Here is a 67839-nt window from a genome sequence, read left to right as displayed (position 1 = left end):
CCAGCGAGACGAGAGGCGGGGCAGGACAGGACACCCGCGGCGGGGCAGGAGACGAGGCCTCAAGGCCCCGGAGCTGACGCCAGGGGAGGTGGTGATGGTGCCGGGGACAGGACGAGGACCCAGCAGGCCCAGGAGCGGTTTTGCTGGTGCCGGGGTCCATGGCAAAGCCCCAGGGGCCGGTCCTTCCGGTCGGGACGTGGCTCAGGAGCGGGACGTGTCCCGGGGGCGCCAGCCGCCGTGGGAACTTTGCTTCCTTCGGTCAGACGCCGTCGCCAGCCTCCTCCTGATTCTACCCCAAAGCCTTTTCCTGCTCGGCCCCATGGGGCGGCCTGTCCCCCCCTGCTGTGCTCCCCACCCCCCCTTTCTGACACACCAACTGGGGCCCATTGGTTCCCGCGCCATCCCCCGGCTCGTCACTCTGGTCCGCAGCCAAGCTCCCCGCCGGGGGGCGTCTGTCAGCCCAGTTACCACAGCACGCGGGGGGCGGGGGGCCCAGCCCCGCCCCAGGGACTGCACTGGGAGCTGCCTGTCCTCACGGGTGCTGCAGCGCCCCTGGTGGCCAGGACGAGTCACTGCAGGGGCCTGGCGGGGGCTGGCGGGAGGTTTGTGGGGTGGGGGTCCTTGGCCCAGCGCAGGGCGCGGGCACAAGGCAATGAGTTAACACCGCAGCTGGGTGTGGGGCTGACAGAGCCTGGGGGCCGGATTTGGGGTGTCAGCACAAGGGGCTCAGGGGTGGCGTGGTGCTGCCATGGGGGGGGTCACAGGTCTACAGGGCTCAGGGGTGGCGTGGTGCTGCCATGGGGGGGGGTCACAGGTCCACAGGGCTCAGGGGTGGCGTGGTGCTGCCATGGGGGGGGGTCACAGGTCCACAGGGCTCAGGGGTGGCGTGGTGCTGCCATGGGGGGGGGTCACAGGTCTACAGGGCTCAGGGGTGGCGTGGTGCTGCCATGGGGGGGGGGTCACAGGTCCACAGGGCTCAGGGGTGGCGTGGTGCTGCCATGGGGGGGGGTCACAGGTCTACAGGGCTCAGGGGTGGCGTGGTGCTGCCATGGGGGGGGGGGTCACAGGTCCACAGGGCTCAGGGGTGGCGTGGTGCTGCCATGGGGGGGGGTCACAGGTCTACAGGGCTCAGGGGTGGCGTGGTGCTGCCATGGGGGGGGGTCACAGGTCCACAGGGCTCAGGGGTGGCGTGGTGCTGCCATGGGGGGGGGTCACAGGTCCACAGGGTTGGTGCTACCAACTGGCTTTTAAACAGTCCCAAGGGTCCCACTCTTCTGCAAGAGTCAGCCACACAGCCTCCATGGCTGCACCCCTGGGCTCCAGCCTCAGCCCGTAGCTCTGCCCCGCTGAGCCAGACGCCCGGGAGAGACGCGGCCGCTCTGCAGGGCCCCCTGCGCCCGCCAGTGCCTGCAGAGACGCCAGGCAGCCTTTCCCCCAGAGCCGGTCTTGGCCCCCTGGGCGCGGCGTGGGGGGCCCTCGGCTTGGCCCAGAGAAGTCGTGGTTCAGACACAGTCTGGCCAGTCCCAGGGCTCCCGGGACCCTGGCTGTGTGGAACCATCTCAGTTTCCTTTCTCTGTCCCTTTGTCCATGCATCCTGGGTAAGCCCCAAGTCTCTCCAAAGACCTCTCGGCCAAGCCTCCTGCCACCTCTGGGCCATTGTCCTCCGGCCGCCCCACGCCGACTTCCACGTTCTGCCTGCCGGAGCTTCCCATCCTCAGACGTCATTTGTTCAGTCCTGTCCTGTCCTTCTGGCTCCTCCATTGGCATGGATCATGTCCGCTTGTCCTTTAACACCTGTCCCCCCGCCAATACGGCTTCACTCCCGCTCTGCCCAGGAGCCTTTAATCCTCCTGCAGCCACGGGGAAGCAAGCGCCAGCCCGGTAAGTCTCTGCCATGCATCTCATTCATAAAAATATTGCAGGTTTCAGAGTAACAGCCGTGTTAGTCTGTCTTTGCAAAAAGAACAGGAGGACTTGTGGCACCTTAGAGACTAACCAATTTATTTGAGCATGAGCTTTCGTGAGCTACAGCTCACTTCATCAGATGCAGCTCACGAAAGCTCATGCTCAAATAAATTGGTTAGTCTCTACGGTGCCACAAGTCCTCCTGTTCTTTTTGCAAAAATATTGCAGAAATTCCCACTTGGTCACACTCCTTCCCCTTGAAGACAGACCTGAGCAGGGTCACCTTAACCAGTGATCTGAGGGAGTTAGAACCCACAAGTTTCCCCACTGATCCCTGTGACACAGGCAGACCAGCCAACCTGTGCACGTCCCATAACAACCTAACAGGGGCATTGCAACCGTAAGCAAGACAATCTACTTATGAGTCAGCAGTGTGCCCTTGTTGGCAAGAAGGCCAATGGCATTTTGGGATGTATAAGTAGGGGCATAGCGAGCAGATCGAGGGACGTGATCGTTCCCCTCTATTCGACATTGGTGAGGCCTCATCTGGAGTACTGTGTCCAGTTTTGGGCCCCACACTACAAGAAGGATGTGGAAAAATTGGAAAGAGTCCAGCGGAGGGCAACAAAAATGATTAGGGGTCTGGAGCACATGACTTGCGGGGAGGGAAAGCTCAGTGGTTTGAGCATTGGCCTGCTAAACCCAGGGTTGTGAGTTCAATCCTTGAGGGGGCCATTTAGGGATCGGGGCAAAAATGGGGGATTAGTCCTGCTTTGAGCAGGGGGTTGGACTAGATGACCTCCTGAGGTGCCTTCCAACCCTGATATTCTATAACATGTGAACTTTGAAGAGATGTACCAGACTAGCAATCGTCAACTCCTTCATTTGTAGTGACAGAAATCAAGGGGAGATGCTAAGTGCATTTGGCTGTGTTTACCTGCACCCTCAGACATCTAACAATGGGATCTAATGAGCTTGAAGATGCTAAATCCTGTTCCTGTCCCATAATGCTTCATTTCTGTGCTGTATTGACTCAGAGACCAAAGGGGATATTGTCATTTAGACGAGACTTGTGGTGTAATAATATTATGTGTCCTCAACTCTCTTTGAAGCCCGGAATTCTACAGAGCAGCAACCTGGGAATGGTCTTGCTCCTTTGAATGGCTGCTGCCGAAGGTATTGTCTGAGCAAGGACCCACTGAATAGCGAGTGCAGCCCATGGACTTGCTGCCATCAAAGCCCACGTGGGGAGCTGCCTGTCAGCGCCTAGAAAGGAAGCTTCAGGCCTGATCCGGCCGTCTCAGGTCTGCTCAGACTTTGAACAGGGAAAGGGTAAGTCGTAGGCCAGAGTCTTCCAAGACTGATTTGGAACGGAGGGACTCGCAGACTCTGCCCCCAGATGGGCCTATAGGACTATAACCCTTTACATGGATTCCAGAGAGACTTTTACAAGTCAGCAGCCTCGTCATCTCTGCCACGAACCTGACCTAGGACTCCACACACTGTGTGTGTGTCTTGATTGTTTAACCACAGCAACACTCTTCTTTCTTTTCCCCATTTAGTTTTAGTGACTAAAGGACTGACATCAGCCTGCTTATTGGGTAAGATCTGAGACGCACACTGACCTGGGGATCAGTGTTCAGGCTTTTGGGATTGGTGAACCCAGAGGCAGATTACAGCTTTGTGGGGCCCTGGGCCAGAGCTGCCCCTTCCACCTGCAGTATCCCCTGCTCCCCAAACTCTTGCTGGGAAAATGGAGTCAGGGCACGGGGGCTTCCCCCACTCCTTGGCAGGAGCACCAGGCAGGCGCACCAGGCAGGCAGGTGGAGTGAGTCAGGGGTACCCATTTTTCTGGGCCCCCCAGTTGGCCATGGCCCTTGGGCACAGTCCCTGTTGGCCCACAGCTAATCCACCACTGGGGGAACCTCACATATGGTGAACCAGGTTTCCAGTAACCGCCCAATATATTACACTTGGCTGTCGGCCTGGGAGCCAGGGGCTGGAATGCCTCCAGGGGATGGAGTTTGGCTGCTGGTTCACCAGGGGGGTGCTGCAGAAGCTGTTTTGTTACTGGCCTGGTGACTCTAGTTATAGACTAAACCACCAGCTTTGGGGACTGCGTGCAGTCTGCCCTGCGTGTGGCATCCCCAGTGTGACCCATCCAGGCACCCGGTCACAATCTCAAACCCGATTTCCCACGCCTACCAGGCACCTGCAGGACCCTTACAGTTCACTGTTCATAACACCGCCTCACGGTCCTCCCAGAGGACGGTCTGTTAGAGGGCCCTAGCAGGGGGTTTTCAGGCAGCCCCATGCCCATTTGCCACCCAAAACCTTTGGGCTTGAAACTGGGCTGGGGTACTGCCATTCCCTTCGCCCCCTGTCTGCCAGGCAGTGACCCACCTGCCTCCATGTGCTGGTGTGACATTGTGAGTGTAATATAATATCTCATGGAAAGGTGACATGGAAAGGTGACAGGGCCAGAAAGAGTTAATGAACTCCCAGACTGACCTGACCCAGGGCCGGACTGTAAAGACTGGTTAGGAGGATCTGTAAATGAACAGAGCTGTGAAATGCAGCCGGCATTGTGAGAGAGAGAAGGGGAGCTGTGTGCTCAGGTCTTGTGATGTCAGCAAACAAGTCTTGTCTATGGCTCTGGCTTTGATTCAAAGATCAAAAGGGGAATATTAACATTTAGGAAGACACTGGAGTGACATAGTATTATTGTCTATATGGCTCTTTGAAGGTTGTGGTAACCGGTATCTGAACTGTTAATGGATAAATGACCCTGGGCTAATTGCCAGGATGTTTGGGAGAAGGAAAGTGAAGCCGATTGTTTTCTCAGGCCAAGGGGCTGCTGGAAATGTATAAATACCCTGGGACACGATCCTTCTTCATCTCAGATCTGCTTTGAATTTCAAGAAGGGGAAACCCTGAGCCGTAAGGATTGAGATCCCCAGTCACTGACTGGAGTCACCCTGAACATGGACATTGGTCTGTAACCCGTGGACTATTTCTAAAAGGACTTTTGGCAACTACAGACTCACCATCTCTGCTCTGTATCTGAACCTCAAGAACTGAACTCAAGTCTATCTGTATATTGATCTTTTAACCAGCACGCTCTCTCTTTTTTCTTGAATACATTTTAGTTTAGTTAATAAGAATTGACTGTAAGCATGTATTTGGGGTAAGATCTAAGTTTTATATTGACCTGGGTCTGGGGCTTGGTCCTTTGGGGTCAGGAGAACCTTTTCTTTTCTATGATGAAATAAGATTTTCAGAATTTAGCATCCTATGTTTGACGTGTGTGTCTGGATGGAGGCCTGCAGCTGGGCACTTTAAGGGCACTGTGTTGTTTGGACATTTGAGTACCCAGGGAGGTGCTGTAGAAGCTGGTTTGGGCTGGCTGGGTAACTCTAAGGAGTGGAATATCCACCAGTGGTTGGGGTTTGTGATCTCAGCTGGCTCCCATGGGCAGAATCGTCACTGTTAGCTGTCATGGCTGCAGCCTGGGGGGGTCCTGACCCCTAGGTGGGGGTAGGAAGCATTTGGGGTGGGATCTGGGTAGATTTGTCCCACTGCACAGTGGGGCCCAAACCCAGCCCTGTCTCTTGGGGCTCTGGTGTCACAGGGGCTTGTGAGGCTGGGACTGAGGGTGCTCCCCAGCATTGGTAGGGCCCCTGGAGTCATGACTCCACCCCAGAGCCATGTGCCTGCACAGCCCCCATTTTCCATTTGGGGGTAACCTGTTTCCCCCCAGGGCACAGGCCTCTCTTGGCACCCCATCCTGATGGGCTGTGATTCTGGGTCTCTTGCTGAGAACCTGCCATGGCCAGGGCCACCCTCTGACCAGGGGTCTCTGTTACCAGCATCAGCCCCCCAGCTGCTTTACCTTTCATAGGGGCCTCTCTTACCCCTGGACAGGGCAAACCCGTCTGGCCCTCGCCCTGCCTGGGGCTCCCCACACTCAGCCAGGGTCTCAGTCCCCACAGGGCTCAGCTCTGCAGGGTAGGAGCTGGCTCTGTGGGGCACAGCATCCAGCTGAGGTTACACCTGAACCCATGGGACCCACAGCTCCCCTGTGGATCTGGGTGGGGCTGTTCCTCTGCCCCTCAGGCCCAGGGGCTGATTACAGACAGGAAGGTGCCCTGAGCCTAGCAGCCCTTCCTTTGCATCACAAGCCGGGGGAAGGACTCTCCCGCTCCCTGCCAGACAGCTACCTGCGTGTGCCTTGGCACCTCCACGCCCAGCCTTCTGGCTCGGGGGTTCAACCCCTGGGTTGGTGAAGGAACCAGGCTGGAGTTTTGTCCTCAGGTGACCCAGGCATTCCCCACAAGGACGTCAGAGCTGGTGACCTGGAGAACCCCGACTACCAGCCCCCAGCCCTGCCTGTGGCTGCCCAGGGCTCTGAGCCATACGTGGGGCGAATGGCTCCCCCCTGGGCCCGTCGCCCCGGTCACAGCCCTGCAGCATTCGATGGGGTGGTACCACACAGGGTGTGACAAGGGGCCTCTGCCCCAGAATCTCCCCGCCCCAGGAGGGTCTCCCCATTGGCCACCTCCCTTCGCTCCCCTGGGGGTCCGATGAGTCCGAGCCCTGGAGAGTCCAACACAACACGTGCCTGGGGCCTGGAGTGGGAGCTCATCCACCAGCATTGTGACAAAGTGGGAATTTTCTGTAATATTTTTAAAACCCTAACTGTGCCTCAGTTTCCCCTATATTTTGCATAGCTACCCCGTGAGGAGGAAAAGGTCTGTTTGCTCTCAGGGAGGCTAAGAGGCCTAGGTGTGAATGGTGCCCATTTGTCTGAGCCGGGAGGGGTTGTTGAAGAGAACTGGCGGAGGCCAACCCCATATCAGTGGAGAACCTGAGAAGATGATGGGAAATTGAAGCACCAGGACACGGACACCTGCCAGCCAGCAACCCAGAGGGACACAGCTTTCCCCACCTCCCAGCAGTAAAGCTGAGCAGAGACCCAAGTTCCCTCTAAGCTGCGCAGCCATGCAGCAGCCTATTAAGGGCCACACAGGTGGCTCTCCTGCAGCCCCAGAGCTGCTGCAGCTGTGGAGAGGTGCTCCCCCCAGCCCCACCTAGGGCAGCCTGCACCCCAAACCCCTCATCCCTGGCCCCACCCCAGAGTCCACATCCCCAGTGGGAGCCTGCACCCCAATGCTCTGCCCCAGCCCCTCTGACACACCAAACCCCTCGGCCCCACTCCTGCCACACATCCCCTCCATATCGGCGCACATAACACAACTCATTCCGCACACGGATGGGAAGAGTTAGAGGGAACATTGGCAGAGACCCCAGCTGAGAACAATGGACTGGGAGGTGCGGGGGGAGAAGATAAGAGCTGGCGGTTGGAAAGAGTCGGGCTCTCAATGCACTGTCTGACCTCCTTGGTCAGACTCCAGACAGAGCATGAACCAAGTGGGGGTCACTGCAGCTGGGCTGGGCTGTAACCATCAGTTCTCTGGGCCAGCCGAGGGGCTGCCTGGTCCATGTGCCAGGTGACTAAAACCCGCCTGGTTTCACAGCTGGGTTGAGTGTCCCTGAAGATGCTAGGTGAGGGTCACGGATCCCTGAGGAGAGGACACGTCAGGAGGTGGTGAGAGCATTTGGCTCGACCCTCAAGGAAGAGTGGGATCCGCTGGGGGTCTGGGTCACTGAAGGGCTCCTCCCAGAGACTGTTCCCAAGCTGGGGGCTTAGCACCGGCCCTGTGGGTCCATGACCCTCACACCCTGTGCCAGCAGAACTGGCTGTGTGACTACTTCCCAGTGAAAGGTCAGACACATACTTCACTCCACGAGGGCAGCCTGTAGCTGAATATCTTAGCTTGGCAGAGGATGGTGAACCCCTTGGTCCCAGACTAACCTCATGTTCTCAAGCCTCGGGCACTTCACCCACTTATGCCTTGTCCTCATATCTTACTCCTGGGGGGAATTCTACACCACTGCATGTGTGCATAATTCATGAGCCATGCATATTTTTAATTTTTTGCACAGAAAAAAGCTTCTGCTGGAAAGTTGCTGCGATTCCACCTTTTGCCCACGAGAGGGCACGGTGGTGACAGAACACAGCAGCAGCTCCCAGCCAGCTACAGAAGAGAAAGAGCCTGTAGTGCCTTCTTCACAGTGCCTGTCAGGCCAGGCAAGGAGACAGGGACTGTGGGGAGACAGACAGCGTGGGGCAGAGGCTGAATGGGAGTGGAGGTACAAGGCCACAGTGGGGAGGGAGTGCAGGGCCACAGACGGACAGGGAGTGGCTGAATGGGGGCACAGACACATGGGGACAGGATGCAGGGCCACATGAGGATGAGGGAGGCTGAGTGGGGGTGGGGGCACACATGTGGACAGGGGGTGCAAGGACACATGGGGACAGGGGCAGATGTGCCTGACTGAATGGGAGAGGCTAGGGGTCAGCCAAGGTCTGCATGGGGGAAGCTCCCTAACAATCCTTCCCTGCCCACCCCCAAAATTCTGTTCTATTCTTCTTCCACCCACACCCAACAACCCTCCAGGTTTGCTCCTGTCACAAAGTTTGCGGGAGTAAGGGCCCTACACCCACAACTTCCTGCGATTCACCATGACTCTCAGCCAGCCAGTAAAACAGAAGGTTTAACAGATGACAGGAACACAGTCCCAATCAGCTTGTAGGTACAGACAACAGGACCCCCCCCTCAGTCAGGTCCATCTGTGGGGCAGGGAGCTTAGACCCCAGCCCTGGGGCTCCCTCTGTTTCCCCGTGGGGAGCAGGGAGGCCAGAGCCCATCTGGGCATCTCTCCATTTCCCCAGCCAGCTCAAAACTACCCTTCTCCAGCCCCTCCTCTCACCTTTGTCTCTTTCCTGGGCCAGGAGGCCACTTTGTTCTCCAACACCTTCAGTTGGCACCTTGCAGAGGAGGAAGGGCCCAGGCCATCAGATGCCAGGAGACGGCGTGTTGGCCATTTTCTGTGTAGACAGCATCACACAGGCCCTCTAGGGCGCTGCAAAAATCACACCCCCCAACCCATCACCTAGATACTTAAAAAAGGCATTGGTGTGCCTCAGTTTCCCCCTCAGTATTTGGAGAAAACCTTAAGAACATTCCCACTTCGTCACAGCTCCCAGGCTTATTTCCAGCAGTTATTTCCCTCTCCCTCAGCTCCTCCGTTACCCCTGACTCCCCCCAGCCTTTGCACTGCTTTTGAGGGGGTGTGGAAAATACAGAAGTCTGAGTAATAATTTACACTACAATACAGAACTGTATTAATATGCCTAGTAATAAATCTATTTGACAAAAATCATTTCCCGAATCTTTTTTGTTATCTGTATTGTTACAAGAAGAACAGGAGGACTTGTGGCACCTTAGAGACTAACCAATTTATTTGAGCATGAGCTTTCACCTTAGTCTCTAAGGTGCCACAAGTCCTCCTGTTCTTTTTGCGAATACAGACGAACACGGCTGTTACTCTGAAACCTGTATTGTTACAGGCAGACTTGCTGACAGGTATTTTGAAATAAATAACCAAAAATAATTTAAACTGGTGTGATTATATTGTGTTATTTTGACAAATAAAATATTTAGAATTTAAATATATGATGTACAAAATTCTCAATTTTTTTGGCATAGAATTCCCTCAGGACTAATAGACTCATTGATTCCAAGGCCAGAAGGGACCACTGCAACCATCTCGTTTGACCTCCTGCATAACACAGGCCAGAGCCTTTCCCCACTAGAATTCCCAGAGCAGAGCTTTGAGGAAACATCCCATTGTGACTGAAAAATGGCCAGCAATGGAAAATCCACAACTCCTGGTAAATTGTCCCAATGGCTAATTAATTACTCACCATTAAAAAGGTACATGTTATTTCCAGTCTGAATTCATCTAGCTTCAACTTCCAGCCACAAGCATTAGACCTTCCTCTGCTAGACTGAATCACCTATTATAAAATATTTGTTCCTCATTTAGGTACTTACAGACTGGGCTCAAGTCACCAGAGCACCAAGATGCTCCCGCTTGGTGGCCAACAACCCCTTAATGTTCAGCTGGAGGACCATAAGTGCCAGACCTACGACTAGAAAAATCATCGTCCGAAACCTGTTTGACCAGTTGACCGAGGTTCATGGTAACCTCAAATTCAATCTGCTCGTTGGATCATCTGTTTCTTCAGACTGCAGACAAGCTGCCGGTGGATACTTACAGGGGACGCATCGTGAACGCTAATCCATTGCCCCTGTAACAGGACTGGCGCCCACCTCTCATGAGCACCCCCTTTCTCTGGGGGACATGCCTGCAAACAGTTCTTTTCACAGCACAGCACCCACCTCTCATGGACAGCCCCCTTTCTCTCAGTTGGGTGTCAGCCTGCTTTACTTTCCATTCTTACACTGGGGCGGCACCCACCCCTCACCATCACCCGCTGGTCAATGGTTCTCTCAGCAGGTCTTCAGCCGCTCAGCCCTCCAGCCAAGCCACATACGCTGCTCCCCTTCCAGGGTATACAGTCCAGAGTTCTTATCTCAGCCCTGGTATGGGGCCGTAGGTCTAAGGCTTCTGCCAGAGGCACAACCTTCTTCAACCGCCCAGCCAGGCCCCATCTCAGTACCCCCAGCTGGTGGTGTTTCAGCAGGCCCCCCTAGGCTCAGTCTGCAACCAGACCAGCGGGCCACATCTCAGTATCCTCACTGGCCTGGCCAGGTTCTGTGCTCAGCCCCCAGGCTCAGCCTGCCTGCACTGACCTCCTGTGGCTCTTCCTACCAGCCAGGCACCCGGTCTTCAGCAGCCTTCCCTAGGCTTCAGTCCTGGCTGCAGGGAGCTGCTCATGCTGGTCTAGCCAGCCAGGCACCTAGTCCTCTCTTCTCAAGCTCCACCCAGAAATGAAGGCTCTGCTCTGCTGATAGCCTTTTATCCGACTCTTCTGGCCCCTTATTGGTCGGTCCAGCAGCTCCTCTGATTGGCCCCGCCTGTGCAGCCGCTCTAGGCTGCCTGGAGGACTCCTCGCTGCTCTATTCAGGGACACAGGGCCTCCAGCAGGGGGCCCCAGACCAAAGTCCACCCTGCCACAGTCCCCCACTCACATATTGTGACCATCTTACAAACACTGCAACTATGGTCAAAACACACAACCACCTGCTCAGAAACCTGGCGAGACGCCATGGGGTGCTGGCGCCCCAACATTACACACGTTAGCCTTGGCACTCATTGGCGGAGCCCTGCGCTCCAGTCGGGGCTCGCTCGGCTCACACAAGGATCATCAACGTACAACTTAATTCCACCATGCGTATTATTTTGGGGACACCCAAATCTACTCCTCAGTCATGGTTACCGGTTCTCGGCAATATTGCTCCACCCAGTGTTCGCAGAGAGAAAAGCACAGCAGAGCTTGTGATAAAAAGTGTGATATGCCACATCTACCATTAACTAAAGACTTGTTTAATCCACCACATGGTTGTCTGCTCTCACAGCACCTGCTGTGGGTAAGTTTACTGGGCGAGGGATTTACGGTATAGGACACGTGGAAAGCTTCATGGTTCGCAGAGAAAGTGACAAATAATTAGCTTGTCTCTGACCCCACTCAACGTCAGCCTGGGTTTGATTTACCACAAAGGCAATGGAGCCATCTCAACCGCTTTCGTACCAGATGTGGAATTTGTGCTGCAATGGAATTTCGGTGGTATTTTAGAGACAGTCACTATGTCAGTGAGGGCAGCCACAAACCCTGACACACATTGTTGAGGACTTCAAAATGACCCAACTTCCTGGAGTCTTCATGCTTCTAACATTGTCGATAAGGACACTGTGGTTTAGCTTGACCAGACTGCATATGCCAAATAAATAAATAATAAATCAAGCTACTCCTTAGCTTTCCCTTAAGGTAAACAGATTGAGCTCGTGGAGTCTATTGCTATAAGTTTTGTAATCCTTTAATCATTCTTGTGACTCTTCTCGGACTCCTCTCCAATTTATCAACATCCTTCCTGAACTGTGGGCACCAGACCTGGACACAGGATCCCAGCAGCAGTCGCCCCAGTGCCAAATAGAGGTACAATAACCTCTCTGCTCCGACTCGAGATTCCCGTTTACGCTCCCAGGTTGGTATTAGCCCTTTTGGACACAGTGTTACACTGGGAGCTCATGTCCTGCTGATCGTCCACCATGACACCCATGGTAGAGTCCCTCAGCCTGTAAGTCTGGCCTGCAGCCTTTGTTCCTAGTTGTACATTTACATTTAGCCGTACTAAAATGTACACTGCTTGCTTGTGCCCCGTGTCCCCAGGGATCCAGATCGCTCTGTGTCAATAACTTGTCCTCTTCATTATTCTCCACTCCCCCAATCTTTGGGTCATCTGAAAACTTTATCAGTGTTTGGGTTTGTTTTCTTCCAGGTCATTGATAAAACTGTTAAATAGCATAGGGCCAAGACCCCATCCCTATAGGACCCCACTGTAAACAAATCCACTTGATAACGAGAACCCCCATTTACAATTACCTTTTGAGACCTACCAGTTAGCCAGTTTTTAATCCATTTTATGTGGGACAGGTTCATTTTATATCATTCTAGCTTTTTAATCAAAATGTCGGGTGTACCAAGTCAAATGTAGACACTAAGTGAGGTGTCTACACTGATGCTGCACCGCTCTAACTACGGCGACAAAAGTTCTATGCCTCTCGTCACGGTGGTTTTATGATGTCAGCCTAGCAGGGGAGTTCCATGGGCGGGAGATGCAGTACAGTGTATACTCCTCCAGCGTTTTGTCTATGAAACCGTGTAGCATAGACAAGGCCTCAGAGAAGTCTGAGTATGTTATGTCAACACTATTACCTTGCCATCTCATCAAGAAACAGATCCTGTCAAACTAACTTGATATGTTTCCCATAAACCTGTGAGGATTGTCATTAATTATACCAACTTCCTTTAATTCTTTATTAACCAAGTTCCGTATCAGCTGCTCTATTTGTCACGCCTCCCCCGGCTTGGTGCTACATGCCCAGCTTTGGAACAGTCTCTTGGAGGAACTCTTCAGTGGGCCAGACCCCCCAGCAGGTCCCACTCTTCCTCCAGGGCAGGCCATGCAGCCTCACCGCCTCCTGCGACTGGACTTCCCTAGCTCTTCCTACTTTTGGGTCCAAAGGCACTGGCCAGTAGCCTTTGGTGAGATCCGTGGTAGTGAGGTACTAGGTCCCCCCCGCAACTTGTCTAGAGTCTCATCGGTCCTAGGAATGGGGGTAGGCATCGGACACGGTGATGGCACTGAACTTCCGATAGTCCACACAGAACTGGATCAACCCATCCTTCTTGGGGAGCAGCACCACGGGTGAGGCCCAGGGGCTGGAGGATGGCTGGGTCACCCCTAAAGCCAGCCTGTCCTTGCCCTCTCTCTGCAGGCCTGGGCCGGTTTCCTGTCTGCAGCAGACACCAAGTAATGCCCAGCATGTGCTGTATCTGTTCACTCTTGGCGCCTAAGGCATTCAAGAGACCTTTCCTTTGCATTGTTAGTGACTCACAAACAGGCAACAGAGTGCCCCTCCCCCTCCTCTTTCGCCCACTCTTCTCACAAATGTTACACAGCCCCGACATTTTGCCTTTCCCCAAGTCCCACGTCTGGGACACCCCCGCTGGTTCATTTCCCAGGACCCAGGCTTAGCCTCGTCCCCTTTGGGTTTCTTTTCATACCCAGACTCACTGGCCACAAACTCATCTGCAAACCAGCCTGCATGGCGCAGCTCCTTCGGCTTCCCATTAGCCCCGGGCTCAGCTCACGGGACAGATCCTGGCATTGCTCAAACCCAAGCAGCTTGTAAAAACGTGTGTGGAGAGATTCTCCCATCGGGATGGTAGCTTCCATGTACATCAATCCCTTGGGCATTGCACATGCCAAAACCTTGTCCTGTAAGCATCCAGACCATCCATCTGGCTGTGCACCTCTATCACCCAGGGATTGGGCGAGGGGGTTGGACCGGTCCAGGCTCAAAGCGCAGCCTTCTCAAAGGCCAAGGTCTGTACCGCCCTCCCTTAAAACTGGGCACTTTGTACACCGTAGGTTCCCGTGGACTCTCCCCACTCGCCCCGCAAGGGGACCTCGGGCTCCTCCACATCCTGGGGCTGCTTTTCCTGGTACATCCAGTGTCTCAGTCAGCTCCCTGCCCTGTGTGCGCCCTCCCTCCCTCCGCTGCAGCTCCAGAGACGGGAATTGGGCATGAGCTGCCTGCCTTCATTGCCCTTGGGTCTGATCAGCCTTCTCCAGCCGCACAACCAGCTGCATCTTGCTTCACTTCCCCTGCTCCCTGCACAGCTCCACCATGCTCTTCCTAGGGAGGGGGTGTCACAGACCCACAGGGTTGGGGCTCAGGCCCCAACCCAGGAACAGTCTCAGAGAGGAACCCTTCAATGGGCCAGACCCCCCGGGGTCTCACTGTTGCCCGCGGGTGAGCCTCAGTCCGTAGCTCTGCCCAGCGAGTCCCACCAAGCCAGACACCCGGGAGAGACGCGGCCGCTCTGCAGGGCCCCCTGCGCCCGCCAGTGCCTGCAGAGACACCAGGCAGCCTTTCCCCCAGAGCCGGTCTCGGTCCCCTGGGCACGGCGTGGGGAGCCCTCGGGTTAAGACACAATCCAGACGGCCAAGCCACCACAATCAGCCAGCCAAGCTGCTGTGGGCTCCACTTTCGCTCCCTCCCTCCCTTGTCTGTCTGTCCATCCCAGACAGCCCAGGTCTCACCAAAGGCCAGCTCCTGTCCCAGCCTCAGGTTCCCTCCCACCGAGACCTGCGGAGTCCCCAGCCCCACTTGCTGGAGCTGGTTCAGTCCTGGAGGCTCCCACTGTCTGGCTGGATCCTCCCTTGAGCTGAGGCAGGGTCAGCCTGGCCTTAACACCCCAACAGGCCTGTGACACCCCTCCTGCTCTGCCCTAGGAGCATTTAACCCCTCGGCCCCTGCGGGGCAGCAGCCCCCCCCCACCCGGGAAGTCTCGCCAGGCTTGGCCTTAGGAAAGCATTGCAAGAAATTCCCACTTTGTTGCAGGGGGCTGGCCTGGTGCCGTTGAGGGAGTGGGGACCCGAGGCTGGCGTGGCACTGCTGGGGGCTGGCCTGACGGGGGAGCACCGGGGCTGATGCGGTACCATTGAATGGGGCCCAGCTGCGTGGGGGGAGGATGGCTGGAGGGGGAGGTTGAGCCACCTGGCAGAGAGAAAGGCCAACCAGCCTGCCCTATGGGTCAGGGGAGGGGCTCCCTCCTGTGTGACACAGAGCTGCCCTGGTTCAAGGGCTGGGCCACCACCTGGCCCCAGACCTGGGCAGTCCCTGCCTGGTCTCTGCTACCAGCATGTGAAACTGGCTGGCCCCTCCCCCAGAGCACAGCCCCATAGCCTCTCTGCCCCATGTGATGGGAGGCGTAGCAGCAGCCGTGGCACTGGAGAACAGGCGGGATGCGATGCCCCTGCCAGCCGCGACCTGGCACCCCCACCCACCCAGCTGACTCCAGCCCACAGGACAGGGCAGCCTACACAGACAATTAACCCTTGACACACCAAGCGGGCTGTTTACACTGCAGCCCCTGAAGCTTTCTGTGGTCTGTGGCCCAGCAGCCTAGACCCACTGCCCCTACCCCCGCAGCGCCCCCGAGGGAGGGCAGCCAGAGGCAGCTGGGGGGCAAGCATTGGTGGCTCCAGCTCACAGAGACTCCCTTGGGAGCAGAGGCCTCCATGCAGGGGAGGAAGCTGGACATGGGGGCGGGGGTGCACCAACCTCCAGGGCAGGTGCAGTGCAGGGAGCAGCTGCCGGCTGCCAGGCTAGAGGGGGGAGGTGTTATTCCAATGGCCTGTTACCCTCCCCTGGGCCCATTCAGCCTCTAGGCCAAGGCACAGGACCCTGCCCCTACTCCGCCTGGCTCCCAGGGAGGTGGCTTCAGGCAACAGGTGCTGAGGCCCAGCCGTGTCCCTTCCCCGCTCTGGTCCCTCACTGTCTAGCTGACAGCCCCTGTAGGGAAGCAGGAAAGGCCCCCGCCCAGCTGTGCAGACCCAGCTGTGGCCACGCACCCTTTGCTGGCGCTGGGCACACAGCAACGCGACAGCGCTAGGCCCACTGGGGTCCCCCGGGGGCTGGGGCCAGTCCTGCAGCACAGGCGAGAGGAGCCGCGCACAGCCTGGCTCTGGACACGAGAACCTGGAGCAAGGCTGGGCAGGGAGCTGGCTGCGCGGGTACAAGTCACGGACTCAGAGCAGTGCCGGCAGGGCAAAGACCACGGCGAGAGACAAGCCCGCAGCCGCCTTTAATGGTGCCATCAAAGCCAGACAACAGGTTCCTTTACTCCCCTGACACACCGCCCCGGTGGGCCCCAGGGTGCCAGCAGGGACACCAGTGAGGCTCAGACACAGTGACTGAGGCTCTGCCTGGAGGCCAGGACAGCAGCACTGAGGGAGGGGGTCCTACCCCCAGAGGGGCAGCAGGCCACAGAGCAAGCAGGCAGAGAGCGTGCTACCTGCCAGGACCACGGCCTGCCTAGAGAGCTGTGTTTGGCACCCGACACAGGGAAGGGACAGGTCCCTGGAAGCAGCAGGGTGCCCGGCAGGCTCAGCCTGCAGCTGCTCCATCTCCATGGGCTAGTTACAGTGGGGTTGGTCTCATTTGCCTCCAGGCTGCGCGGCTAGGGCACAGGCGTGTGCTTCTCAGGCCAGGACCCAGAGGGCAGCACCCAGCCCAGGGCCCTGCGAGCTCGGCGTCCACGCAGCTGTAAACACTGGGTTCGGAGGAGAGGGGCCCGGCTGGGGAGAAGCCAGGCGGGTGCTGGTGCTGTTGGTGAGTGACTGGCCGAGGGAGGGATGGGGGCTGTGCGGCAAGGCAGGGGGTGTGCCCAGGGGTTTCCAGTCTCGGGTTCCTGGTGCAGCACAGGGAGCCTGGCCCATCAGCAGGCTACAGCAGCCGGAGAAGTCACAGCACAAGGAGCCTTGGGCAGGCGCCAGTCCTTACAGGGCCCGGGCAGAGGCCCGAACAGCCTCCCCACAGGCGTTGGCCAATTTACCTGAGATTCGAGCCACAGCCAGCTGGCCTGGCTGCGCCCAGCGCAGGGACCCCGGGCAGCGGCAGTTCCAGTGGGGTTCCCACCCAGAGTCCAGGCAAGGGGACAGGCAGTCGGCAGGTCGAGGCTGGCCTCATGCGTCAGTCCTCAGGCTGGCGTCTGGCAGTGGCTCCTCTCCGGCTGCTGCAGGCAGGGGCTGCACCACAATGGGTGTCTGGGTGTCTGAGGAGCAACAGGCTCAGTGAGGGGCAGGGCATGCAGGGGTCTCAGAGCACCCCCACTGCCACCCAGGATCCCCCCAGCCCCAAACCAGGCTGCCTGCTTGGCACAGAACCCGGCAGCCAAAGGGATGGGAGCTCAGGGCTCAGGCCAGCTGCTCCAGGCCCAGAGAACAAACCCAAGCAGAGGGTGCAGGCCCCAGGGAGATGAAAGCCATGGAGCAGGGTGTGGACCTGGCCAGCCCAAATGGCTATTACTGGCCCACCACTGTGGGCAAAGATGGTGGGGCACTGGTAGCCAGGGCTGGGCTGGCCAGGGGGAGCTGGCGGGGGGAGCCCAGGCTGGGAGGGCCGGGGGAGGAGGGGGTTAGGGGGAGCCCAGGCTGGGAGGGCCGGGGGAACAGTGGGAGCCCAGGCTGGGCATGGCGGAAGGAAAGAGGGGGCTGGAGCCCAGGCTGGGCTGGCCAGGGGCAGCCCAGGCTGGGTGTGTGAGGGGGGCAGACCAGGCTGGGTGTGTGAGGGGGGCAGACCAGGCTGGGTGTGTGAGGGGGGCAGACCAGGCTGGGTGTGTGAGGGGGGCAGACCAGGCTGGGTGTGTGAGGGGGGCAGACCAGGCTGGGGAGCTGGGAGCAGAGGGTGGGTTGGGGGTGACAAGTGCTCCTCTGGCTCACTGGAAGGCTCCTCCAGGGGGCTGGTGAAAGCCAGGATGTATCACAAATCCTGTGGGTCTGTGACAAAGGGCCAGCAATAACAGGCACCAGAGGGGCAGGGCCGCAAGTGTGGGGATGCCAGGAGCACCCCATCACCCGACAGGCATAGCAGCCATGCCCAACTCCTTGCTGTCTCCCTCCACGCCTGCCTGGGGCCCCGGGGACACACAGGTGGGGCGACTGTGACAGTGCAAAGCCTGGGGGACGCAAGGCTGGTGAGTGCTGGGGTGAGTCCCAGGGAGGCCTTGCCCCAAGCGTGGTAAGACAATTGCCTTGTGCTGGGCCCCCTCTCCTGGCCACTCAAAGCACTGTCACCAGGCCTCCTGGACATCAGCTCAGTGACTGGAGGGACAGCCTCCCCCCCGCATGCTGGGGCCAACAACAGGGAGGGCTCAGCCCCATCCCGATTGCAATGAGCAGGACTGGGCCTGTCAGGCAGAGCAGCAGGGCAGGCCCCAGGGCTGCTCAGCTCCCTCCGGGCGCCTGGATCCAGGCTGTCTCCTGCTCTGCCCTGCACCCTGCCCACCCGGTCCCGCACCGTGGGAGGGACTGACCTCAGGCTCAGCCAAGCCCTTGCTCCCACGTGGGCTGCTGTGTCCCTCCCTGCAGGGGGCAGGACAGCACAATCCTCCCCAATCCCCCAAGCACTAGGGCCCAGCACTGCCTGCCCCACCGCAGGCACCTGGCACAGACTGCCCCAGCCCAGAGAGGACTCCAGGATGTCAGGCTGACCCCACTTTCCTCCATTCACAGCACCGGCACTGGGGGTCCCCCCTCCCTGGTGACAGCTGCCAGGGCTGGGCCGAGCCAAGCCAGCCACAGGCTCGTGTAGACAGCACGGCACGGGGCAGGGCAGATGAGAGACTTGCCCAGAGTACACAGCAAGCCGTGGCAGAGCTGGGACCCTGGGCCGGAGCCCAGTACTGCCCCCTCCTCTAGCTCCTGCTGCCATCTGCCCCGCCGGCCCCTTCAAAACCCACCGCCTGCCACGTGCTGCCCACCCCCGGTGCTGGCCATGCCCCAACCCCCCATTACCCTTGCTGCCTCGGGCTTCACCGCCCACCGCCCACCTCCCCGGCGGATTCCCCACCCCGCTGAGAGCGTGGCCCAGACCAGGGCAGGCCAGGGGCTGTGCGGTCTCCCCCGAGAGCAGGAGCACAGCGCAGGGCAACTCCTCCTGCTCCTCCTCACCTTCGGCCTCAGCTTGGATCTGGGCCTCCAGGTCCTCGGGGTTGACGTACTTGTAGGCGTCCTCGTCCTCAGGCGGGCGGCACTTCCCACAGCAGAAGCAGCAGCAGCAGCAGCAGCAGCAGCAGGAGAAGAGGCCGCAGCACACGGCCAAGGCCTGCGTGGGAGGGAGCAGCCAGGTCAGAGAATCTGCGGGGCTGCGAGGGGTCTCCCAGCCCAGCGCCCCGCAGCGAGGCAGGACCACGGACTGTCTGAGCAGCCCTGACGGGGGTGTGTCCAGCCGGCTCTGGGGAACCTCCAGTGGGGACGGGGACTCCACGGCCTCCCTGGGCAATCCGTTCCACTGCGTCACCCCCCGGGCGGGACGCTTTTCCCAGGGTCCAACCGAAACCGCCCTGGCTGCAATTGAACCCATGGCTTCTTGGGGGTTTCAGAAAAATAATTTACCTCCCTCCTCTTTATAACAACCGTTTCTGTAGCTGAAGACTTCTCTCTTCTCCCCCCACTCCAGTCTTCTCCTCGCCAAACTAAACAAACCCTTTTTCAATTCTTCCTGGAAGGCCGTGTTTTCTCAATCTTTAATCATTTTTTGTTGATCTTCTCTGGACTCTCTCCAATTTGTCTGCATCTTTCCTGAATTGTGGCACCCAGAACCGGACACAATACTCCAGTTGAGGCTAATCAGTGTGGAGCAGAGCAGAAGAATTACTTCTTGTGCCCTGCTTACAACACTCCTGCTAATACAGCCCAGAATGATGTTTGCTTTTTTTGCAACAGCGTTACACTGTTCACTCATATTTAGTTTGTGTCCACTATGACCCCCAGATCCCTTCCCGCAGTGCTCCGTCCTAGGCCGTCATTTCCCATTTTGTATGTATGCAACTGAGCGTTCCCTCCGAAGTAGAGTACTTTGCATTTGCCCTTGTTGAATTTTATCCTATTTACTGCAGACCATTTCTCCAGTTTGTCCAGATCAGTTTGAATTTTAATCCTGTCCTCCAAAGCACTTGCAACCCCTCCCAGCTTGGTACTGTCTGCAAATGTTATAAGTGTACTGTCTATGCCATTATCTAAACCACTGATGAAGATATTGAATAGAAGTAGCCCCATGATAGATCCCTGCAGGACCCCACTTGTTATGCCCTCTAGCTTGACTGTGAACCACTAATAACTACACTCTGGGAATGGTTTTGCACTCACCTTACAGTAGGTTCATCTAGGTTACATTTCCCTAGTTTGTTTATGAGACAGTCACTTGAGACAGGTTTCAGAGTAGCAGCCGTGTTAGTCTGTATCCGCAAAAAGAACAGGAGGGCTTGTGGCACCTTAGAGACTAACATTTATTGGAGCATAAGCTTTCGTGAGCTACAGCTCACTTCATCGGATGCATCCGATGCTCAAATAAATGTGTTAGTCTCTAAGGTGCCACAAGTCCTCCTTTTCTTTTCACTTGAGACAGTATCATATCTCAACATCAGTAAGGCTTTTATCACGTCCTCCACTTCCCCCTATCCACAAGGCTTGTTACTCACTCTGTCAAAGGAGGACATTAGGTTGGTTTGACAAGATTTGCTTGACACTGTTCACTGTTACTTATCACCTTCTCATCTTGTAAGTCTTTACAAATACATTGTTTGAGTATTTGCTCCATTATCTTTCCAGATACCAAGGTTAAACTGACTGGTCTGTAATTTCCTGGTTTGTCTTTATCCCCTTTAGTGATAAGGACTATATTTGCCCTTTGCCAGTCCTCTGGGATCTCTCCCGGCCTCCAGGAGTTCTCAAAAATAATCACGAATGGCCCAGAGATCTCTTCAGCCAGTTCCTTAAGTATTCTAGGATGTATTTCATCAGGCCCTGCCGACTTGGAGACACCTAACTTGTCTATGTAATTCTTGTTCTTTCCTTAGTTTAGCTTCAGACCCTGCCCCATCCTGCCCCGACGTTCAGACTGACTGAAATCCCACCTCTGCCACAATGGGTGGCTCAGGGCCTGGGCACCGCACCCACCTCCGGTTGGGACACCCAGAGCCCAGGAGACCTCTCCATGTCACCCCACCTGGCAGCCTGAGCCATGTGGCTGGGGCAGCCAGCGCTGGGAGTGCCCCGGAGGAGCCCGACAGGTGCAGAGAATGGGTGGGTGGGGGCTGTGCCCAGCAGGCAGGGGGCACTCACCTTGAACCACCACTTGGACATGAGGAAGTAGTACTTGACGCTCTCCTCGCCGAACTGCTCAGCCACGTAGAGCCCCATAGAGCCATATTCATCGTAGATCTTCCGCTTGTTCTCATCATTCAGCGTCGCATTCGCATTGTTGATCTCCTTGAACTTCTCCACTGCCTCGGGATTCTCGGGGTTCTTGTCTGGGTGGTACTTCAGGGCTAATTTCCTGCACGGTGCAGGGAAGCGGCAGGGCTGAGGAGACGTCCCAAGTCGCCCCCAAGATCTCAGGGGGGCACCAGAGAATCCTCCCTCCCTTTCCCCTGGGGCTGGGAGACCCTAAGCTACTTGGTATGACCCTACCCCATGCTGGGGGCAGGAGGACCCTTGGGGAGCACGGTGCGACCTCTCCCACACAGGAGTTCCAGGGCGTGCATTTTTCTCCAGGGCCAGGGCCAGAGCCAAGCCGTGGCTGGCTGGGCTCTCCCTGCCCCAGCACATCCGGCAGCAGAGGTGCAGCCAGAAGGGGCCCGTGGGAGAGGCGGGGTGGCTGGGCCCAGCAGGTGGGCTCCCTACCTGTATGCCTTCTTGATCTCCTCTGAAGAAGCCCCCTTCTCCAGGCCCAGGACTCTGTACAAACTCTCCCCAGCCCGGGACATTTTCCGCTGGGGTCGGCCGGGTTCCGCCATGTTGCTCTGTATTGGAGGGGGAATGGGGGGTGTGAGTCACCGTGCCCACGCCCTGCAGGCTGCAGCCACCCCTTTGTGGGGCAGGACCGGTGAGGACAAGGGGAGCTGGGTGCAGGGGCTGGCACACCAGCTATTCCAGCTCCCCAGAGCGTGCAGAGGGGCCTGTGCTGGCCAGGATCCTGTCACCCACTGCAGGGCCATCTCCTCATGGCAATCCAGGCAGGCAGCTGTGTGTGCTGGGCAGCGGGGCACAGCTGCCCAGGGGATCCCCTCCCATCACAGGGCCCGCTCAGCAGAGCCCCCGGGGGGATTAGGGAACCAGGCAGACACCAGCTCTCCAGCAGAGGGCCAAGCCCAGGGCTCCCACGCTACAGCCAGCGCTCACAGTACCAGCGAGGAAGCAGGGAACAGCAGGTTTCCAGCAGGGCCTGCACCCCCACCTGGCCTGGGGCTCCCACCCGCAAGGAGGGAAGGCCAGGCCAGCAGTGCCTACAGCTCCCTCCATACCAAACCTCCCCTCCTCCATACCACACGCAGCCCTGGACACCCGAGACAAGGCCACACCAGCACCACAGGCCCCCAGCAGCCTGGGGCGAGCCTGCCAGCTGCGCAGAGCCTTGGCCTGGGGCAGTGATGCCCTCGGGGCAGGCCCAACACACTGCGGACATACCGCTCGCTCGCAGCAGCTGTCACTGTCACCCTCACGAGTCAGGGCTGCCAATGGCCGCACTGCCCCCTCGTGGCCACAGGGCCCACAGCCCAGGGACCAGAGTACTCCCAGATACATGCCAGTGCAGCACGCCCCATTCCCAGCCATGCACCCACAAGGAGGGGAGCTAACTGCAGAGACATTGAAGGCGTGCACCTCCCCACACAGACACCCCCAAACCCTCTCTCTGCAGCTTGTCAGAGCTCTGGGTTTCTCTCACCCTGCAAGCTCCCCTGCCCCACCCCCAAAAAGGGCCCGAGAGCTAAGCAGAAGGACAGGGACCAGGACACAGCACTTACCGAGCCAGTAGTGTGAATCCAGGCTCACCCGGCAGCAGGAATGAGGAAGTGAAACAAGGCAGGGCAAGAACTGGCCAGACAAGGAGGAGAGACAGAGAGACAGCCCAACAACCAGCCCCCACCTGGCCATGACCCAAGGAGGAGGGCACAGACAGCCCAGCAACCAGCCTGCCCACGGCCAGCGCCCACCTGGCCGTGACCCAAGGGTGGTGGGGGGACACAGACAGCCCAGCAACCAGCCTGCCCACGGCCAGCGGCCACCTGGCCGTGACCCAAGGGTGGTGGGGGGTGGTCACAGACAGCCCAGCGCCCACCTGGCCGTGACCCAAGGGTGGTGGGGGGACACAGACAGCCCAGCAACCAGCCTGCCCACGGCCAGCGCCCACCTGGCCGTGACCCAAGGAGGAGGGCACAGACAGCCCAGCAACCAGCCTGCCCACGGCCAGCGCCCACCTGGCCATGACCCAAGGAGGAGGGCACAGACAGCCCAGCAACCAGCCTGCCCACGGCCAGCGCCCACCTGGCCGTGACCCAAGGGTGGTGGGGGGTGGTCACAGACAGCCCAGCAACCAGCCTGCCCACGGCCAGCGCCCACCTGGCCGTGACCCAAGGGTGGTGGGGGGTGGTCACAGACAGCCCAGCAACCAGCCTGCCCACGGCCAGCGCCCACCTGGCCGTGACCCAAGGGTGGTGGGGGGACACAGACAGCCCAGCAACCAGCCTGCCCATGGCCAGCGCCCACCTGGCCGTGACCCAAGGGGGGGGACACAGACAGCCCAGCAACCAGCCTGCCCCCGCAGCCCGGCCCGGCCGGCTCCCCGCCAGCCCCACTGACCCTCACGCCACCAGCAGGCCCCGAGCACGGAGCGGGTCTGGCCCCGGGGCCGGGCGGGGCTTGGCCCGGTGACAGCCCAGCTCAGCGCCCGGCCTAAGACCCGGGGCCCGGCCCCTTCCGCCAGCCCGCGGGGTCAGGCCTCGCACCAGCCGCGGGAGGGTCTGGGGAGCCCCAGGTCCCCGGCCGGGGGGGGCAGGGCTGGGGCCGCGCTGGGGGCCCGGGCCCGTCCCCTGGCAGCTCCCGGCGCCGCGCTCTGCCCAGGCGCCAGCGACTCCCGGCCCCGAGCCGGGCCCCGAGCGGCAGCAGAGCCCGGGCGCACCAGCCGGCGGCCCTCGGGGGGCGGGACCGAGCCCGGCGCCGGGGCAGCCCGCCCGCCCCGCTCCCCTCTCCTCCCGGGGGCTCGGCTCCGGCCGGCCCGGTCCCGCCCCACCCGACGCGGGGAGTTCCGCCGCTCCCCCGGCCCCGACCCCTCACCGGCGGCTCCGCTCGGCTTCCGCCACCGACCCGGCGGAACCGGAACCGGAACCGGTCCCTCCTCACGCCTGCGCAGTCGCCTTCACCCCGAGCGGCCCCGCGCAGGCGCAGATCCCTGCACGGCGACGACAGGGCAGAGCCCCGAGGCCGGCCCGTCCCTAGGGCCACCGGACCTGGAAATGCCCCGGAGACACAACTCCCAGCGTGCCCCGCGCGCCTCCAACTCCCAGCGTGCCCCGCGCCCCGCCCCTCCGACTCCCAGCGTGCCCCGCGCGCCTCCAACTCCCAGCGTGCCCTGCGCCCCGCCCCTCCGACTCCCAGCGTGCCCCACGCCCCTCCGACTCCCAGCGTGCCCCCCGCCCCGCCGACTCCCAGTGTGCCCCGCGCCCCGCCGACTCCCAGCGTGCCCCACGCCCCGCCGACTCCCAGCGTGCCCCACGCACCTCCAACTCCCAGCACACCCCGCGCCCCGCCGACTCCCAGCGTGCCCCGCGCCCCGCCGACTCCCAGTGTGCCCCGCGCCCCGCGCCTCCGACTCCCAGTGTGCCCCACGCGCCTCCAACTCCCAGCACACCCCGCGCCCCTCCGACTCCCAGCGTGCCCCGCGCCTCCAACTCCCAGCGTGCCCCGCGCCCACCCCCTTCGACTCCCAGCATGCCCCACGCGCCTCCAACTCCCAGCACACCCCGTGCCTCCAACTCCCAGCGTGCCCCACAAGCCTCCAACTCCCAGCGTGCCCTGCGCCACGCCCCTCCGACTCCCAGCGTGCCCCGCGCTCCGCCCCTCCGACTCCCAGCGTGCCCCGCGCCTCCAACTCCCAGCGTGCCCTGCGCCCCGCCCTTCCGACTCCCAGTGTGCCCCACGCGCCTCCAACTCCCAGCACACCCCGTGCCTCCAACTCCCAGCGTGCCCTGCGCCCCGCCCCTCCGACTCCCAGCGTGCCCCACGCGCCTCCAACTCCCAGCACACCCCGCGCTCCGCCCCCCCGACTCCCAGCGTTCCCCACGCACCTCCAACTCCCAGCACACCCCGCGCTCCGCCCCTCCGACTCCCAGCGTGCCCCACGCGCCTCCAACTCCCAGCGTGCCCCACGCGCCTCCAACTCCCAGCGTGCCCCGCGCCCACCCCCTTCGACTCCCAGCGTGCCCTGCGCCCCGCCCCTTCGACTCCCAGCACACCCCGCGCCCCGCCAACTCCCAGTGTGCCCCACGCGCCTCCAACTCCCAGCGTGCCCCGCGCCCACCCCCTTCGACTCCCAGCATGCCCCTCACCCCACCAACTCCCAGTGTGCCCCGCACCTCCAACTCCCAGCGTGCCCTGCGCCCCGCCCTTCCGACTCCCAGTGTGCCCCACGCGCCTCCAACTCCCAGCACACCCCGTGCCTCCAACTCCCAGCGTGCCCTGCGCCCCGCCCCTCCGACTCCCAGCGTGCCCCACGCGCCTCCAACTCCCAGCGTGCCCTGCGCCCCGCCCTTCCGACTCCCAGTGTGCCACACGCGCCTCCAACTCCCAGCACACCCCGTGCCTCCAACTCCCAGCGTGCCCCGCGCCCACCCCCTTCGACTCCCAGCATGCCCCTCACCCCACCAACTCCCAGTGTGCCCCGCGCCTCCAACTCCCAGTGTGCCCTGCGCCCCGCCCCTCCGACTCCCAGCGTGCCCCACGCGCCTCCAACTCCCACCGTGCCCCGCGCTCCGCCCCTCCGACTCCCAGCGTGCCCCACGCGCCTCCAACTCCCACCGTGCCCCGCGCTCCGCCCCTCCAACTCCCAGCACACCCCGCGCCCCGCCGACTCCCAGTGTGCCCCACGCGCCTCCAACTCCCAGCACACCCCGCGCCCCTCCGACTCCCAGCGTGCCCCGCGCCTCCAACTCCCAGCGTGCCCCGCGCCCACCCCCTTCGACTCCCAGCATGCCCCACGCGCCTCCAACTCCCAGCACACCCCGTGCCTCCGACTCCCAGCGTTCCCCACGCGCCTCCAACTCCCAGCGTGCCCTGCGCCACGCCCCTCCGACTCCCAGCGTGCCCCACGCGCCTCCAACTCCCAGCACACCCCGTGCCTCCAACTCCCAGCGTGCCCTGCGCCCCGCCCCTCCGACTCCCAGCGTGCCCCACGCGCCTCCAACTCCCAGCGTGCCCCGCGCTCCGCCCCTCTGACTCCCAGCGTGCCCCACGCGCCTCCAACTCCCAGCGTGCCCTGCGCCCCGCCCCTCCGACTCCCAGCGTCCCCCACGCACCTCCAACTCCCAGCACACCCCGCGCCCCGCCAACTCCCAGCGTGCCCCGCGCCCACCCCCTTCGACTCCCAGCATGCCCCTCACCCCACCAACTCCCAGTGTGCCCCGCGCCTCCAACTCCCAGCGTGCCCCGCGCCCACCCCCTTCGACTCCCAGCATGCCCCTCACCCCACCAACTCCCAGTGTGCCCCGCGCCTCCAACTCCCAGCGTGCCCCGCGCCCACCCCCTTCGACTCCCAGCATGCCCCTCACCCCACCAACTCCCAGTGTGCCCCGCGCCTCCAACTCCCAGTGTGCCCTGCGCCCCGCCCTTCCGACTCCCAGCGTTCCCCACGCGCCTCCAACTCCCACCGTGCCCCGCGCTCCGCCCCTCCGACTCCCAGCGTGCCCCGCGCCTCCGACTCCCAGCGTGCCCCGCGCTCCGCCCCTCCAACTCCCAGCACACCCCGCGCCCCGCCGACTCCCAGCGTGCCCCGCGCCTCCGACTCCCAGTGTGCCCCGCGCCCACCCCCTTCGACTCCCAGTGTGCCCCACGCGCCTCCAACTCCCAGCGTGCCCTGCACCCCGCCCTTCCGACTCCCAGCATGCCCCGCGCCCCGCCAACTCCCAGTGTGCCCCACGCGCCTCCAACTCCCAGCGTGCCCTGCACCCCGCCCTTCCGACTCCCAGCATGCCCCGCGCCCCGCCAACTCCCAGTGTGCCCCACGCGCCTCCAACTCCCAGCGTGCCCTGCGCCCCGCCCTTCCGACTCCCAGTGTGCCCCACGCGCCTCCAATTCCCAGCGTGCCCCACGCGCCTCCAACTCCCAGCACACCCCGTGCCTCCAACTCCCAGCGTGCCCTGCACCCCGCCCCTCCGACTCCCAGCATGCCCCTCACCCCACCAACTCCCAGCGTGCCCTGCGCCCCGCCCCTCCGACTCCCAGCGTGCCCCAAGCGCCTCCAACTCCCAGCGTGCCCTGCGCCCCGCCCCTTCGACTCCCAGCACACCCCGCGCCCCGCCAACTCCCAGTGTGCCCCACGCGCCTCCAACTCCCAGCGTGCCCCGCGCCCACCCCCTTCGACTCCCAGCATGCCCCTCACCCCACCAACTCCCAGTGTGCCCCGCGCCTCCAACTCCCAGCGTGCCCCGCGCCCACCCCCTTCGACTCCCAGCATGCCCCTCACCCCACCAACTCCCAGTGTGCCCCGCGCCTCCAACTCCCAGTGTGCCCTGCGCCCCGCCCTTCCGACTCCCAATGTTCCCCACGCGCCTCCAACTCCCACCGTGCCCCGCGCTCCGCCCCTCCGACTCCCAGCGTGCCCCACGCGCCTCCAACTCCCACCGTGCCCCGCGCTCCGCCCCTCCGACTCCCAGCGTGCCCCACGCGCCTCCAACTCCCACCGTGCCCCGCGCTCCGCCCCTCCGACTCCCAGTGTGCCCCACGCGCCTCCAACTCCCAGCGTGCCCCGCGCCCACCCCCTTCGACTCCCAGCATGCCCCTCACCCCACCAACTCCCAGTGTGCCCCGCGCCTCCAACTCCCAGCGTGCCCCGCGCCCACCCCCTTCGACTCCCAGCATGCCCCTCACCCCACCAACTCCCAGTGTGCCCCGCGCCTCCAACTCCCAGTGTGCCCTGCGCCCCGCCCTTCCGACTCCCAGCGTTCCCCACGCGCCTCCAACTCCCACCGTGCCCCGCGCTCCGCCCCTCCGACTCCCAGCGTGCCCCACGCGCCTCCAACTCCCACCGTGCCCCGCGCTCCGCCCCTCCGACTCCCAGCGTGCCCCACGCGCCTCCAACTCCCACCGTGCCCCGCGCTCCGCCCCTCCGACTCCCAGCGTGCCCCGCGCCTCCGACTCCCAGCGTGCCCCGCGCTCCGCCCCTCCAACTCCCAGCACACCCCGCGCCCCGCCGACTCCCAGCGTCCCCCGCGCCTCCAACTCCCAGCACACCCCGCGCCCCGCCGACTCCCAGCGTGCCCCGCGCCCCGCCGACTCCCAGTGTGCCCCGCGCCCCGCGCCTCCGACTCCCAGTGTGCCCCACGCGCCTCCAACTCCCAGCACACCCCGCGCCCCTCCGACTCCCAGCGTGCCCCGCGCCTCCAACTCCCAGCGTGCCCCGCGCCCACCCCCTTCGACTCCCAGCATGCCCCACGCGCCTCCAACTCCCAGCACACCCCGTGCCTCCAACTCCCAGCGTGCCCCACAAGCCTCCAACTCCCAGCGTGCCCCGCGCCCCGCCCCTCCGACTCCCAGCGTTCCCCACGCGCCTCCAACTCCCAGCGTGCCCTGCGCCACGCCCCTCCGACTCCCAGCGTGCCCCACGCGCCTCCAACTCCCAGCACACCCCGTGCCTCCAACTCCCAGCGTGCCCTGCGCCCCGCCCCTCCGACTCCCAGCGTGCCCCACGCGCCTCCAACTCCCAGCGTGCCCCGCGCTCCGCCCCTCTGACTCCCAGCGTGCCCCGCGCCTCCAACTCCCAGCGTGCCCTGCGCCCCGCCCCTCCGACTCCCAGCGTCCCCCACGCACCTCCAACTCCCAGCACACCCCGCGCCCCGCCAACTCCCAGCGTGCCCCGCGCCCACCCCCTTCGACTCCCAGCATGCCCCTCACCCCACCAACTCCCAGTGTGCCCCGCGCCTCCAACTCCCAGCGTGCCCCGCGCCCACCCCCTTCGACTCCCAGCATGCCCCTCACCCCACCAACTCCCAGTGTGCCCCGCGCCTCCAACTCCCAGCGTGCCCCGCGCCCACCCCCTTCGACTCCCAGCATGCCCCTCACCCCACCAACTCCCAGTGTGCCCCGCGCCTCCAACTCCCAGTGTGCCCTGCGCCCCGCCCTTCCGACTCCCAGCGTTCCCCACGCGCCTCCAACTCCCACCGTGCCCCGCGCTCCGCCCCTCCGACTCCCAGCGTGCCCCGCGCCTCCGACTCCCAGCGTGCCCCGCGCTCCGCCCCTCCAACTCCCAGCACACCCCGCGCCCCGCCGACTCCCAGCGTCCCCCGCGCCTCCAACTCCCAGTGTGCCCCGCGCCCACCCCCTTCGACTCCCAGCGTGCCCCACGCGCCTCCAACTCCCACCGTGCCCCGCCGACTCCCAGCGTGCCCCACGCGCCTCCGACTCCCAGCGTGCCCCACGCGCCTCCGACTCCCAGCACACCCCGCGCCCCGCCGACTCCCAGCACACCCCGCGCCCCGCCGACTCCCAGCGTGCCCCGCGCCTCCGACTCCCAGTGTGCCCCGCGCCCACCCCCTTCGACTCCCAGTGTGCCCCACGCGCCTCCAACTCCCAGCGTGCCCTGCACCCCGCCCTTCCGACTCCCAGCATGCCCCGCGCCCCGCCAACTCCCAGTGTGCCCCACGCGCCTCCAACTCCCAGCGTGCCCTGCGCCCCGCCCTTCCGACTCCCAGTGTGCCCCACGCGCCTCCAATTCCCAGCGTGCCCCACGCGCCTCCAACTCCCAGCACACCCCGTGCCTCCAACTCCCAGCGTGCCCTGCACCCCGCCCCTCCGACTCCCAGCATGCCCCTCACCCCACCAACTCCCAGCGTGCCCTACGCCCCGCCCCTCCGACTCCCAGCGTGCCCCAAGCGCCTCCAACTCCCAGCGTGCCCTGCGCCCCGCCCCTTCGACTCCCAGCACACCCCGCGCCCCGCCAACTCCCAGTGTGCCCCACGCGCCTCCAACTCCCAGCGTGCCCTGCGCCCCGCCCTTCCGACTCCCAGCGTGCCCCGCGCCCTGCCAACTCCCAGTGTGCCCCACGCGCCTCCAACTCCCAGCGTGCCCCGCGCCCCGCCCCTCCGACTCCCAGCGTGCCCCTCACCCCACCAACTCCCAGCGTGCCCTGCGCCCCGCCCCTCCGATTCCCAGCGTGCCCCACGCGCCTCCAACTCCCAGCGTGCCCCGCCCTCCGCCCCTCCGACTCCCAGTGTGCCCCGCGCCTCCGACTCCCAGCGTGCCCCGTGCTCCGCCCCTCCGACTCCCAGCGTTCCCCACGCGCCTCCAACTCCCAGCACACCCTGCGCCCCGCCTCTCCGACTCCCAGCGTGCCCCACGCACCACCAACACCCAGCGTGCCCCGCGCCCCGCCGACTCCCAGCGTGCCCCACGCGCCTCCAACTCCCACCGTGCCCCGCGCTCCGCCGACTCCCAGCGTGCCCCACGCGCCTCCGACTCCCAGCACGCCCCGCGCCCCGCCGACTCCCAGCACACCCCGCGCCCCGCCGACTCCCAGCACACCCCGCGCCTCCGACTCCCAGTGTGCCCCGCGCCCACCCCCTTCGACTCCCAGTGTGCCCCACGCGCCTCCAACTCCCAGCGTGCCCTGCACCCCGCCCTTCCGACTCCCAGCATGCCCCGCGCCCCGCCAACTCCCAGTGTGCCCCACGCGCCTCCAACTCCCAGCGTGCCCTGCGCCCCGCCCTTCCGACTCCCAGTGTGCCCCACGCGCCTCCAATTCCCAGCGTGCCCCACGCGCCTCCAACTCCCAGCACACCCCGTGCCTCCAACTCCCAGCGTGCCCTGCACCCCGCCCCTCCGACTCCCAGCATGCCCCTCACCCCACCAACTCCCAGCGTGCCCTGCGCCCCGCCCCTCCAACTCCCAGCGTGCCCTGCGCCCCGCCCTTCCGACTCCCAGTGTGCCCCGCGCCTCCAACTCCCAGCGTGCCCCGCCCCTCCAACTCCCAGCGTGCCCCGCGCCCCGCCCCTCCAACTCCCAGCGTGCCCTGCGCCCCGCCCCTCCAACTCCCAGCGTGCCCTGCGCCCCGCCAACTCCCAGTGTGCCCCACGCGCCTCCAACTCCCAGCGTGCCCCGCGCCCCGCCCCTCCAACTCCCAGCGTGCCCCACGCGCCTCCAACTCCCAGCGTGCCCTGCGCCCCGCCCCTCCGATTCCCAGCGTGCCCCACGCGCCACCAACTCCCAGCGTGCCCTGCGCCCCGCCGACTCCCAGCGTGCCCCACGCGCCTCCAACTCCCAGTGTGCCCTGCGCCCCGCCGACTCCCAGTGTGCCCCACGCGCCTCCAACTCCCAGCACACCCCGCGCCCCGCCGACTCCCAGCGTGCCCCGCGCCTCCGACTCCCAGTGTGCCCCACGCCCACCCCCTTCGACTCCCAGTGTGCCCCACGCGCCTCCAACTCCCAGTGTGCCCCATGCGCCTCCAACTCCCAGCGTGCCCTGCGCCCCGCCCTTCTGACTCCCAGCGTGCCCCGCGCCCCGCCAACTCCCAGTGTGCCCCACGCGCCTCCAACTCCCAGCGTGCCCTGCGCCCCGCCCTTCCGACTCCCAGTGTGCCCTACGCGCCTCCAACTCCCAGCACACCCCGTGCCTCCAACTCCCAGCGTGCCCTGCGCCCCGCCCCTCCGACTCCCAGCGTGCCCCACGCGCCTCCAACTCCCAGCGTGCCCTGCGCCCCGCCCCTCCGATTCCCAGCGTGCCCCACGCGCCACCAACTCCCAGCGTGCCCTGCGCCCCGCCGACTCCCAGCGTGCCCCACGCTCCTCCAACTCCCACCGTGCCCTGCGCCCCGCCGACTCCCAGCGTGCCCCACGCGCCTCCAACTCCCACCGTGCCCCGCGCTCCGCCCCTCCGACTCCCAGCGTGCCCCGCGCCTCCGACGCCCAGTGTGCCCCACGTGCCTCCAACTCCCAGCGTGCCCCGCGCTCCGCCCCTCCGACTCCCAGCATTCCCCACGCGCCTCCAACTCCCAGCACACCCCGCGCCCCGCCGACTCCCAGCGTGCCCCGCGCCTCCGACTCCCAGTGTGCCCCGCACCCACCCCCTTCGACTCCCAGTGTGCCCCACGCGCCTCCAACTCCCAGCATGCCCCACGCCTCCAACTCCCAGCGTGCCCTGCGCCCCGCCCTTCCGACTCCCAGCGTGCCCCGCGCCCCGCCAACTCCCAGTGTGCCCCACGCGCCTCCAACTCCCAGCGTGCCCTGCGCCCCGCCCTTCCGACTCCCAGTGTGCCCCGCGCCTCCAACTCCCAGCGTGCCCTGCGCCCCGCCCTTCCGACTCCCAGTGTGCCCCACGCGCCTCCAACTCCCAGCGTGCCCTGCGCCCCGCCCTTCCGACTCCCAGCGTGCCCCGCGCCCCGCCAACTCCCAGTGTGCCCCACGCGCCTCCAACTCCCAGCGTGCCCCGCGCTCCGCCCCTCCGACTCCCAGCGTTCCCCACGCGCCTCCAACTCCCAGCGTGCCCCGCGCCTCCAACTCCCAGCGTGCCCTGCGCCCCGCCCTTCCGACTCCCAGCGTGCCCCGCGCCCCGCCAACTCCCAGTGTGCCCCACGCGCCTCCAACTCCCAGCACACCCCGCGCCCCGCCGACTCCCAGCGTGCCCCGCGCCTCCGACTCCCAGTGTGCCCCACGCCCACCCCCTTCGACTCCCAGTGTGCCCCACGCGCCTCCAACTCCCAGTGTGCCCCACGCGCCTCCAACTCCCAGCGTGCCCTGCGCCCCGCCCTTCCGACTCCCAGCGTGCCCCGCGCCCCGCCAACTCCCAGTGTGCCCCACGCGCCTCCAACTCCCAGCGTGCCCTGCGCCCCGCCCTTCCGACTCCCAGTGTGCCCTACGCGCCTCCAACTCCCAGCACACCCCGTGCCTCCAACTCCCAGCGTGCCCTGCGCCCCGCCCCTCCGACTCCCAGCGTGCCCCACGCGCCTCCAACTCCCAGCGTGCCCTGCGCCCCGCCCCTCCGATTCCCAGCGAGCCCCACGCGCCACCAACTCCCAGCGTGCCCTGCGCCCCGCCGACTCCCAGCGTGCCCCACGCGCCTCCAACTCCCACCGTGCCCTGCGCCCCGCCGACTCCCAGCGTGCCCCACGCGCCTCCAACTCCCACCGTGCCCCGCGCTCCGCCCCTCCGACTCCCAGCGTGCCCCGCGCCTCCGACGCCCAGTGTGCCCCACGTGCCTCCAACTCCCAGCGTGCCCCGCGCTCCGCCCCTCCGACTCCCAGCATTCCCCACGCGCCTCCAACTCCCAGCACACCCCGCGCCCCGCCGACTCCCAGCGTGCCCCGCGCCTCCGACTCCCAGTGTGCCCCGCACCCACCCCCTTCGACTCCCAGTGTGCCCCACGCCTCCAACTCCCAGCGTGCCCTGCGCCCCGCCCTTCCGACTCCCAGCGTGCCCCGCGCCCCGCCAACTCCCAGTGTGCCCCACGCGCCTCCAACTCCCAGCGTGCCCTGCGCCCCGCCCTTCCGACTCCCAGTGTGCCCCGCGCCTCCAACTCCCAGCGTGCCCCACGCCTCCAACTCCCAGCGTGCCCCGCGCCCCGCCCTTCCGACTCCCAGCGTGCCCCGCACCCCGCCAACTCCCAGTGTGCCCCACGCGCCTCCAACTCCCAGCGTGCCCCGCGCTCCGCCCATCCGACTCCCAGCACACCCCGCGCAAACCCCTTCAACTCCCAGTGTGCCCCACGCGCCTCCAACTCCCAGCGTGCCCCGCGCTCCGCCCCTCCGACTCCCAGCGTTCCCCACGCGCCTCCAACTCCCACCGTGCCCCGCGCTCCGCCCCTCCGACTCCCAGCGTGCCCCACGCGCCTCCAACTCCCACCGTGCCCCGCGCTCCGCCCCTCCGACTCCCAGCGTGCCCCGCGCCTCCGACTCCCAGCGTGCCCCGCGCTCCGCCCCTCCGACTCCCAGCGTTCCCCACGCACCTCCAACTCCCAGCACACCCCGCGCCCCGCCGACTCCCAGCGTGCCCCGCGCCTCCAACTCCCAGTGTGCCCCGCGCCCACCCCCTTCGACTCCCAGTGTGCCCCACGCGCCTCCAACTCCCAGTGTGCCCCACGCGCCTCCAACTCCCAGCGTGCCCTGCGCCCCGCCCTTCCGACTCCCAGTGTGCCCCACGCGCCTCCAACTCCCAGCGTGCCCTGCGCCCCGCCCCTCCGACTCCCAGCGTGCCCCACGCGCCTCCAACTCCCAGCGTGCCCTGCGCCCCGCCCCTCCGATTCCCAGCGTGCCCCACGCGCCACCAACTCCCAGCGTGCCCTGCGCCCCGCCGACTCCCAGCGTGCCCCACGCGCCTCCAACTCCCACCGTTCCCCGCGCTCCGCCCCTCCGACTCCCAGCGTGCCCCGCGCCTCCGACTCCCAGCGTGCCCCGCGCTCCGCCCCTCCGACTCCCAGTGTGCCCCATGCGCCTCCAACTCCCAGCGTGCCCCGCGCTCCGCCCCTCCGACTCCCAGCGTTCCCCACGCGCCTCCAACTCCCAGCACACCCCGCGCCCCGCCGACTCCCAGCGTGCCCCGCGCCTCCGACTCCCAGCGTGCCCCACGCCTCCAACTCCCAGCGTGCCCTGCGCCCCGCCCTTCCGACTCCCAGCGTGCCCCGCGCCCCGCCAACTCCCAGTGTGCCCCACGCGCCTCCAACTCCCAGCGTGCCCTGCGCCCCGCCCTTCCGACTCCCAGTGTGCCCCACGCGCCTCCAACTCCCAGCGTGCCCTGCGCCCCGCCCTTCCGACTCCCAGTATGCCCCGCGCCTCCAACTCCCAGCGTGCCCTGCGCCCCGCCCTTCCGACTCCCAGCGTGCCCCGCGCCCCTCCGACTCCCAGCGTTCCCCACGCGCCTCCAACTCCCAGCGTGCCCCGCGCCTCCAACTCCCAGCGTGCCCTGCGCCCCGCCCTTCCGACTCCCAGCGTGCCCCGCGCCCCGCCAACTCCCAGTGTGCCCCACGCGCCTCCAACTCCCAGCGTGCCCCGCGCTCCGCCCCTCCGACTCCCAGCGTGCCCCACGCGCCTCCAACTCCCACCGTGCCCCACGCTCCGCCCCTCCGACTCCCAGCGTGCCCCACGCGCCTCCAACTCCCAGCGTGCCCCACGCTCCGCCCCTCCGACTCCCAGCGTTCCCCACGCACCTCCAACTCCCAGCACACCCCGCACCCCGCCGACTCCCAGCGTGCCCCGCCGACTCCCAGTGTGCCCCGCGCCCACCCCCTTCGACTCCCAGTGTGCCCCACGCGCCTCCAACTCCCAGCGTGCCCCACGCGCCTCCAACTCCCAGCGTGCCCTGCGCCCCGCCCTTCCGACTCCCAGCGTGCCCCGCGCCCCGCCCTTCCGACTCCCAGCGTGCCCCACGCGCCTCCAACTCCCAGCACACCCCGTGCCTCCAACTCCCAGCGTGCCCTGCGCCCCGCCCCGCCGACTCCCAGCGTGCCCCACGCGCCTCCAACTCCCAGCGTGCCCTGCGCCCCGCCGACTCCCAGCGTGCCCTGCGCCCCGCCGACTCCCAGCGTGCCCCGCGCCCCGCCCCTCCGACTCCCAGCGTGCCCCGCGCCTCCGACTCTCAGCGTGCCCCGCGCTCCGCCCCTCCGACTCCCAGCGTTCCCCACGCGCCTCCAACTCCCAGCACACCCCGCACCCCACCGACTCCCAGCGTGCCCCGCGCCTCCGACTCCCAGTGTGCCCCGCGCCCACCCCCTTCGACTCCCAGTGTGCCCCACGCGCCTCCAACTCCCAGCGTGCCCTGCGCCCCGCCCTTCCGACTCCCAGCGTGCCCCGCGCCCCGCCAACTCCCAGCGTGCCCCACGCGCCTCCAACTCCCAGCGTGCCCTGCGCCCCGCCCTTCCGACTCCCAGTGTGCCCCACGCGCCTCCAACTCCCAGCGTGCCCTGCGCCCCGCCCTTCCGACTCCCAGCGTGCCCCGCGCCCCAACTCCCAGTGTGCCCCACGCGCCTCCAACTCCCAGCGTGCCCCGCGCCTCCAACTCCCAGCGTGCCCTGCGCCCCGCCCTTCCGACTCCCAGCGTGCCCCGCGCCCCAACTCCCAGTGTGCCCCACGCGCCTCCAACTCCCAGCGTGCCCCGCGCTCCGCCCCTCCGACTCCCAGCACACCCCGCGCCCACCCCTTCGACTCCCAGCGTGCCCCGCGCCTCCAACCCCCAGTGTGCCCCACGCGCCTCCGACTCCCAGCGTGCCCCGCGCCCACCCCCTTCGACTCCCAGTGTGCCCCACGCGCCTCCAACTCCCAGTGTGCCCCACGCCTCCAACTCCCAGCGTGCCCCGCGCCCCGCCCTTCCGACTCCCAGCGTGCCTCGCGCCCCGCCAACTCCCAGTGTGCCCCACGCGCCTCCAACTCCCAGCGTGCCCTGCGCCCCGCCCTTCCAACTCCCAGTGTGCCCCACGCGCCTCCAACTCCCAGCGTGCCCCGCGCCTCCAACTCCCAGCGTGCCCTGCGCCCCGCCAACTCCCAGTGTGCCCCACGCGCCTCCAACTCCCAGCGTGCCCCGCGCTCCGCCCCTCCGACTCCCAGCACACCCCGCGCCCACCCCTTCGACTCCCAGTGTGCCCCACGCGCCTCCAACTCCCAGCGTGCCCCGCGCTCCGCCCCTCCGACTCCCAGCGTGCCCTGCGCCCCGCCCCTCCGACTCCCAGCGTGCCCCACGCGCCTCCAACTCCCAGCGTGCCCTGCGCCCCGCCCCTCCGATTCCCAGCGTGCCCCACGCGCCACCAACTCCCAGCGTGCCCTGCGCCCCGCCGACTCCCAGCGTGCCCTGCGCCCCGCCGACTCCCACCGTTCCCCGCGCTCCGCCCCTCCGACTCCCAGCGTGCCCCGCGCTCCGCCCCTCCGACTCCCAGTGTGCCCCATGCGCCTCCAACTCCCAGCGTGCCCCGCGCTCCGCCCCTCCGACTCCCAGCGTTCCCCACGCGCCTCCAACTCCCAGCGTGCCCCGCGCCTCCAACTCCCAGCGTGCCCTGCGCCCCGCCCTTCCGACTCCCAGCGTGCCCCGCGCCCCGCCAACTCCCAGTGTGCCCCACGCGCCTCCAACTCCCAGCGTGCCCCGCGCTCCGCTCCTCCGACTCCCAGCGTGCCCCACGCGCCTCCAACTCCCACCGTGCCCCACGCTCCGCCCCTCCGACTCCCAGCGTGCCCCACGCGCCTCCAACTCCCAGCGTGCCCCACGCTCCGCCCCTCCGACTCCCAGCGTTCCCCACGCACCTCCAACTCCCAGCACACCCCGCACCCCGCCGACTCCCAGCGTGCCCCGCCGACTCCCAGTGTGCCCCGCGCCCACCCCCTTCGACTCCCAGTGTGCCCCACGCGCCTCCAACTCCCAGCGTGCCCCACGCGCCTCCAACTCCCAGCGTGCCCTGCGCCCCGCCCTTCCGACTCCCAGCGTGCCCCGCGCCCCGCCCTTCCGACTCCCAGCGTGCCCCACGCGCCTCCAACTCCCAGCGTGCCCTGCGCCCCGCCCTTCCGACTCCCAGTGTGCCCCACGCGCCTCCAACTCCCAGCACACCCCGTGCCTCCAACTCCCAGCGTGCCCTGCGCCCCGCCCCGCCGACTCCCAGCGTGCCCCACGCGCCTCCAACTCCCAGCGTGCCCTGCGCCCCGCCGACTCCCAGCGTGCCCTGCGCCCCGCCGACTCCCAGCGTGCCCCGCGCTCCGCCCCTCCGACTCCCAGCGTGCCCCGCGCCTCCGACTCTCAGCGTGCCCCGCGCTCCGCCCCTCCGACTCCCAGCGTTCCCCACGCGCCTCCAACTCCCAGCACACCCCGCACCCCACCGACTCCCAGCGTGCCCCGCGCCTCCGACTCCCAGTGTGCCCCGCGCCCACCCCCTTCGACTCCCAGTGTGCCCCACGCGCCTCCAACTCCCAGCGTGCCCTGCGCCCCGCCCTTCCGACTCCCAGCGTGCCCCGCGCCCCACCAACTCCCAGCGTGCCCCACGCGCCTCCAACTCCCAGCGTGCCCTGCGCCCCGCCCTTCCGACTCCCAGTGTGCCCCACGCGCCTCCAACTCCCAGCGTGCCCCGCGCCTCCAACTCCCAGCGTGCCCTGCGCCCCGCCCTTCCGACTCCCAGCGTGCCCCGCGCCCCAACTCCCAGTGTGCCCCACGCGCCTCCAACTCCCAGCGTGCCCCGCGCCTCCAACTCCCAGCGTGCCCTGCGCCCCGCCCTTCCGACTCCCAGCGTGCCCCGCGCCCCAACTCCCAGTGTGCCCCACGCGCCTCCAACTCCCAGCGTGCCCCGCGCTCCGCCCCTCCGACTCCCAGCACACCCCGCGCCCACCCCTTCGACTCCCAGCGTGCCCCGCGCCTCCAACCCCCAGTGTGCCCCACGCGCCTCCGACTCCCAGCGTGCCCCGCGCCCACCCCCTTCGACTCCCAGTGTGCCCCACGCGCCTCCAACTCCCAGTGTGCCCCACGCCTCCAACTCCCAGCGTGCCCCGCGCCCCGCCCTTCCGACTCCCAGCGTGCCTCGCGCCCCGCCAACTCCCAGTGTGCCCCACGCGCCTCCAACTCCCAGCGTGCCCTGCGCCCCGCCCTTCCAACTCCCAGTGTGCCCCACGCGCCTCCAACTCCCAGCGTGCCCCGCGCCTCCAACTCCCAGCGTGCCCTGCGCCCCGCCAACTCCCAGTGTGCCCCACGCGCCTCCAACTCCCAGCGTGCCCCGCGCCCCGCCCCTCCAACTCCCAGCGTGCCCTGCGCCCCGCCAACTCCCAGTGTGCCCCACGCGCCTCCAACTCCCAGCGTGCCCCGCGCTCCGCCCCTCCGACTCCCAGCACACCCCGCGCCCACCCCTTCGACTCCCAGTGTGCCCCACGCGCCTCCAACTCCCAGCGTGCCCCGCGCTCCGCCCCTCCGACTCCCAGCGTGCCCCGCGCCCACCCCCTTCGACTCCCCGCGCGCCCGGCAGGGAGGGGCGGGGCTGGCCCGGCCCGGCCCGGCTCGGCGCGCACAGAGGCGCAGGCGCGATCCTGGCAGACCCTTTATTGACGCGTACACAGCGGAGCCGCCCCCAGGGCAGCCGGAGCCGCCCGCTGGGGCCAGGGCGCCTGCAGACGCCTCGGGCCGGTCTCAGCGGAGGGCCCAGAAAAGCGGGACCCCCAGCGCGCCCCCCGGGCCCAGCCCCGGCGCCCCCCGAGGCAGCCCCGGTCTCCTAGCCCTGGCAGCGGGAGGCCCCTGGCACCGGCTCTCCGCGGAGAGGGCACTCCTCTTGTCCCAGTCCATGGTCCTCGCTTCCCGGGCACTGGCGTAAGGCGCGGGCTGGAGCAGGCGCGGCCCCGTCTCCCTGCGCCCCAGGCGTTGGGGGGCTCGGATGGGGGGTTGCCGAAACACGCGGAGGCCTCCTTGCCGCGCTCCCCCTCACAGAGCTTCTGCCGCACGCTGCTGGCCTGCCCCCAGCACGAGCCAGGCGTCAAGGAAGGAGCTCCGGTTAGACGGGTCTCCGCACAAGCCCACGCCCGCAGGAGGGATGAGCTGCAATCCCCCACCCGCCTCCGGGCCAGGCTGGGCGTCTCCGCTACGCCAGCAGAGCAGCCCAGAGACGGGGGAGCTGCCAGACTCCTGCCCCTGGCCCCTGGGTGGAAGGCCTGCTGGGGAAGGTGAGGCGCACCTCCTATTCTGCACAAGCCCTAGGTTGCTGCCAGCACCAGACTGCTCCTGACTAAACAGCCCCAGGGCCCTGCCCCACATTCAGGGCACTGGAGGAGAGCTGCTGGCTGAGGACGACAGGGCTGTTCCCCTCCATTTGATCCTGTGTCCCTGACACTTTTTCAAGTAGCTGGCCCCTGAGCCGCAACATGGGGGGGAGTAACTGCTCAGAGCAAACAAACACACAGAACCTGCTCCAGCCTGTGCATGGGCCTCACCTCACCCCTTCCAGGCCATAGGGAGAGTCTCTTACCACCTCCACACCCACCACATCTCTGTGGGGCCAAAGGGAGAATCTGACCCCCCTCCTCCCACCCACCAGAGCGGGGCACCAGGAGTGTGTGCCCAGTGTGCGCACACTGCAAGCCACAGGCAGTCTCTGCCCTGCACGCACAATGGAGGGTGCTGGTGGGCAGTTTCCAAATGGCTGCCCGCCTAACAGCGTGTGGTCCGGAGGCCAGCAGGGAGGGGCGATCCTGGGGCAGCAGAAGAGCAAGGCTGGAAAGAGGGAGGGAGGAGGCAGCGGCGGCAAGGCTGGCAGGCAGGCCATCACACTCAGTAGTCCGTGCTCTCATTCTCACACCAGGTGGAGGGGGCATCAGTACCAAAGTACCTGTCTCCAAAGTTACCTAGACACAAAAGCAACACTGTAAGACAAGCTGCAGCAGCATGACACCCCACCATAGAAGATCACGGTTGGAAGGGACCTCAGGAGGTCATCTAGTCCAACCCCCTGCTCCAGGCAGGACCAATCCCCAATCTTTGCCCCAGAGCCCTAAATGGTCCCCTCAAGGATTGAACTCACAACCTTGGGTTTAGCAGGCCAATGCTCAAACCACCGAGCCATCCTTCCCCTCCCTCATGCCAGCCCCTCTCCCCTGAGGCAGCCCCAGGAGAATGAAACCAAGGCCCGGCCCTACCGGGAGCACACCATCTAGCACAGCTGGGTCCGGGCCGAGGAAGGGCACAGGAGGGCCTGGTCAGTTGCCCAAGCCAGGCTGTGCTCCCCGTCCCCTTACCGATTCCAGGGATGATGTGGAATTCCTCGTTGACCTTCTTGTCCACGGCTGTAGTGATGATGCGGACACGGGGGAAGGCGTAGGCCACGGAGTGAACCCCCATCTCCGCCATCAGCAGGGACAGCAGGAAGATCTTCTCCTCATGGACATCGTGATCCTGCAGCATAGACAGTGCTGAGCCGTTTGGCCCCAGAGTGAAGTGCCATGCCTCTTCCGCTCAAGCACCCCCAGAGACCTGCCAACCCCTCTGTGGCCGGAGGAGCACCGGGCCACCCAAAGCCCACTCCGCCGCCCTCCTCCCACAGCTGGAGGAGTCCTGGGCCGCTGGGAGTCCTGAGCCCCAGGCCGGCCCCAGCCATGCAGCCAACACCCCTCCATCTCCCCTCCTGAGACGCCCCGCTAGAAAAACAAAAGCTCTTCCTGAAGACCCTGAGATTTTTCTATGCCCCATGCCGGGGCGGCTGAGGAGGTGGTATCTGCTACTCCAGGAGATTATGGATGAACTGGGGATGCTGAGTAGCACACACTACCTCCTCAACCACCTCAGCACCTGCCTGGTGCATAATAAGCAAAAAAACTTCCCCCGTGCAACCCACCCAAACTCGCAACCCGGCGGCAGCAGCTCTGCCATGGGAGGCTTAGCCTATTATACCGCCACCTATGGTGAAGTGCCCCATGCTCAGAGCAGTAGCTTCCATGCTGGAAAGCCCAGCCGCCAGCCTGCACTCCCCAGGCAGCTTGCCCTGCAGGCTCACCAGAAGGACACGCACAGCCATCATGGCTGCAGCCCCTGTGGACACGGTGCTGTCCATCAGGATGACATAGTCTTCGCTGATCTCCTTGGGGAGCCGCAGATAGTGAAGCTGAGGAGAGACGGGGGACAGAGCTTATGAAGGAGTCAAGTGTGATTCATAGATTCATAGAAGGTTAGGGTTGGAAGGGACCTCAGGAGGTCATCTAGTCCAACCCCCTGCTTGAAGCAGGACCAATCCCCAATTTTTGCTCCAGATCCCTAAATGGCCCCCTCAAGGATTGAACTCACAACCCTGGGTTTAGCAGGCCAATGCTCAAACCACTGAGCTATCCCTCCCCTCCCCTCCCCTGGGTGATGCCCTGGGCCCACTCCCCGCAGCTCCTTGGGCAGCCCCCCAGGCGGAGCAGGGTGGCTGCTGAGAGCACAAGCACTCTGGGGATGCCGGGGGTGTGACATTATGAGTGTAATATAATAGCTCATTGAAAGGTGACAGGGCCAGAAAGAGTTAATGAACTCCCAGACTGACCTGACCCATGGCTGAACTTTAAAGTCTGGTTAGGAGATCTGTAAATGAATAGAGCTTTGAAATGCAGCTGGCATTGTTAGAGATAGAAGGGTAGATGTTCGCTCAAGTCTTGTCTGTTGCTATAGCTTTGATTCAAAGATCAAAAGGGGAATATTAACATTTAGGAAGACACTTGAGTGACATAGTATTATTGTCTATATGGCTCTTTGAAGGTTGTGGTAACCGGTATCTGAACTGTTAATGGATAAATGACCCTGGGCTAATTGCCAGGATGTTTGGGAAAAGGAAAGTGAAGCCGATTGTTTTCTCAGGCCAAATGGCTGCTGGAAATGTATAAATACCCTGGGACACGATCCTTCATCATCTCAAACCTGCTTTGGGTTTCAGGAGGTGGAAACCTTAAGCCATAAGGATTGAGATCCCCAGTCACTGACGGGAGTCACCCTGAACATGGACATTGGACTGTAACCCATGGACTATTTCTAAAAGGACTTTTGGCAACTACAAGCTCAACTCTGCTCTGTAACTGAACCTCAAGAACTGAACTCAAGTATGTCTGTATATCGATCTTTTAACCAGCATGCGCTCTCTCTCCTTTTTTTAATAAATTTTAGTTTGGTTAATAAGAATTGACTGTAAGCGTGTATTTAGGGTAAGATCTAAGTTATCATTTGACCGGGGTCTGGGGCTTGGTCCTTTGGGGTCAGGAGAACCTTTTCTTTTCTATGATGAAATAAGATTTTCAGAATTTATTATCCTATGTTTGACGTGTGTGTCTGGATGGAGGCCTGCGGCTGGGCACTTTAAGGGAACTGCATTATTTGGACATCTGAGTACCCAGGGAGGTACTATAGAAGCTGGTTTGGGCTGGTTGGGTGAATCGAAGGAGTGGACTATCCACCAGTGTTTGGGGTTTGCAGTTCACGCTGATTAAGTGACCTCAGCTGGCTCCCACGGGCAGCATCGTCACGGGGGGAAGGGTTGGTGGGATGGGAGCCGATGCTCCCCAAGAGCTGGGGGCAGAGAGGGGACGCACAGGGCAGCGCTCACCTCAGGCTCCCCTGTGTCATGGTTGGTCTGGATCAGAATCTTGCCCAGTCGAATGTCTTTGCAGACAGCAGTGAGAGCCTGCTCCATGGTCTCCCCCGCCCGCAGGATGGACACACCTGTGATCTGGACAACAGCCACCTTAGATTGGACTGGGCAGCGACCGCCTCCCGCATCTCAGACCCCACGCCAGGGCAGCACTTCTCTCCCTCTCCCCCCCCACCTCCCACACTGGGGCAGCACCCCCCCAACAGTCCCCCAGCCCTCACACTGGGGCAAGGACCCCCAGCCACCCTTCCTATTCCCCAAAGCACTCTGGGAAGCCTCGCATCTCCCCTCTAGAGCCCAAGGGGGTGTTGTCTATCCACCTATCTAGGACATATCTCTGGCCCCCATTGGCCCAGGACCTGAGAGCCTCACCATCTTCTCCCAGTCCCGCCTCACTGCAGAGGACAGGGGGAACTGACCTCAAGAAGCTAAGTGACGGGCCCAGGGTCGCACAGGCAGTCTGTGCGGAGCAGGGAATGGAACCAGCTCTCCCAGGCCTGGGCCGCGGAATGGCCACCCTTCCTCCCAGAGTCCTGGGGGGACCTGGCCAGTCTCACCCGCTGCCTGTGGAACCGCTTCCCTTCATACACAGTCCCCTGAGGCGTCTCCACCGTCACTGGCTGCAGAAGAAGAGCAGGTCATTAACATGGGGGCGGACCCTGAGCCAGGCTGCAGCATGACACAGCTGGACAGGTAGCAAAGGGCAGGGTGGGCCTTATGTGGCAGGTTGGGGGCAGGTCACCCTGGAAGAAGGGGCGGGGCCTGTAGCATGAGTGGCAGGCAGGAAGGGGGGGTCCACCGGGGGAAGGGGCGGGGTCTGTAGCCTGAGTGGCAGGCAGGAAGGGTGGGTCAGTGGGGAAGGGGCGGGGCCTGTAGCCTGAGTGGCAGGCAGGAAGGGTGGGTCACTGGGGAAGGGGCGGGGCCTGTAGCGTGAGTGGCAGGCAGAAAGGGTGGGTAAGTGGGGGGAACGGGCAGGACCTGTAGCATGAGTGGCAGGCAGGAAAGGGGGGGGTCCACTGGGGGAAGGGGCGGGGCCTGTAGCGTGAGTGGCAGGCAGGAAGGGTGGGTCACTGGGGGAAGGGGCGGGGCCTGTAGCATGAGTGGCAGGCAGGAAGGGTGGGTCAGTGGGGAAGGGGCAGGGCCTGTAGCATGAGTGGCAGGCAGGAAGGGTGGGTCAGTGGGAAAGGGGCAGGGCCTGTAGCATGAGTGGCAGGCAGGAAGGGTGGGTCAGTGGGGGAAGGGGCGGGGCCTGTAGCATGAGTGGCAGGCAGGAAGGGTGGGTCAGTGGGAAAGGGGCGGGGCCTGTAGCATGAGTGGCAGGCAGGAAGGGTGGGTCAGTGGGGAAGGGGCGGGGCCTGTAGCATGAGTGGCAGGCAGGAAGGGTGGGTCACTGGGGGAAGGGGCAGGGCCTGTAGCATGAGTGGCAGGCAGGAAGGGTGGGTCAGTGGGAAAGGGGCGGGGCCTGTAACGTGAGTGGCAGGCAGGAAGGGTGGGTCAGTGGGGGAAGGGGCGGGGCCTGTAGCATGAGTGGCAGGCAGGAAGGGTGGGTCAGTGGGGGAAGGGGCGGGGCCTGTAGCATGAGTGGCAGGCAGGAAGGGTGGGTCAGTGGGAAAGGGGCGGGGCCTGTAGCATGAGTGGCAGGCAGGAAGGGTGGGTCAGTGGGGAAGGGGCGGGGCCTGTAGCATGAGTGGCAGGCAGGAAGGGTGGGTCACTGGGGGAAGGGGCGGGGCCTGTAGCATGAGTGGCAGGCAGGAAGGGTGGGTCAGTGGGAAAGGGGCGGGGCCTGTAGCATGAGTGGCAGGCAGGAAGGGTGGGTCAGTGGGGAAGGGGCGGGGCCTGTAGCCTGAGTGGCAGGCAGGTTAGGGTGGGTCAGTGGGGAAGGGGCGGGGCCTGTAGCATGAGTGGCAGGCAGGAAGGGTGGGTCACTGGGGGAAGGGGCGGGGCCTGTAACGTGAGTGGCAGGCAGGAAGGGTGGGTCAGTGGGGAAGGGGCAGGGCCTGTAGCATGAGTGGCAGGCAGGAAGGGTGGGTCACTGGGGGAAGGGGCGGGGCCTGTAGCGTGAGTGGCAGGCAGGAAGGGTGGGTCAGTGGGGAAGGGGCGGGGCCTGTAGCATGAGTGGCAGGCAGGAAGGGTGGGTCACTGGGGGAAGGGGCAGGGCCTGTAGCATGAGTGGCAGGCAGGAAGGGTGGGTCAGTGGGAAAGGGGCGGGGCCTGTAACGTGAGTGGCAGGCAGGAAGGGTGGGTCAGTGGGGGAAGGGGCGGGGCCTGTAGCATGAGTGGCAGGCAGGAAGGGTGGGTCAGTGGGGGAAGGGGCGGGGCCTGTAGCATGAGTGGCAGGCAGGAAGGGTGGGTCAGTGGGAAAGGGGCGGGGCCTGTAGCATGAGTGGCAGGCAGGAAGGGTGGGTCAGTGGGGAAGGGGCGGGGCCTGTAGCATGAGTGGCAGGCAGGAAGGGTGGGTCACTGGGGGAAGGGGCGGGGCCTGTAGCATGAGTGGCAGGCAGGAAGGGTGGGTCAGTGGGAAAGGGGCGGGGCCTGTAGCATGAGTGGCAGGCAGGAAGGGTGGGTCAGTGGGGAAGGGGCGGGGCCTGTAGCCTGAGTGGCAGGCAGGTTAGGGTGGGTCAGTGGGGAAGGGGCGGGGCCTGTAGCATGAGTGGCAGGCAGGAAGGGTGGGTCACTGGGGGAAGGGGCGGGGCCTGTAACGTGAGTGGCAGGCAGGAAGGGTGGGTCAGTGGGGAAGGGGCAGGGCCTGTAGCATGAGTGGCAGGCAGGAAGGGTGGGTCACTGGGGGAAGGGGCGGGGCCTGTAGCGTGAGTGGCAGGCAGGAAGGGTGGGTCAGTGGGGAAGGGGCGGGGCCTGTAGCATGAGTGGCAGGCAGGGTGGGTCGGTCACTGGGGGAAGGGGCGGGGCCTGTAGCATGAGTGGCAGGCAGGAGGGGCAGGTCACATACTTTGAGTGGCAGGAAGGAGAGGGCATGTTCAATCAGCAGCCTCATCAGGCGCTTGGAATAGAAGATGAACTCGTCCCTGGTTGTGTCCTTGTTCCTGTTGGACCAGTGACACAGAGGTAAGAGCAGACTCCAGGCTCTGGGGCCCCTGCGTCCCCCCACCCCAACGGCACCCCAATTCCAGCCCCATCTCCTGGGGGCAGAGAATGCAGCGCAGGTAAGTGGGTTGGGGGCAGAGAACAGGCATGGTGGGGAAAATATCTTGTCACTCCCCCTAATGAGCCAGGTTCTCCCAGATGGCTGCCAGGGTAGATCCATGCACCCCCAGCACCAGGGCCCTGTCACCTCTCCTACATGGGGGTCCCAGGGCATAGAGGGGACCTAGCCATCACCCCCCTCCAGGGAAAATAAGGGAATAACCGAATCACTGAATAAAGAATGGCATTAATTATATTACTCTCCTTTTCAATCCATGTGGATTTATGGAAATAGTTTGACAGGATCTCTCTGTCTGACGAGGTTACAAGTTTGGTTGATAAAGGTAATAGTGGTGATGTGATAATTTGACTTGGTACCACAGGATACTAACTAAAATAATACAAATTCAAAATGGCACACAGTAAGTGGATTAAAAGCTGGCTAACTGACAGGTCTCACAATGTAACTAAACAGTGAACCATCCTCAAGTGGGTGTTTCTAGTGAGCTCCCACAGGGATCTGTTCTTGGACCCTCTGAAAGAAAAAAACAGCCCTCAAAGATTGGGGGAGTGGCCTGATGGAGGGTGTCTCCCGCTCCTTCGTCCTCCATTGCGGGGCGGGGACATGCTGACGGGGCAGGGATGGAGGAGCTCTGGTTACACCAGACTAGCCCAACCAATATACCATTTGCCCACGGCCTCCAGCAGCAGGGCCAGCTCACCAAGTCTCACTGGGGCAGGACGGCGGGAGGATGCTCCGTCTCCCCCCAGTAAGGGCAGCAGCACCTCAGGCCAGCCAGGCCTGCTCCAAGGTGGCACTCCCTTTAAGAGCAGTTCTAGGAAGGATCAGCAGACTAGGCTGGGAACTGGCCACGTACAGTTAGGCGACTTCCTCCCGCTGAGATCCGGACAGACCCTGCCAACCTTGCTGCCCAGCCTGAGGCCTGGGACCAGAAAAGGCTCTGCAGAGAGGCCAGGGACCAGAGTGGGACCCTGTGACAATGTGGGAATTTTCTGTAATATTTTCTATGAAGCCCATGTGTGCCTCAGTTTCCCCTGTATTTTGTATGCCTACCCAGGGCAGAAAAGGACTAAGGCCGCTCTCCGGGCAGGCTGGGAGACATGGGTAGGAATGGTGCCTAGCTGCCTGAGCCAGGCCGGGCCACGGGAAAGGACTGGCCAAGGCCGACCATAGCAACGGAAAATCCAAGAAGGAATGGCAAGGCAATCACCAGGACCTTGACACCGGGGGAGGCGTGGGTGCAGGGACACCAATTTCCACACTTCTCAGCAGGGAAGCTGAGCAACACCAGCTCAAGAACAAAAGGAGCTGGGAGGGGGGGTAAGAGCTGGCTGCTGGGAGGAGTCGGGGCGCTCACCTGGGATGTGAACGAGGAGAGAGACAGAGCTTCAAGAATGGGGTTCCCCACAGCTGGGCTGGGCTCTGGGCTGACCAGAATGACTTGCGCCATGCTTTACCCTTCATCTCTCTGTGCTGACCAAGGGCTGCTGTGAGAGGTCACTCCTGGCAGCATAGGGCAGCTACACGGGAGACCTTCCAGCACACTGCTGGAACCTTGCTAGTGTACACGTAGCCTGAAAAACCCACCAGTCTGAAAACTCTGCCCGAGTGTCACTGGAAATACCGGGTTGGGAGCGGGCAAGGATCTGTCAGGTGTCTAGTGCAGCTTGACTCACTGATGGGAGCTCAGGGGGTGGGGCAGGGGGGCTGGAGCCCCAGAAGTCCAGTCTCAGGAGGCGGTGAAGCCGCATGGCCTACCCTGAAGGAAGAATGAGACCCCTGGGGTTCTGGCCCATCTCAGGGGCACCTCCCAGAGACTGTTTCCAAGCAGGTGGCATACCCCCGATGCCGGGGATCAGTGACAGACCAGCAGCCCTGCCCCACTTAATCGACTGGGGCAGAGAGGGAATCAGGGTAGACTGGACACCCTGCAGCGAAGGGAACCAGGGCCAAACAAAGCCCATGTCTGAGAGACTTCGTCAACCACATCTCAGGAGTGGGGGGCCTGATTTGAAATATGCCTGGCTGAGAGAGAGTTCCTGGAAAAGTCAGAAGAGAAACTGAGGCAGGGGGACTGCAGTGCTCCAGGACTCCAACTAGGCCAGCCCCCCCACAGGGAGAGGGCGAGGGGTGGGAAAGGATAGGCTGCCCCACCCACAGAGAGGGTGGGGGACTCAGTACCTGATGATGGTGTGCATGCCACGCACCTGCGGCGTGCCCTCGAGGACACTCAGCGACTTGGGCAGCGGCTGCCCTTGGTGGGCAGAGGCCAGGGCCGCTCTGCAGAAAGACACAAGTGAGTCTGTCCCAGCAGCCCTCTGCCAGGCATTTGCATAGGCATGCACGCGCCAGCCCCACCCACATGCAGGGAAATGCCGGTGGCCCCGCCAGCCCTCTGCCGCATTCACTACCCCGCAGGAGACTCCTTTGGGCGTGCGTGTGTCTGACACCTGCACGGCAGCTCCACCCACCAGGAGTCTGCCAGGCAGCCCCATGCCCTGCTCCCGGGGCTCCCTCCAAACACAGGGCACAGAACCAGCTGCACGGGGGAGACATGTGGACACTTGCTCTGGCATGCCAGGGACGGCCCCACCTCCCAGTGGCAGTGAAGCTGCAGTAACATGAGCGGGGGCACAGGCTAGCCCCGCTCACCGGGGCCCCTGGTGTGCGCCTGTCACTAGAGCAAGTTTTCATCTAGCTAGACGGAGACCAGTTTAGATGGAAGCTAACGCAGGTGCAGCACACATGCTGCAGTCCGGCCTCCCAGCCACAGCACAGACAGCCCCATAGGGCCTGCTGTGACAAGGGAATTATAAGAGTTGCTCTGAAGCCTATCCGTGCCTCGGTTTCCCCTACACACACATTACTTGCTGGGGAAAAGGGATGACGTTGGCTCTCAGGGCAGGCTAAGAGACCTACGTGGGTGTCATCTCCCTATCTGGGTGGAATGAACAGTCATTAGGGAACCAGCTGACACCCACCCAGATCAAGAAGGGGCCCAGAGAGACAAGACCAGATCCAATGACTCCTGGATCCACGCTCTCAGCAGGGAAGCTGAGCAGAGAACAAATGACTGGCTGGTGAGAGGTGGGGGATGAGTGCTGGCTTCTGGAGGAAACTCTCTCACCTAGGAGCTAGGCAGGTCTACACTACCGCTTCTGTCAATCTAACTTCTGTCATTCAGGGGTGTGAAAAGCCCCCCCGCACGTGACGCACATTACAGCCACCTAAGGACTGTCCACAGCAGTGCGGTCAGCAGGAGGTGCTCTCCCACCATCGCTTCCACCTCTCGCCGAGGTGCAGTCATAATGCCGATGGGAGAGTGCTCGCCCGCTGGCTAGCGTAGACTAGCCGTGACTGAGGTCAGACTTCGGGCTTGTCGATGCTCAGAACACTACAGCTGCCTTGCTGTAGCAGTTCAGGGTAGACACGAACCACGCCGACAGGAGCATCCAGCTCCCCGAGAGGCAGTAGCTAGGTCGATGGAAGAATTCTTCTGTCAACCTACTGCTGTCTAGACAGGGACTTAGGTCAGCTTAACTACGCCACTCCCGCGGGGGGGTGGGGGGATTTTTTCACACCCCTGTGCAATGTAGTTAAACTGACCTAATTTAAACCAGGTGTGTGAGTGAGTGAGAGCAAGAGAGAAAAAATGGAGTTACTGCAGTCTGGCTGGGCTCTGGACTGACCAGAATGGACCATGCTTCAGCCGTCTCCTCTCTGGGCTCACCCTGTTTAAAGAAGCTGTGAGAGTGTCACTGCAAAGGGGCCTGGATCGCTGCAGAATGGACAAGTCTCTACTAGGATCAGTCTCAGTGGGACTCGCTCACCAGAGTTCTCGGTGTGAAGCAGGAGTGCTGGAGCCCGGCGGTTCAGACTTGGGAAGGAAGAGTGGGACCCGTTGGGGAGGGGCTGGCCCACTGAAGGGCTCCTCCAAGACACTGTTCCAAAGCAGGGGGTGTAGCACCAATCCTGTGGATCCGTGACACCCGCGCAGCCTGAACCCAGCAGCTCTCACGGCTGCGGTGCAGTTTGAGGCCAATGAAGCCTCACTAGGAGGGTGGTGAAGCACAGGAATGGGTTCCCTAGGGAGGTGGTGGAATCTCCATCCTTAGAGGTTTTTAAGGCCCAGCTTGACAATGCCCTGGCTGGGATGATTTAGTTGGGGTTGGTCCTGCTTTGAGCAGGGGGTTGGACTAGATGACCTCCACAGGTCCCTTCCAACACTGATCTTCTATGATTCTAAGCGTGTCTCTCGCTGGAGGAAATGCAGGAGCAGCCTCCCCAGTGCTCCCCGGACGAAGCCCATATCCTGACTGTGGAGGCCGCAAAGCTCATGCAGCGTGGGGCGCTCGGCTTCACTGCCTCCCAGCTCGTCCAGGGGCAGGGCTAGCAGCTACTGAGCTGGGAAGCAGGTATTGCCCCCCGGGCCTGTCTGCCGCTCTCCCCTGGTGACGAGAGCCCTCCTCCCACAGCAGGGAGCCCAGCATGGACCAGGGCCCTGCCTGGCAGAGGGTTAGTGCCAAGAGACTGTGGAGAGGCCTGGACGACAGCACCAGCCCTGCAGGTCACACACACACACACACAGCATCGTGGGAAGGGTCTGCTCCGCTCCGGGGGGCTCAGGGACAAACAAAGCAAGTCACCCGCCAAGGAGACATCCCCCCAAGCCAAGCAACACACACAGGAACGGCCAGCGCAGCAGGGAAGGAACGGAGACAAACTGTCCTCACATATGCCAGCGCAGCTTCCTCTGGTGCAGACACCGCGGGCCAACAGGGACAGGGGAGGGCACGACAAGGGCACAAGAGAGAGACAAACGGGCATTAGAGGGCGGCAGCAGCTTCCTGCTATGGACACAGGGTGCTGGGGGAGAGGGGGGCAGCCCAACAGAGCCCGAAGGGAGAAGCATCTGGCCCCAGCCCTAGCGAGAGCAGGGAGCTGCTGGAAGCACCTGGAGGAGGGAAGCAGCCTTGTCCCACCTAGCTGCAGGGACAGGGAGGGGGGTGGAGCTGCCTGGCCCCAGCAGGTGGTCATGGAGGCCCACCTCCCGTTTTGGCTTTGCCCTGCTACACCCCAGCAGCAGCTGGGCAGTGTCTGAGCAGAACACGCCCAGCAGCGCTGCGTTAAGCTGGCAGTCTCGAGTGAGAGTGTGGGCTGGGGCTGAGGCTGCTGCCCCTTTCCAGACCCCCTCTGGAGGAGCCAAGCAAACCCCAACCCCCCCCCCCCCCCCGCCCCGAACAGCAGCTGAGCCCCACAACTCAGCAGCACAGCCTGGCCCAGTGCCCTGTGAGAGCAAGCAAGGAGAGCGTCCAGAGTCATCCCAAGGGGTCAGACCCCCGCTAAACACATATTCTAGGTGGCTGCCCGGGAGGTGGCCAGCAGAAGAAGCAAGACACAGGTCCCGGTGTGCCTGCCTCCGGGGAGGTGTGCCAGCAAGCCACAGCAGCTCTCCCTGCTCGGGGAGCCCCTCTGGCTCCAGAGGGGACATGATTGGCAGCTCCCGTGCTGCCCCACGAGGCAAGCCGCCCAGCTGCGGGCTCAGCCGCACCAAGCAGAGGCCCCCTGGCAGACCCCGGCACACGCTGCGGAGGGGCTGGAGCCTCCCTGGTGGGCAGGTGGAGGGGCTCCCAGGGAACCGGCTACAGGAGCAGCACTAGGGAGTCTACGCATGCCATGCACCACAGGAATCAAGTGGCTATTAGCGCTGCCAGCCCTTCTGTGGCATCGGTGCTAACCACGCCTCGTCTGAGTGGCTGGGGCCCTGGAACTGCCATGGTCCGGGCTGCCCGCTCCCCGCACTGCGCCCGGGGACAGGTCCGGGCTGCCCGCATCCCGCTCCCCGCACTGCGCCCGGGGACAGGTCCGGGCTGCCCGCATCCCGCTCCCCGCACTGCGCCCGGGGACAGGTCCGGGCTGGTCCCATCCCCGCACTGCACCCTGGGCTGAGGTGTGAGAGGAGAGAGGGGCCGCACTGCGCCCATCGTACCTGACCGTGATTTCACGCTGCAATGGTGAGAGCCCACGTCGAGATTGCAGGGCGGGGGATAGGGAGAGAAATACAGAACATCTGTCACTGCTCGCAAGCCCCCCCGCCCCACCCCCCGCCCCAGTAGCAGCACAGCCCCCTCGCCCCACCCAGCACCTCCAGCTGTTGCTAACCCTGGAAGCAGGCAAAGCCACAGCAATGGGTGCGCGAATATCCATGGAGGGGCAGGGCTGGGCTGGCCGGGGGCTGTAGGGCAAGATTGGGGGCAGTGGCAGGGCTGTGTGTGGGGAGCCCAGGGCTGGGGTAGCCGGGGACCATGGGGCGGGATTGGGGGCAGTGGCAGGGCTGTGTGTGGGGAGCCCAGGGCTGGGGTAGCAGGGGACCGTGGGGCGGGATTGGGGGCACTGGCAGAGCTGGGGGAGGGGAGCCCAGGGCTGGGGTAGCCGGGGGCTGTGGGGCAGGATTGGGGGCACTGGCAGAGCTGGGGGAGGGGAGCCCAGGGCTGGGATAGCCGGGGGCTGTGGGGAGGGATTGGGGGCACTGGCAGAGCTGGGGGAGGGGAGCCCAGGGCTGGGGTAGCCGGGGGCTGTGGGGCGGGATTGGGGGCACTGGCAGAGCTGGGGGAGGGGAGCCCAGGGCTGGGGTAGCCGGGGGCTGTGGGGCGGGATTGGGGGCACTGGCAGAGCTGGGGGAGGGGAGCCCAGGGCTGGGGTAGCCGGGGGCTGTGGGGCGGGATTAGGGGCACTGGCAGAGCTGGGGGAGGGGAGCCCAGGGCTGGGGTAGCCGGGGGCTGTGGGGAGGGATTGGGGGCACCGGCAGAGCTGTGTGTGAGGCACCCGGGGCTGGTCAGGGACTGCAGGTCAGGACTGAGGGACCAGGAGAGCAGGGGCCAGCTACCAGTCAGCCGTGCCAGACTGGAGAACGAGGAGGTGCGGGAGACGTGCAATGTGGTGCCCTGGACCAGCCAGCTCGGCCCCTGCTTTAGGGGCACTTGCTCTCACCCTTCCCCTCTCAGCCTGACCGGGGACACCACATGGGGCCCAGGGGCCCTGAATCGGGGGCAATCCTGCGTCAGCCGGAGCCACCATACAACAGCTGAGGGGTCCGCGTCGCCCGTAGCGCGCGGGACCAAGGAGCCAGAGACAGCAGCCACCCCACCCTCCTCACCTTCTCCAGCTGGCTGTGCACATGCTGCACAATGAGATCCAGGGCCACGAAGTTCTCCCCACCTGACAGGAGCAAGAACAGGAGATGAATCCCAGCCCTGCCTACCCCACGCCCCCCCCGGCCAGAGCCCAGCCCTGCCCACCCCACACCCCTGCCCACCTGGAGCCCAACCCCCAAGCCCTGCCCACCCAACACCCTGACCCCTCAGCCCAGTTCTCCACCCACTCACCCTGACACCTCCACCCACCTGGAGCCCAGCCCCTGACCTACCCACCCTGAGTGCCCAGCCCTGCCCACTCTGACACCCCTTCAGATACCCAGAGCACTGCCTCACCCACCCTCTCTCCCCCGCAGCCCCACCCACTCTGACACCCACTGCCCACCTGGAGCCTGACCCGGCTCCCCCAGCGCGGCCTCACCTCTGGGCACCACGATGTCGGCCACCTGCACGGTGGGTTCGATGTACTGCTCGAAGGCCGGCTTGACGAACTTGTTGTACTGCTTGATGACGCCCACAAGGTCGCGCCCGCGCTCCATGATGTCACGTTGCAGCCGCCGCACCAGCCGGATGTCGGAGTCCGTGTCCACAAACACCTTCATGTCCAGGAGCTGGGGGTCCAGGAGGGTGAACACCCGTCTGCCCCCCAACCAGGCCTGCCCCAGCTCTGAGACTCAGGGCATGGCCCTCCCCCCGCACACCCAGCTCTGACCACACAGAGCACAAAGGGGTGGTTCTCGGGAGTGGTCAGCTGGCTGTTCCCCCAACCCCCATGTGCACCCCAGGCCAGTCTCTCCAACCCTCCCAGGGGTGCTCTGAGGACAGACCTGTCCTCCACACCGGTTCCCAGGCAGTGCCCAATGCCAGCAGGCACCCAGGACAGCCCTCCCTGCCCCAGGCAGTGCCCAGCGCCAGCAGGCAAGCCATACCTTCAGCAGCTCCTTGTTGGCAAAAGACAAAATCCCCTCAAACACTACCACATTGGCCCCGTAGATGGTTTTCTGCAGGGAGAGAAGGGCCACACCATGCTTCAGAGACTGGTAACCCTGCCCCTGTCCGCTCCCCCACTGCACCCCATTCCCTTGCCTTACCCCAAACTCTGTCCCCACACACCCCATCCTCCCCACACACACTGTGCACTGCCCCCAGCCCTCCCCTTGGGAAGTCGTACACATGGAGGGGCTCCCCGCCCTGCCCCCAGCCCTCCCCTGCCCACGGGAAGCCGTACATCTGGCAGGGCTCCCCGCCCTGCCCCCACATACCCACTCCTTGCGGCGGCTGTGCGTGGTGAAGTCATACACAGGCACCTTGACGCTCTTGCCCTTCTTCAGCTTGCGCAGCACGCTGATCAGCAGGTCGAAGTCGAAGGCATCAGGGTGGTCGAAGTTGTACTCGTTGTGGGCAGCCAGCTCCTGCTGCTCCTTATTCAGCACCTGGGGAGGGGTGGGGGAGACGGGGCAGTGCATAGGTGGGGGGGGCGCACAGGGAAGAGGGCGGAGCAGCGTACAGGGGAGGGGCACAGGTGCAGTACGTGGAGGGGTGGAGGAGGGGCAAGGGAAAGAGTTGATAGGATGGAGGAAACACAGTCCATTCGATCTGCTGAAATTCAGACATGGAGCCCAGTACCCCAACTATAGACACCCCCTAAGCAGCAGCCCCACTGGTGGGGACCCAGGGCTGCCTCCCTGGCAGGAGATGTTCTGGGCAGAGCTCAGGGAGCCCAGCTCCCCAAGCCTTCAGCCTCAGCCAGGGCTCTGGCCCCCCACCCCCATCCACAGCAGCTGGTCAGCCTCAGGGCTGGGGCAGCTGACTGCCAGGGCCGGGGCAGCAGAGATGTCCAGCCCTGTCAGGGCTCCCCCTTCCCCCAGGGGCGCACTGGCTCACCTTATAGAAGCAGTCCATGGACAGCAGCACCACCCAGGGCACGTCCAGGGCCTCAATGATCTTATTGGCCACCGTGGTCTTGCCTGATGCGCTCCCTCCACACAGGCCTGGAGAGAGAAATCCGCCCCGGATGCTGGCCGCTGGGGAAGCAGCGCCGCCTCCGTCCAGGAGATTCACAGGAAGGTCAGCATGGAGAAAACAGGGCCATATCCCGCCCACCCTCTGGGGAGGGGCACGGGAGCCCTGTCGGCAGAGGGCTGGTCAGCAGTACGCCATAGCTCAGCCCCGCCCCCCACATACCCAGCAAGGCCCCACAGAGAACGCTCTGGGCCAGTTAGCGAGGGCACCCGACACTGACACCAAAGTACACAGCCCTCAGAGCCAGGCACAGCCCCTGCTAAGCCACATCCTCATCCACAACATTCACCCCACACACACACACACACACACACGGGGTATCAACATCCCACCATGCACGCTGCTGCCCCTGCAGGCACTGGGCACCCTCGGGGCCACGAAGGGACAACACCGGAGAAACGGCAGGCAACACATGCCTGTCCCCATGGCTTCAGGGCAGCTGGTCCCTGCTTGAGGAGCAGGACGGGATAGAGTTGGTCTGACCCACATCATCGCCCGCATATGCTGTCTGGTAGCATCGTTCCAAACTTCGCAGAGACTCTGCCGGGGCTAAGCTCAGGCTTGGAAGAGGCCAGGTGGGTCGGTGGAGGATGCTGGGCAAAGGGACAAGGCCTTTCATAGAGCAGCTCTGAGAACTGCCCAGACACGCCCTCCCCCACTCACTAGCACCTGCTAACCCCTCCTGCTCATTGTTACCCCTGAGCCTGGCCCCCCACCGTTCCCCATCATCCCCTCCCTATCTGCCACTGTCCCCTCCCTCATGCACCAGCACCGGCTGATCCCTCCAGCTCACTGTCACTCCTTGACCCTGCCCCGCCCACTGCCCATCATCCCCTACCTACCAGCCACTGCTTCCCCCCATCTCATCCCCCCAGCTCCCCCTTCCATTTGCCATCACCCCACTGCCCCCTTAAGCTCACTGTAACCCCCACGCTCACTTGCCGTCACCCCACCCAAAGCATGATCCCCTCGGATCCCTGTGTCCACCCTGTCAGTTGCTGACTCAGAAAGCCCCATGGGGCAGCAGCGGTGCTTGGAGCGGGCAGCTCATCTACTCACAGCAAGGCCCGTTGAGGTGAAAGCAGAAAAGGGGAACAGCGCCAGGCTACGGGGTGAGGTGAGCAGCGCAGAGCCGGACCCGATCAGGGGGTGGTGGAGTGGCTGGTTGGGCAGGAGAGGCCTGGGGGTTGTGGGGTGCACAGCCCCTGGCGGCAGGTTCACATCCACAAACGGTCAGTGCGGTCCATAGTCTAGGAGACTGCTGGAGTCCTCGCTCAGCAACACCCACAGTTAACACTGCCTACCACCTCCAGCTGGCTAGAAGACCCCTCCCCATCCCGGCGGACAATGACCTGCCTCAGTTACTCGCGCTTCAGCCCCCCCTCTGCATTACAGCAACGCGACACACCTGGGCAGGGGGCCTGCGGGGACTCCAGCTCGCTCAGCCTCTGCAGCACGGCTCCTGCCAGCACGGCCCACCTGCCCGCCGCCCCCTAGGCTGGCTGCCCACAGGCATCAGGTCAGGTTCAAGGTCTCGGCCTACGCTGAACTTTTGCCAGCGAACGGCGAGTTTGAGCCGCGCTTCGACGCCAGCCCGAGCCCGACGCACCTACAGCGCAAGGGCAGGGGCGCGACAGGGGCAGCCCGGGCTGCCCGTGGGGCCAGGGGTTGGGTTGGGGAGCCCGGCGGCGCTTGTCAGCGGGGGCAGGCCCTGCCCGGCCAGTCCAGCGCCTGGCACAGCTGCAGCCGGGCAGCCAGCTTGGGGGTCTCACCGATGACGAAGGCTTCCTTGAAGGGCGTGCCCGTCTCGGTGTACCAGGGCGGCCGCCCCGCCGTGTAAATGGTCCGTTTGCTGGTCCGCAGCAGCGGGGGCTCCGTCTTCGACTGGCTCATGGTCCGTTTCCGCGGGGACAGCGCGGGCGTCAGCGGCAGGCGGCTCAGCAGCGTGTCCAGGGAGTCCTCCCCGCTGCCGCTGTGGGGCACGACGCCTCAGAGCCCGGCGCGGCGCGCCCCACAGAGCCCGCCCCCCGGACCCCCCCCCGGTCCGGGCGCGGCGCGCCCCACAGAGCCCGCCCCCCCGGCCCCCCCCCGGTCCGGGCGCGGCGCGCCCCACAGAGCCCGCCCCCCCGGGCCCCCCCCCGGTCCGGGCGCGGCGCGCCCCACAGAGCCCGCCCCCCCGGGCCCCCCCCCGGTCCGGGCGCGGCGCGCCCCACAGAGCCCGCCCCCCCGGGCCCCCCCCGGTCCGGGCGCGGCGCGCCCCACAGAGCCCGCCCCCCCGGGCCCCCCCCCGGTCCGGGCGCGGCGCGCCCCACAGAGCCCGCCCCCCCGGGCCCCCCCCCGGTCCGGGCGCGGCGCGCCCCACAGAGCCCGCCCCCCCGGGCCCCCCCCCGGTCCGGGCGCGGCGCGCCCCACAGAGCCCGCCCCCCCGGGCCCCCCCCCGGTCCGGGCGCGGCGCGCCCCACAGAGCCCGCCCCCGGTCCGGGCGCGGCGCGCCCCACAGAGCCCGCCCCCGGTCCGGGCGCGGCGCGCCCCACAGAGCCCGCCCCCGGTCCGGGCGCGGCGCGCCCCACAGAGCCCGCCCCCGGTCCGGGCGCGGCGCGCCCCACAGAGCCCGCCCCCCCGGGCCCCCCCACGGCCTGGCGCGGCGCGCCCCACAGAGCCCGCCCCCCCGGGCCCCCCCCCGGTCCGGGCGCGGCGCGCCCCACAGAGCCCGCCCCCCGGGCCCCCCCCCGGTCCGGGCGCGGCGCGCCCCACAGAGCCCGCCCCCCCGGGCCCCCCCCCGGTCCGGGCGCGGCGCGCCCCACAGAGCCCGCCCCCCCGGGCCCCCCCCCGGTCCGGGCGCGGCGCGCCCCACAGAGCCCGCCCCCCCGGGCCCCCCCCCGGTCCGGGCGCGGCGCGCCCCACAGAGCCCGCCCCCCCGGGCCCCCCCACGGCCTGGCGCGGCGCGCCCCACAGAGCCCGCCCCCCCGGGCCCCCCCCCGGTCCGGGCGCGGCGCGCCCCACAGAGCCCGCCCCCCCGGGCCCCCCCACGGCCGGGCGCGGCGCGCCCCACAGAGCCCGAGCCCCCCTTGCACCATCCGACCCCCGCAGCGCGCTCGGACCCGGCCCCGTCCGCACCTGTCCCGCCGCGACCCCGGCCGCTCCTCCGCGCCCGCCGCCGCCATCTTGCCGGTGGCCGCAGGGGCTGCTGGGAGCTGCGGTGCCCAGGGCCCTGTCTCGTGGCTCTGTCCGGCGCGGCGGCGGGAACTACAGCTCCCGGCAGCCCCCGCGTGCGGGCCGCGGGCCTCGGCCCCGCCCACCGCCTGCCCCAAGCCCCGCCCGCCGCATGGCCCCGCCCACCGCCTGCCCCGTGAACGGCCCCCCACCTACCCCATGGCCCCTGTGCACCACCCCTGTCCTGCCCCAAGACCCCGCCCACGGCCCCGCCCACTGCCTGCCCCAAGGCCCCGCCCACGGCCCCGCCCACTGCCTGCCCCCAAGGCCCCGCCCACCGCGTGGCCCCGCCCACTGCCTGCCCCAAGGCCCCGCCCACGGCCCCGCCCACTGCCTGCCCCCAAGGCCCCGCCCACCGCGTGGCCCCGCCCACTGCCTGCCCAACCCTGGGAGGCTCTCTGGTGCGCGCTGCGAGAAGGGCCCGGCCTGGGGCTGTGGGGGGCAGCTGGCAGCAGTCGGGGTCGGTGACGGGGGGATGGCGGGAAGGCCAAGGGGGGCTCCATTGTGAGCTGAGACTGTGGGGGGAGCGGGTGGCGGCTGGGGCAAGCAACTGATACTCTGGCGGGGGTGGCGGGAATGTGGATCTGGACCAAGAACTGAAACAGAAACAGCGTTTCCCGCGGAGACTCGTCTGTTCTACGGCATCCTGTTAAGTCCTAATATTTCCTCCTCTGCGGGAGTTCCTGAGACCTGTGCCAGTGGGGGGCTGCGGCCGGACTTCCCCTGAATGCTGTAAGCAAGGACAGGGCTGGGGGGCTGGGGGAGGTGCTTGCTGGTCTCCTGCCCTGGTGCCTTGATTCTTTGCTGCCCTTTGCAGGGTTTCTGCCGAGGGGCCCGGGCGTGGAGCTGCACCATCGCCAGACTGAGGGGAGCCCCAGGACTGCTCTGCCTGCGAGCCTGGCCAGTGGTCCTTGCCCTCTGGCTGCCCAGCAGCTCCATGGGCCGCCCCTGCCCATGTGCCCACCCGCCAGGGCACGCTGCACAGGGCCGGTGGAACGTCCAGGGCTCCCCACAGCGGCCTGGACTGACCTGCTCTAGCCCAGGCTCCTGGGCCCCGCCTCCTATGGGTCCTGCTCCCGAGGGCTCTGCCGGCCCCAGAACTGGGTTCCTCGCTCGGGCAGCTTTTACGGGCTGCGAGCAGTGGGGAGCTGAGGAGCATCTGCAGCCCCGGCGCCCCAAGCACCAGCAGCAGGAGAAGGATGAGCGAGTGCCAAGGCTGCCGGTAACAGCATCCCCCTGCACTGCCTGGCTCTGCCTCTGACCTGGCCAGGGGGTGGGACCTCCGGGGGAGAGGAGGAGACAGGGCTGGCACTTGCTGGGGGAGGAGCAGGGGGCGGGGTCACAGACAGGAGCAGGGCCTTGTGGGAGGTGCACACCTCCAATTTGCTGTCTGGCCCACCTCAACCCCCCAACCAGGAAGAGCCTGGCACCGCCCCGGTCTCTCACCATCACAGGGAATCCCATAATACGATCCCACTCATAAATGGCTCAAGCTCTGTTTTACTCTAATGTAGTGACTGTCCCAACTGCTCCACTCTTTGGAACAAATTGTGCGCACCCCCCGCAACTGGCCTCAGTAGGACACCCCTACATCTCCTACTCCTGGGAGAATTCTGTGCCAAAAAATGTAAAATTCTGCAACGAAAAATGTTAAATTCTGCGCCTTCATACCTTAACAGATCTTGTGGTCATTGGGCGGTTTGGAGAGGTCTGCCGTGCCAGCTGTCTTCGCAGAGCTGGGGCAACACACAGGGAGAACACAAACATACAGCCGAACATCTAACCACAGGCTTCAGTCGTACCAGCAGACCCGTTAGATGGTTCTAGTGGCTCTGGGAGAGCAGTATGGAGAGGTTCGGCTGGGCAGGCATCTAGTGAGGTGTTGAAGTCCCACTGGGTGGTTTCCATGGAGATGCTGGTCTCCCTGGTTGAGGTATCTTCCAGCACAGCAGGACAACGACCAAAGTCAAGATCCTGGGCAGTGGAGGAGGTGGGAGAAATTCTCCTTGGAGCGTCCTTCTCCTGAGCAGCAGGCGAGATGATGTTTGTCATGGCTGTGATGTCCCAGAAGGCCGTCCTCGAGGTGCAGGATCTCCCTGCAGCAGCATCTCCATGGGTTTTCTTCAAAGAAGTGCTGTTTGTCCCAGCGACGCTGCTCATCTGTGACCTCCTAGAAGCGCTGAGGGTCTTCTTAGCGGCTGTTCCCCGATGGGCGTTCCACGGAGCAGCCGCGGTCCGAGAAGTAGTTGAAGGTGTCTGTGGAAGCAGTATGAAGATCTTCTTTTGAAGCAGGAGCAGTACAGTTCATTGTCAAAGCTGCAGTCTTCCTCAGAATAGCAGGTCGAGTCTTCCAGTAGCTGCAGTTTCTGCTGCAGTAATAAACTGAGAACAGATTTTAAAATGTTTTTAAAGTTAATGTTAAAATTATATAATACACAGGCTATATACGTGTGACCTTCAGAGTGATAAAAGAATAAGTATCATCCCCGTGACAGACCCTCAGTCCAGCATACATTCCTCATGCTGCTGAAAACATTCACAGCACAAAGCGGATCCCAGCTTTTTAAACAATCCATCAGGAACACACAGCAGCTCACATCTGTATACTCACACAGAATTACAACAGAAGCTTATAACAATATTTCATCATAAATAAACCAGAACCATAAAGATTTCAGAACAAAACGGTAATATCAAATCAATCCTGTCAGACAAACAGAGCTAAATCAATTCTGGTTTTTTAACCAGTTTATTCTCCCCAAGGGGAGGTGCACCATTCCCAGAAGCACTGCAATATCAGGTGAATGCGTGGAGTGGACAGACCAAGTTCCTCTTCCATCTCCCTGCTCCAAAAGTCCATTTAATACGGAGTTCTCAGCTAGCAAAGGTGTCAGATATTAAACTGATCACAACAGATTGGAAAATTTTATTAAAGCTAATGTTAAAATTATATAATACACAGGTTAAGGGAAGAGCATCTGTACATCTGGGGGTAGTGCTTAGATTATCCACAAATACAAAGTTTGTTTTTAAAAGTCATATGATACATATAGTGCATAATCAGCAATAACCCAAATGTAGGTGAATAGATTTAACGATTCAGTTTAGATATCAGGAGCCGAATACTCGGGTACATCACTCATGAGTAGTTGTACAGAGAGTTGGTTGTGGAAAGCAATTAGAGGCATGAGTGGAGATTGTCCCTCAGTAATTGAGAATTAGGTAGGTTTGTCCATTTAGAAAATACAATCCATGAGGGAAGTCTTTCCGTTACTTTCCTGACTGCGCTTCTCATCGGCCTCCAGCTCATCCCTTCTGATATTGCCGATGTTGGGTGATGTGTTCTAGGTAGATGTCCCTCGACCACCTGATGGTGTCCAACACCATGAGTTGCTGCATCAGCCGAGCGTAGAGCTGACCGATTCCGCATTCTCTCAGCACTCTTTCATTACCAGGGTCCCATGCACCCATGGCTCCGACAATCAGTGCGTGTGTCTGGACCTGGTAACCACTAGCTCCCAGGGTGTCGGCCAGAGGGGCGTATTTCTCCACCTTTCGAGCTTGGGCGTCGTGGAAGGCGGGGTCCTGTTCTCGACGGCACTGTGACATCCACCATGGTGATCGTCTTCTGGTCCTCCTTGGTGATGACGATGTCCGGTCATGGCTGTCCGTTCCGGGGATGGCAGAGTTCATGGCCACCTTCCCCACGGGTGGCAGGATGGCTCTGACCTAGTCGATCTTGGATGGTGTTGTGTCGCAGCTGCCAGGCTCTGGAATGGTGCTTGTAGCTACAAAGGACGTGGGGTAGTGTCTTGTTGGCATAGCCGCACTTCCTGCATCGCTTGTCCTGATTCCCGTTTTGATATTGCACTCCATGTGTTTTATGGAAATATGCTAATGAGTGTAAATACGATGTAACTGGGACATGCTTCATGCAAAAGGTCTCTTGTAACGTATCATTACAAAGCTTATAACCTACTGAATGTGTTCATCCTGTTTGTATGAATGCACCATTCTTGTATCTGAAACTAACTATGTGAAGTATAACTCTGAAGTCCTTTTGTAAGTATGCAAAGTGTGGGCCATTAATGATGGCTTGGAATCTTGATGGCTCCCATTACCCAGGACAATTGGTTGTAAATGCTCTGTTTACTTGTAAGCCTTCCTGTGTTCCTGTGAGTCAGGCCAGGAAGAATGGAGGCTTGGGGTCTCACAGGATATGTGACCATATCACCTGGTACTGGAATCCATCTTAAACCTGGTGCTCTTCCATTTAAAAGGAGGGGTGGGGACCCAGAGAGACAAAAGATTCCCCCCCCCTTGTGCCAAAGCTATAAAAGGGGGTGGAACAGAACAAAGGGGCTGCCAGTCATGAGAAATCCCCTAGCTGCCACCTGAGCTGGAACTAACCAGGACCGTACCAGGGGAAAGGATTGGGCCCAAACTAGGAAGGAGTCTAGTCTGTGAAAGAAGTTTATTGGAACATCTCTGAGGGTGAGATTTACCTGTATTCAGTTTCTTAATGTATTAGGCTTAGACTTGTGTGTTTTGTTTTATTTTACTTGGTAACTTACTTTGTTCTGTCTGTTATTACTTGAAACCACTTACATTCTACTTTTATACTTATTACAATCACTTTTGTTTAATAACAAACCCAGAGCAAGTGATTAATACCTTGGGGAGCAAACAGCTGTGCATATCTCTCTATCAGTGTTATAGAGGGTGAACAATTTATGAGTTTACCCTGTATAAGCTCTATACAGAGTAAAACTGATTTATTTGGGGTTTGGATCCCATTGGGAACTGGGTGTCTGGGTGCTGGAGATAGGTGACCTGCTGAGTGGTTTTCAGTTAAAGCCTGCAGCTTTGGGGGCGTAGTTCAGACCTGGGTCTGTATTGCAGCAGGCTAGTGTGTCTGGCTCAACAAGGCAGGGTTCTGGAGTCCCAAGCCATCAGGGAAAACTGGCTAAGAGATAATTCCAGCACATCAGATGACAGTCCCAAAGGGGTCTCTGTGACTAAACACATCACACCTATGGCAGACGGCTCCATTCAGCGGGACGCAATTGAGCTGGGCCCTGTGGATGAACCTCCAATCAGCAAATCGGGTGAAGCTTCCCCCGGGGAGGAAGTGGTTGCTGGCATCCCACTTGCATGTTACCTTGAACGTCTTGCCCTGGTCTGGCTACTGCACCTGATCTCAGGCAGAGAGGCCGAGAAGTGATACTTCTACACTGCAACACTACGCAGCCCTATCGCCCCCACAGCTTTCCACATCACCAGGAGGAGACCGCAGACACCATTAACAAGACTTGCAGAACCATTTCACTGAGTGAAAGTCACCGCCCCGCAATGACTCCCAGGCCAGAATCCACAGCAAGGTCCCTGTGCACAGAATCTGGATCAGAGACAGAAAATACTCTCCACCCAGTTAGTTTGGTGCCTCTCGCTGGTCTCCCTGGTTGCCCAGACATGGCTAATGTGCGTAACTCCATCCACTTCCCTGTGATGTGCTCTGTCCCCAGGAGCTCTCACAGCAACACAGGGAGCAGACAGGTGTGCAAGGGGCACAGCAGCCCAGGCTAGTGTCTGCTCACACACATCTAGCTCTGGCACACAGCAGACACGTCCCATGTCTCTGAGCACCAGGCCAGGCCCTGGCTCTCCTGTGTCTAACCAGGGCATGTCTGCCCTGTCCTGAGCTAGTTCGCAGCTGTCAGGAAAGCAAGAGTGGGGAGATTACCCCCAGGGGAATTCTGCACCACTGCACACATGCATAATTAATGAGCCATGCATATTTTTAATTTTTTGCGCAGAAAAAAGCTTCTGCCAGAAAGTTGATGCAGTTCTGGGTTTTGCCTACCAGAGGGTGCTGTGGTGATAGAACAGAGCATTAACTCCCAGCCAGCTAAGGAAGAGAGAGAGCCTGCCTTCTTCACAGAGCCTGTCAGGTCAGGTCAGGAGACAGGGGCTATGGGGATACAGACAACTTAGGGTGATGGGGGGTCAGAAAGGGGCTCATAAAGGCTAGTGGGGGAGGACAGACTGCAGCAGGGGCTGAATGGGAGTGGAGGCACAGTGCCACAGGGGGGTGGGAGATGCAGAGTCACATGGGGATGGTGGAGGGGGTGCAGGGCCACATGGGGATGGGGGGAGTGGGTGTCTGAGTGGGGGTGGAGGGTCACATGGGGACAGGAGCAGGTGTGTCTGACTGAACGGGAGAGACTAGGAGTCTGCCAGGGTCTGCATGGGGGAATACCTCCCCCCCAAAAAAACCTGTTCCATACTTTTCTCACCCACACCCAACATCCCTCCAGGTTCACTCCCAGGCTCCTTCCCAGCAATTTACTTCCCTCTCCTTTAGCTCCTCCGTTACCCTGACCTGCCCCCGCCCCGTGCCTTTGCACTGCTTCTGAGGGGTGCAGGAAATACGGTTCTGTGTTATAGTTTAAATGAATTATTAATCAGAGTTCTGTATTAATATGCCAGATAAGGAATCTATTTGTCAAAAAGCATTTCCTGGCATCTTTTTTGTTGTCAGCACTGTTACAGACACTTCCTGACACGTATTTTGAAATAAATGACCAAAAATAATTGAAACTGGAGTGATTATATTGTGTTATTTTAACAAATAAAATATGCAGAATTTGAAAATATTGTGTGCAGAATTTTTAAATTTTTGTTGCAGATCCCAGGGTCCTGGGCCACGCTCCTGTCTGTGACCCCACCCCCTGCTCCTCCTCCAGCAAGTGCTAGCCCCACCTTCTCCTCTCCCCCGCCCTGAGGCCCTGTCCCCTGGCCAGCTCAGAGGCAGAGCCAGGGAGTGAAGGGGGCTGCTGTTCTGGCTGGTGCCATGGTGCAGGCAGCCGCAGCACTCCCGTCTTCTCCTCCTGCTGCTGGTGCCTGGGGCCCCGGGGCTGCAGATGCTCCTCAGCTCCCCACTTCCCTTCAACTGCTTGCAGCCCGTAAGAGCTGCCTGGGCGAGGAAGCCGGTTCTGGGGCCGGCAGAGCTCTCGGGAGCAGCACCCATAGGGGCAGGGCCCAGGAGCCCAGGCTAGAGCAGATCAGTCCAGGCCGCTGTGGGGAGCCCTGGACATTCCACCAGCCCTGTGCAGTGTGCCCTGGCGGGTGGGCACATGGGCAGGGGCTGCTCATACAGGTGCTGCCCATAGGCACTGACTAAAAATTAGCGGGTGCTTAGCACCCACCAGCAGCCAGCAACCTCCCATGCCCCAGCGCCCCTCCCCGACCAGCAGCCCCACTGATCAACTCTGGCTCTGAGTGAGTTGGCGGGGATGCAGTAGCTGGAGTATCTGGGGAGTGGGAAGCTGGAGTTGGAGCAGGTGGAGTATCTGCATTCGAAGCAGGGATGGGATGGCGACCTAAGTTCCCTCTAAGCTGAGTGGCCGTGTGGCTGTGCAGCTGCCTATTACGCCCCATGCAGGGGCTCAGGGATGCAGTGGGAGAGGCACCTCTCCCTCCGCGGTCCCAGCACAGATCCGCCGGAGCTGCCAGGGAGGGGACCCCCTCCCTCGGCCCAGCCCAGTCCGGCTGGAGCTTCCCCGGCCAGGCAGAGGCGCCTCTCCCCCAGCCCCGAGCTGCTGCGGTGAGAGGGAGCTCGCAGGAATCCTCTCTCTCCCCACCACAGCCCCGGGGCAGCCTGCACCCCAAACCTCTCATCCCTGGCCCCACCCCAGAGCCTGCACCCTCAGCTCCCCCGCACCCCAACCCGCTGCCCCAGCCCTGAGCCCCCTTCCACACCCCAAACCCCTCATCCCCTACCCCAGCCCACACCCCCTCCCACAGCCCAGAGCCTGCACCCCCAGCCAGAGCCCTCACCCCCCCGCACCCTCTGACCCAGCCCTGGGCTGCCTCCCACATCCCAAACCCCTCGGTCTCACCCCCGCCACACATCGCCTCCATATTGGTGCAGAGAACAAAATTCATTCAGCACATGGATGTAAAAAATTAGTCTGGTAGAGTTGGCCTCTTCCGGTGCGAGATGTCCTTTGCAGGTGACTTGATACAACTTACATTTCTTCTGCATCTTGAAAGGCAGGTTGCAGAGGGCACACCGGAAGGCAATCCACTTGCTATGGATTCTCTTGAGGTGTCTGCTGAGACCGCCAATGTGCTGGAATCCTCGGACCGGATGGCAGAGGGGGCAGAGGAGTGTGTCCGTGGGGAGGGGACACTGGAGATTGATGCAATCCTTCTCCCTTTCTTCTCCCTCCATTGGATGACAATATGTAATAGAGATGTTTTAATCAAACCAACATGTACAAGGTGATGGGTGATAATCTAGCCATGGAGCCACTCATTTGAGCGATCTCCAGTGGTCTAGGTGGTTTCAATCTATACGAAAACAGTGTGAATATCCTGGCCTACGCAGACAATCTGGTCCTGATCACAGACAACCCCTAGAGTCTCCAAGAAAATCTGGACATCACCAGCCAGGCTGCCAACTGGATGGGACTCTGCTTCAATGCTAGGAAGTGCGCTTCCCTGCATATTGATGGCAGTAGGAGGGATTCGGTCCAGGAGACGCCATTTCAGGTCCAGAGTGAAACCATGATCTTCCTCCAGGATGGGCAAGCGTACCAACATCTCGGCACGCTGACAGGTTTCTGCATCCAGCAGACACCTGAGGATACCATTGCGGCGATCCTACGAGATGTGGCCAGGATCGACTCCTCCCTACTGGCACCATGGCAGAAGATCAATGCCTTGAACACCTGCCTGATCCCCTGTACTCATTTTTCCTGAGGGGATCTGCTGTGGCAAAGGTACCTCTGAACAAAGCAGACAACACCACCGGCAGCTGGTGAAGAAGTGGATGTTTCTTCCTCAGAGGGCCAGCAATGAACTGGTGTACATCTCGCACCAGCAGGATGGTGCCAACATCCCTTGAATGGGTGACCTGTGCGACATTGCCGGGATCACTCACGCCTTACGCCTTCTGATGTGCCCAGACGTCACGGTGAGGAACATCGTGGAGAGTGCTCTGCAGGATGCCGTCAAGAAGCGAATTGCCAGGACCCTCCTCCAACCAAGATGTCGCCACCTACCTGAGCAGCTTGCTGAAAGGTGAATTTGGAAGAGACGGGGGAGACTTTGCTTCGCTCTGGA

At 63.4% G+C, this 67839-nt stretch overlaps 2 protein-coding genes across 3 annotated transcripts; both read right to left on the bottom strand.

Annotated features, from left to right (window-relative positions):
* Nucleotides 1-16110: 16110 nt before the first annotated feature.
* Nucleotides 16111-24401, bottom strand: DNAJC5G (DnaJ heat shock protein family (Hsp40) member C5 gamma). 2 transcript variants are annotated; one of them, XM_084624759.1, is made up of 5 exons: nucleotides 24183-24401; nucleotides 21753-21871; nucleotides 21192-21405; nucleotides 19020-19173; nucleotides 16111-17122 (listed from the first exon to the last, which is right to left on the bottom strand). In XM_084624759.1, exons 2-5 carry the CDS (start codon nucleotides 21863-21865, stop codon nucleotides 17034-17036), a joined length of 570 nt encoding a protein of 189 aa, XP_084480885.1. In that variant the 5' UTR covers nucleotides 21866-21871; nucleotides 24183-24401; the 3' UTR covers nucleotides 16111-17033. The 2 variants fall into 2 exon arrangements, with proteins under 2 accessions (XP_084480885.1, XP_084480886.1); XM_084624760.1 differs by lacking the exon at nucleotides 24183-24401 and adding an exon at nucleotides 22874-23143.
* A 14685-nt stretch (nucleotides 24402-39086) lies between these two features.
* On the bottom strand, nucleotides 39087-58760 carry LOC311518134 (uridine-cytidine kinase-like 1). The gene is made up of 15 exons (XM_084623626.1): nucleotides 58615-58760; nucleotides 57270-57469; nucleotides 55360-55466; nucleotides 54738-54908; nucleotides 54405-54476; nucleotides 53897-54086; nucleotides 53478-53539; nucleotides 52311-52327; nucleotides 48503-48601; nucleotides 46106-46199; nucleotides 43716-43778; nucleotides 43114-43236; nucleotides 41539-41646; nucleotides 40784-40940; nucleotides 39087-40393 (listed from the first exon to the last, which is right to left on the bottom strand). The coding sequence occupies exons 1-15, from the start codon at nucleotides 58659-58661 to the stop codon at nucleotides 40320-40322; spliced, it is 1584 nt and encodes a 527-aa protein (XP_084479752.1). The 5' UTR covers nucleotides 58662-58760; the 3' UTR covers nucleotides 39087-40319.
* Nucleotides 58761-67839: the final 9079 nt, after the last annotated feature.

Source organism: Lepidochelys olivacea (assembly GCF_965140295.1).
Source record: "Lepidochelys olivacea isolate rLepOli2 genome assembly, chromosome: 3".
In the NCBI taxonomy this organism is placed as follows: domain Eukaryota; kingdom Metazoa; phylum Chordata; order Testudines; family Cheloniidae; genus Lepidochelys; species Lepidochelys olivacea.
The sequence above is the reverse complement of the archived record's forward strand: the minus strand, read 5'-3'. Positions and strand labels throughout refer to the sequence as shown.

Excerpts from the sequence above, each read along its gene's own strand:
- DNAJC5G (XM_084624759.1), bottom strand. The coding sequence starts at position 21,865 with ATGGCGGAACCCGGCCGACCCCAGCGGAAAATGTCCCGGGCTGGGGAG. Across the intron at positions 21,406-21,752 it reads GAGATCAAGAAGGCATACAG|GAAATTAGCCCTGAAGTACC; the intron begins GTAGGGAGCCCA and ends TGCACCGTGCAG. Across the intron at positions 19,174-21,191 it reads TGTCCAAGTGGTGGTTCAAG|GCCTTGGCCGTGTGCTGCGG; the intron begins GTGAGTGCCCCC and ends CCTCCCACGCAG.
- LOC311518134 (XM_084623626.1), bottom strand. The coding sequence starts at position 58,661 with ATGGCGGCGGCGGGCGCGGAGGAGCGGCCGGGGTCGCGGCGGGACAG. Across the intron at positions 54,477-54,737 it reads ACAGCCGCCGCAAGGAGTGG|AAAACCATCTACGGGGCCAA; the intron begins GTATGTGGGGGC and ends CTCTCCCTGCAG. Across the intron at positions 40,394-40,783 it reads CCACATCATCCCTGGAATCG|GTAACTTTGGAGACAGGTAC; the intron begins GTAAGGGGACGG and ends TTTTGTGTCTAG.